Source organism: Peromyscus maniculatus, chromosome 13 (genome assembly GCF_049852395.1).
Source record: "Peromyscus maniculatus bairdii isolate BWxNUB_F1_BW_parent chromosome 13, HU_Pman_BW_mat_3.1, whole genome shotgun sequence".
In the NCBI taxonomy this organism is placed as follows: Eukaryota; Metazoa; Chordata; class Mammalia; order Rodentia; family Cricetidae; genus Peromyscus; species Peromyscus maniculatus.
Window position 1 is genome coordinate 63,254,579 of NC_134864.1, and position 72,089 is coordinate 63,326,667.

Here is a 72,089-nt window from a genome sequence, read left to right on the forward strand (position 1 = left end):
AAATTCAAGTGTTTTAAATTATAGAATTCTTTTCATACTTTGTGCTTTGTATAGTTTCTGTCATTACTATTTTTCAATTATAATTATAAGCCCAAACTCTCTCCTTTTTCTTATTAAAGGGACATAAATACCATTATATTGATGAAATATCTGTGAAGAAAACAAAGGTGGTTCTTTTGTGCTCTTTAATAACCTCTCGTATGCTAGATTTCTGATTTGCTGTCCTTTATTTACAGAAGAAAACACATTTTGTCAGCTTGTCAGCTAAAGACAGCATTTACAGCTTCTAAATAATTAGGTATTGATTAATTTCACTGGGAGTATATGGGCCATTTTTTTTTCGAGGTTGCCCATTCTTAAAGATCATATCATTTCAACCATAGAAAGCACAAAAAGGGACCACAAGTCTTCTTAGCTATCTCTGGTTACTTCAATAAGTTAGGTGAGTGACAATAACCCCAAGTAGTTCGTGGATGAGAGCCTCAGTTATGCTAAACCAGAGCTTCTAATAAGCTTGACCTGCCAATTTAACATAGATTAGAATTACTTGATGAAGTAATGACTGGAAGATTGCCTCAATCATACTGACCAGCAGGCATGTATGTGGATACATTTTTGTCACTGTACAGGAGGACCCAGTCCATGGTCATTGATACTGAACCTGCATAGCTATGGGAAAAGTAACAGACTGATCATGGGAACAAGTCAGCAAGCAGCATTCTCCATGGTTTCCATTTCAAAATCTGGCCTTGATTGCCTGCCTTAGTTTCCCCATATTATGGCTATAACTTGTAAGCCACAATGAATCCTTTACTATGCTAACATAATTTTGAACATAATGTTGATCACAACAACCAAAAAGCAAAACATGGTACCAATTCTTCATTCATATATCAAACTGAATAAAGAAGGTTCATTAGATTTGCTTCTGAATTTTAACTCTTAAGCTGCAAATGGATATGTGTGGAATATTTCTTTACACTGTGTGTATATACATTGCCGTGATAGGTATAACAAAGGAGCTGATTGGCCAATAGCTGGACAGGATATAATGTTAGGTGGAAGAGCCAAACTGTGTATGCTGGGAAGAAGTGCAGAGTTGGGAGTCACAAGCAGACTCAGAGAGAAGCAAGACGGGCATGCTGTACTAAGAAAAGGTACCAAGCCACATAGCAAAGCATAGATAAGCAATGTGGGTTAATTTAAATGTAAGAGCCAGCTAGTAAGAAGTCTAAGCTATGGGCCAAGCATTTATAATTAATATAAGCTTCAGCATGTTTATTTTGGAGCTGCTGGTGGGAAAGAAACTTCCACCTACATATGTGTGTGTCCCCCAAACACCTTAAATGCAATTGATATCACAATCTCTACTATGGAGACCCTATAGAGTGGGGTCTCAGGTGACACTTGTTAACATGAGTGAGGCAAGGGTTCATTACCCCAGGACAACCTCTGGAAGTTAGCAGGAGCTCTAATGTTTACTCCATAACCTTAACTTGTACTAGGAAGCCAGACATTTTGAAGTTTGTTTTTAATTTCTACTTTGACAAATAAAACTTGTTATATTTGAAGTTATATGTTAAACCTTATAAACTTAAAGTGTGATTTTTATGTTAAATTTACAGAAACTTAAGTATTCCCTTAATTACTGAAGGAAAACCTTTATTTATTACCTAGAACAATTGTATAACTTGCTGTTAGAAATTTTGGTATTGGTTGGTTATTGGTTTTGTGGGTTATTGTATTGGATAGGATCCTAAAATTCATGTGGGGAAGAGTAATTTCAAATAAAAGTTAATTTGAAAAAAAATACTTTGACAAATATTAAGAGCAATATATAATAGATTTTTTTGGTTATGTAGAAACATGTATTATTAGAGATGAAGATGTACAGAGATACATGTTTCTGTACTCTGAAGATGTTAACACAGTTCTGCTATCTCTGAAATTAAAAAAAAATAAATACTTCTAAGTATTCCCCTAGATTTATCAAAAAACCCACTAGTTTAGATGATTCTAGGCTTTCAGTTTTGCAGATAGAATGGTTTCTAAAAGTATAAAGCAATTATATTGAATAAGGTATAAATATGCAAAGACAATAATCACTGCTTCTCCTTTCAATTCCTAGTGTCCAGTAGGACACATTTTCTCAGCTCTTTCAATTAATATGGGATATTATTAGTACATATTTCTTTTTATTTCTTAATATTATATAATCCCAAAATTAGATTTTAGGTTAATAGATGACAGAGATCTGTGAGTATATATTAATAATTAGTATACAGTTGAATATAAGTAAGTAGCAATTAATGAATGTCAATCATTAATCAGTACACCACAGTGCTTACTTTAGTTGAGCAGGAAATCTCTGAACAATTTCTTATACAGCAAAGTTAAGCCCATCTTTAGGCTAGGCAATATTAGTAAAAATAACTTATTGAGAAAAGGCTCAAAATTAAAACCATTGATTTTTCAGAGTTAACATTTATGATAGAAGACATTGTACCATATATGATAAAACTGAAACATATAAACTATCCACTGTCATCTGGTAGCTTCAATGACAGAATAGTTTTTAATGTCTTATTTTCCTTTTCTTTTTTTATTACAAGTAGTTGAATCAAAACACTTTTGTTTAATTGGCCTAATTATTCATATCACTATTTCATAATAGTAAGCCTACATATTACTTTATTCCTTTTTTTAATACTGCATATAATCCTGTATATAGAACTTGCTTTCTTTCATTGTGTTTACTGTTTATGCTTGGGTTATGAAAATCATCCAGTGACGAGAGCTCACAATTCATTTGCCAATTAATCCAACAAATATTTAGAGAGCCTACCCACCTATATTTTCCTATACCATGGAATTCAGTAGTAAATTATTCTAGTAGAAAAATAACACAATAAAATAAATTTAAAATTATATATTGTAGAAGATGAGTGATAAAGCCTTTAGATAAATGAATGACATGGAACAATTGAAAGATAGTAGAACTCTGTGTAAGGTAAGAGGAGTCGCCTTCATGAGAAACTGATCTTGAACCCAAAGTCATTATGTGTGCAGAGAGTTTTGAAGAGGAGGGCTGAGGATTGAAAGTTTTAACTGAAGGAAAGCCACATACTCAGAGACAGGAGGCTTAGCTAGGGATTAAGGCAGCAGCAATTATAAACAAGGATTAAACCAGGTGACTACCTTATTTTCATTTCCCATGCATCTATGGGTAGTCAGATATGGTTCTGTAGATGACACAGAACTCAGGTCATTGGGAATGTTGTATTTTATATACCTGAGTTAAATTTAACTAGTATGACAAAATATTGTAGCAAGTGATGCACTGCCATATTTGATGTCACCCTGGAACTTAGGTAACATATTCGGTAGGTAGATGAGTGCAAACATCCTAGGGAGCTTTAGCTTCCCTCAACATTGCATACGTTATTTCTAATACCAAAGAAAGGTCTATGACATAGTTCAGTTAACTAAAGCATCCATATTTTGTACAATCCTACCCACAATAGAACTTTCATGAATAAGTAGTGTACTGTACTCTTGGTTAGGATGAAATAACCAAGGAGGAATTACTGAACTAGAAGCTCCTCTATATGATTCCATGGCCAGCTTGTTTTGACAGCTAGCTGCACGCACAAAAATATTCCAGCAGCAGTTCTGGTCCACAGAGTAAGCAGGATTGATCCCAGAAGGTGAGTGTCTCATTTAAATACTTACAGTACAGCAAGCATAGTGTAGATTGGACTCCAATACATTAGTTAGGGACATATATGAAGCAGGCCTTTTCGCTGGTGTTTATCTCAGCACTCAGTGCACTGATTCCATGAAAGACCTGACCAGATGGACAGTGTGATGGAGATGCTATTCCAGAAGCTTCTTCTGGAATAAAGATGCTCTATTTCTCTCTCTCCCTTCCCCCCCAGTGTGTGTATATATGTGTGTTCTTTTGGTATGCTGTGCCCTTTAGTTCATTAACGTTTTGACTTTTGCCACATATTTTTAGCATTATAATAATAATACTAAATTTACATTGAAACAAAAGTATTGCAAATGAATCATTTTATATATTTTTTGTATTTCTGGAATGCACTCCCAAAGTCAAAACATGGAGTAGTTTTTGTCTTGAAGTTCACTATTGCCTTGAAATATCACCTCATATTTCATACTTATGAATTAAACAAGGGATCATTTCTATATCTTTTGAAAAATTTATTATGAGTTTTGAAATTCCTCTTTCTGATATTCTGTTGCATTATTTCTGGGTGCTAGAAAATTAATAGTGTACACATAAGTAAAACCAACACACCTGAGGTGTAGTGTACTTACTCATTTACACACAGCAAAGGTGACATTGAACACAGCCATACAATCTCCAACACTATATCAACTTTATCAAAAAGCTGTGTATTATATCAAACAATGTGAAATAATATTTTTCTGTTAAAATTCCACTTGCAATCGTCTGAATTTAAACTGTTACAAATGCAGGTCTTCTAGCTATGTGAATACCTATTGTGAGTAATTAAGCAATTTCTCTGACTAAGTTCATTAAAATATATAGAAATAAATTTGGTTTAAGAATGAATTTATGGGACTTCTTTACCTAGTTTTATTGCTTTCTTCAGATTAATATCTAGGGAGGAGATAATTAGGTCAAATTTATCACTGATTTTAAAATTTCTTTTGTTCTCTGTGATTAACTACTTTAATTGAAATTTCACAAATAATTACTAATTGCATATTTTCTATTTTTAATGTCTCACATACAGAACACGGATAATATTTAAAAGCTGTTTTTCCCTATAGCACTTGGGTTAGAACTATTGTGCTAGCACAGAATCCCAGCATCTTTTCAAGGAAGTGCTTTAAACAAAGATTGAGATGGTGGCCAAGCACAGAAGTCAAATTCAGAGAAAAAAAAATGCGTGTACCTAGAACTGTTTTCTGGAAGTCTGTCACCACAGTCTGTTGGTACAAGTGATGGACACATCCAGAGCCATGAAGTCTTAGGCCCTGCTTGTTGGTTACTACTGCCGTGGTCCTGTGGTCAGTTCTGCCCCCATCCTCACGGTGCCTCCATTGTAAAGACGCCGGAGGTGAATGCCTTTGGGTTGTATGAAAACAGGTGGAATGGAGAGGGTTGAACCAACATAGAGCATTGTTTTTTGTTTGTTTGTTTGTTTGTTTGTTTGTTTGTTTTTGTTTTTTTTGGCCTTTCAAGTAGGAATGGTATCTTAACACATCCCTGTTTCTATACTCAAAACAAATATTTTATTCTTCCCAAGACCGACTTCTGAAACAATTAAGACATAGATAAAGTGATCAAATAACTGATATAAAATATTGGAAATCATAATTTGACTATATGGGAAAAAATAATTTTGAAGGTTTTATTATTCAACCAGACTATTTACCCATCTGTGACAGATTACAAGAACTGGTAACTGAAATATATATATATATATATATATATATAATATATATTATATATTATATATAAATATATAAATATTTATATATTATATATTATTATATATAATATATATTATTAATATATAATATATAATAAAAATATATCTTATATATAAATATATATCTTATATATAATATATATATATATCTTATATATGTAATAAGAAATAGAAAAGGCATGGCATTTGCAGTAAAAGAATAAATTTTAACCTGATTCCATGGCTCATTGTAAATTTAGAAAAATCAACACAATATGGTGTTGGACTAAAGACAGGCACACTGACAAACCATCCAGAAATATATCCTAACATGTATGAACAACAGATACTTGACAAGTGAACCTCAAACTGTATCACACATATTTTTGTATTTCCATATTAATCCATTAGTTGTTTTAAAAATGTGTTTAAATAATTAAACAAATTTATTCACTAAGTTGAAGAAAGGAAGTCATGTATAATGCTTGACAAAGGGATGCCATATATTTTGAAGATTTTCAATATTTTTATTATGTTGCATATCATTTGAGTAATTCCAAGTATTATTTCTTCATCAAAATTCTTCTAGCAAACCAGTAATTTAAATTTTTGATTTCAAGTCTTAATTTTAAACTTTCTACATTCGCTGAATTTGAGCCCCTTTTTTGCTCAAACTCTGAAAGAATCATAAAAATGTCTCTAGCTGCAATGTTGGTTCTAATTTCTGTTCTTCTATGATTCATTTATATAATATATAGGTCTGTTTTCTTACTTCAACAAAAACTTGTATAGTGTGTTACTTCTCAGGCATAATATGTACTCAACCCTTTTCCCCCATAAAGGAGCACTTTTAGGAAGATGCTGGTAATGAATACTGTATTTATAATAATAGAAAATAAGAAAGGACAGACTGTTATACAAAGGACCAGAGTGCAAAGTGCTGATAAGAGGCAAGATTTATAAATATTATTCAGGGCTGTAGTTGAAATTTCTTAAATCTCTACTAGTTTACTAAAAGTAAAGCAAAAAGAAGAAAATAATAGAAAAGGAACTGTGTCGTCAGTATGGATTTTGTCCCATTTATATCCAAAGCATTAGTTTCCGACAGACAGAACTCTCACTTTCTTAGTTAATATGCAACTTAAAACTCAAGGCATACAGTCTCTTTTCCTTTGTGTAGTTATCTGCAAATTTAAATTTATTTAGCTGCCAGAATCATAATGTCCCTTACATGGCATTTCTTATTACTTTTCCACTTGCCCTTGACCATAGCTAATCAATCTAATTAGAAAACACTGACTAGCTTAGATCAATGGGATTATATACTTTGGGAATTTGAAAATTAAAAAGTAAATATAAAAAGAGTATTTGTTGAAGGTCAACTGTCTTTTTGGAAGCAAACAGAATGCTTATTAGTTTCCCTTAATTTTCCTACAATACTGTCTGTTCTTAATTCTGTTTCATTCCATAGTTAAGAATGAGAACATTGAAAATAAGTTTAAAATACCCTAAATGTCATTTTATTATACAAATTATAAAATGAAATATAGTACATCTGGGGAGAAATCGCAGACATTAGTGCCATCATCATACTCTAAGTTTTCCATCATAAAAATATCAAACACTATGAAACAGTATAAGTCTGAGTTACATGTAATGAAGAAAGCTTGAGCAGGGGTGTGACTCATGGAGAATCAGTGCCCACCACTCCTGCCCTGGGTCCCATGCCCATGGCCACACATGGTCGTGTACAGAATGATTCTGTTTGTACCACTCTCGCTTTTCTTGGTTCATGTTTCCATTATCTAGAACAATATGGATACTTGACGTAGTGGTTTTACTAGAATCACTTATACTCTGGCTATCTTTATTTTATGATATCATCATGACAGTGTATTGTACTGGTGACACATGCTGAGAAGACTTGAAAGAGATCAGTCAGTAAACATTACACCCATGTGACTTCAACGTGTGACAGAGAATTGGACTAAATAAAATTTACTTTGTTATACTTTTCCTGAAATTTTTACCATAAAAATATTTATTATTTTTGTTTGCCTGTATGTTTATGTACCACATCTGTGCTTCATGCCTTGGAGAACTCTCAAGAATATCTCAGACTAGAATTATAGATATCCATTGTGTGGATACTTAGGAACTGACCCCAGGTCCTCAGCAATACAATCCAGCATTTTATTTTTATTATAATTCATTTATTCATTTTTTTTCATCATGACCACAGCTTCCCCTCCCTCCTCTCCTCCAACTCCATGTTATATCCCATCCATAACCATAATACCTGATCTGAATAGTGTTCTAAGAATCTAAATTGATCTGGAAATATACATTTTTCATTTCCTGAGTTGCCTGCCATTAGGAAGGAAAGATAGATAGCCATTTAGAATTTAGGGGTCATAATCTATAATGAATAATCTGATCTATCTCTGTATCCTCTATCAACTTATTGCCCTATCTATGTATCTATGTATCTATCTTTCTATCTATCTCTATCTATCTATCTATCTATCTATCTATCTATCTATCTATCTATCTATCTATCTATCTATCTATCATCTATCTATTATCTATCTATTATCTATCTATCTATCTATCTATCATCTATTATCTGTACTTTTGTTTATTTTTTAGGGAGGCTCTCACTTTGACCAGGCTAGCCTAGAATTCAGTAAACAACACAGGCCTGCATGAAACTTATCCAATCTTCCTTTTTCAGCCTCCAGAATTCTGGGGTTAAGGTAATAAAAAAAACTGAGAGGTGTGTATTCAGCAAGGGTTAAGTAGTGACTATTGACTTTATCAGTATGTTTTATTACCATGTGTGTTAATATTTAAAGAAATACAATAAGAAAATTAAAGAATACATGAAGTTCCAGCAGGAAAAAAAATCAAGCTATTTATTTAAATAGCAAGAATATCAAAGTGCCAGGCAGTGGTGGTGCAGGCCTTTAATCCCAGCACTCGGGAGGCAGAAGCAGGCAGATCTCTGTGAGTTCGAGGCCGGCCTGGTCTACAAAGCAAGTTCCAGGAAAGGCACAAAGCTACACAGAGAAACCCTGTTTCAAAAAAAAAAAGGGGGGGGATATCAAAGTATATTTTGAATGCTTACAAATAATAAACTCTCTTCATAAGCTCAATATGAAGCTGGCAGTGCTGATTAACTATGCAAAATGATTTCCATAATCAGAACAAGCATACTGAAAAGTAACCGATATCCACTCATTTAGAATCTGCCTTTACTTTTGTTTAATATTTTATTTCATTTTTAATTATGTGTCTCTGTGTGGTGTATGCATATGCAGTGTAAGTGCCCCAAGAATCCAGAAGAGGGTTTTAAGTATTCTGTAGTTAGAGACAGAGCTGTTATAGAAGTCAGACATGGAGCTTGGAGTCAACCTGAGGTCTCTCTTATGTTAGAGTACACATTTTTTGTTTCGTTGTGTTTTGTTTTGTTTTCACTACTGAGCCATTTTTCCAAGCCTCAGAATTGTTTCTTAGCCATTTTTTCCTCCTCATTATGTGCTAGTTACAGAGTCTAGCCTCTGAGGGGAGCCTAAGATTAATTTATTTTGTTCAAATTCATATTTTATAGGACTCACAGCCTTCAAAAATGCTGATGTGGGTCACTGCCAAATGCATAAATGTGTTTCTGGGCTATAAGAGGTAGCTTTTAGTGGCAAAGTTAAGGGACTTATAAATAGAAAATCTCCATTATCTTACCTCACTTGGAATGCTTTCCCTGATGGTACAAACTGTACTTTTTGTCCTTTTCTGCAGACCAGCACATGAGATGATCCTGGGGCCTGGCAACCTCAAATAGGACCGTTTCCAAACATCTTCACACATAGTCCAAGCATTAGAACAGTGCCTGGATGACGTGAGAAAATTGGCCTTTTCTTCCTTGATGAAGCTTTTGAATTGTTCCCTGGTTTGTTAATAACATATTTCGTGTAATTTTTAATAGTCAGAATCCATATTATTTTTATTCTGAATCTATATACTGATTATTACTGAAACCTTAATGTCCAAGCACATTTCAATTAACTATTAATTCCAACCTTGACTCAGCAACATTCATCAAACTTAAATTCAGAAAGGAAAGGGTTCCAAACATCACACAGCAGCCCCCCCACCACCACCAAAAAAAATGAGGTTTTGTTCCAGGTGACAATGTATGAAAAGAGAAAGAAGGAAAAGAAGAAGAAGAAACAGAGAACGGAAGAGTTTAGGGTTTTCATCTCAGTTTGAATGGGGTTACGCTTTTTATGTTCTGTTTTGCTTTTATTGAAAATAGGTTGTTTGTACACAATATATTCTGATTTTGGTTCCTGCTCCCACACTCCTTCTAGATCCTTCCCAACATCCGAACCCACACTCTTTCTGTCTCTCCCTAGAAAACAAACAAGTATCTAAAGAATAATAATAAAAGAAACCAAAACCAAACAAATCAAAATACAACAAAACAAACAAGCAAACAAAAAGATGAAAAGGAGCCAAAGAGAAAGCACAAGAAATGCATATAGACACAGAGACACACATGTTCATAAACACAAGAATGCCATAAAACACAAACCCAGAAGCCATTATATATACACAAAAGGCCTGTAATGTTAACAAAATAAATAAATGAAACCAAAAAGCCCTGATTAAACATTATGAGACAAGGAAATTTCAAAGACACCATTGAATTCATTTTGGGTTAGCCATCTCAGTGAGTCTTCCCTTAAGAGTGGTTTTTATGCCCAGTGACACTCCACTGGAGAAAACCAATTTTTCTTTGCAAGCAGTTATCGGTTGGAGACAGCTCCTGGGTTATGGATATGAGCTGGCGTCCATATCTCTCACCTCTGGGACCTCATCTGGAGCAGGACTCTGCCTGCTATCAGTCTGTGAGTTCATATGTGTGTAGGTCCTGCTTGTGTTTAGGAGACCTTGTTTCCTTGATGTCCTCCACCCTCTATAGCTCTTAGACTCTGCCTCCTCTTCTACAGGTTTCCCTGAGCATGGGGGCCGGTTTAACAGAGACATCTTATGAGAACCAAGTGGTCCAAAGGCTCTCACTCTGCATAAAGTCTGGCGTGGGTCTCTGTATTAGATGTCTGACTGTGGGTCTCTTTTTAGATGTCTGGCTGTGGGTCTCTGTACTTGTTCCCATACACTGCAGTAGTAAGCTACTGAGATGATAGCTGGGGAGGGCATTGATCTATGAGTATAGCAGAATGTCATTAGGAGTTGTTTTATTGCTATTTTCCCTTAGCACAATGGTTATCAACCATCTTATTGCTCCAAACCTTTACTACTCATGTTGTGGGGACCCCCACCATAACATGTTCATTGTTATTATGTAACTGTACTTTTGCTACTGTTCTGTTACGAATTGTAAAGCAAACATCTGATATGTCTAATAGTATTAGGTGACCCCTGTAAAAGGATACTTTGACCCACACGTTGAGAGCCTTAGCAGAACATTTGGTTCGGTCGTTTGGTTCTCTCCGAAGCTCCTGACTGTCTAGTCTCAGGTTCTTGGACACCAAGAAGTTTCAGAGATGGGTTCCTGAGTTCCTGATGGGAAATGGGCTTTCATCTAATCAGATATTGGCCGGTAGCCCCACAACTTTGTCCTGATATTGTACTCGTGCATCTTGCCAGCAGACTGTCACTAGAGATCCTTGATTCCGCATTGGTGTTTACCTTTCTCCTTCAGCAGCAGGCAGAGTAACTCCCAGTATCATGAACAGTAAATACTTCAGAGGGATGAAGGCTCCGGGTGGACACCAGCTGACTTCCCTGTGTTCAGTTGTGGGTGTTGTGTAGGTATTGTCTTCAGCAACTGGGGCTTAGTGACACTTGGTAGAGAAGAACGATAGCCTGGCAATAGCATTGGTTGTTGGGGGTTCTCATGAAGCAACTTTGGCCAATAACTCATTTGATGAGGAGAGATGTCCAGTTTTGGCTTGATTTCCCTGTTGTTGGGCAATTTCACTTAAATTACCTGTATACACATACATATTAGGAAGTGTCTAATGTTTTAGGTTTCCATATAACTTCTCAAATGTCCCTTAGTTTCAGCTGCAACATATTCCCTTTCTAGTCCCATTCTCCCCCTCTTCTCTGTTAGATTCTCCTGTTCCTGCCCCCTCCATTGTCTGTCCATAACTATCCTTTCTATTTCCCCTTCCTAGTGAGATGTGTCTCTCCCACCACCAGTCCATTACTCTATTACTAGACGCTGGTTGTGTGGATTACAGCTTTCATATTGAAGATTTAACTGCTACCATTCGTATACAAATGGACACACACCATATTTACCTTTCTGGGTCTCGGTTACTTCATTCAAGAATACTTTTTCCCCCTTACTCCACCCAGTTACCTGTGAATTTAATGCTGTCAGCTTTTTCTTAATCAGCTGGGTAGTATTCTATAATGGTGGTAGAGTAGAAAGATGTTAAGAACTGCAACAAACAGACAACCCTGCAGAAGAAATCAAATATTCACTTGATTATTTTTTTTGGTTCCTGTGTAAAATTAATCTTAATACATTTGTGATGGAGTGAGGAGTTCAGGCAGTTTTCTTACATTCAGAAATATTCAGTGTTAATGGTCTGCAGATTACCTGTTACTGAAGACTTTGTCCTTTGAGATCTTAAAGAACACAAGACCTGGCATCAAATTTAGTCACTCATGAAGGTTCTCATATGAACTAACATTCCTTCATAGGTGGAATCTAGTTTACACAAAATAATTGAGCTGAAAAATCGGGCTGAAAGAATAAATATTTATAGTTAATTTGCTAAATAGATATGTTATAACTCTTCCTATACAGTATTTTGTAGAGGGAATCTTAAAAGTTCTTATTAATAAAATCAAACCTGAGGCCAGTGTTTGGGGTGAACGCGGGAAGATCAGAGAAGCAGAACAAGCCACAGCTTCCTCACCTGGCCAGTTCCTCAGCTGGTCCTGTTTCCTCAGACTGGAAGCCTCTGAGTCCTCATCCAGAATGAATCTCAGCTGAATTGCTGCTCAAACGCCTGAAAGCTTAACCAGCCAAATACTTAACCAGCCAAATGCTTCTAGTTTCTGGTCTCCATGCCTTATATATCTTTCTGTTTTTGCCATCACTCCCTGGGATTAAAGGCTCACTTCTTGGGTTTAAAGGCGTGTGTCACCATGCATGGCTGTTTCCAATGTGGCCTTGAACTCACAGAGATCCAGAGGAATTTCTGCCTCTGGAATGCTGGGATTAAAGGCATGTGCTACCACTGCCTATCCTCATGTTTAATATTATGGTTGTTCTGTTCTCTGACCCAGATAAGTTTATTAGAGTGCACAATATTTTGGGGAACACAATACCACCACAGTGCTTATATATTTTTGTTACTTTATAATATCTAATTTCACTCTAAGTGAATATATATATATGTGTGTGTGTGTGTGTGTGTGTGTGTGTGTGTGTAAAAGATATAGCAGAACTCTTTGTAGTAATTAGTAGTGAAGCATTAAGCTGTTATTAGATTTCAATGACTGTGATTTAACTTAGATTTATAAAATACCATTTTATCCATTGTTCAATTATCAATATTCAATAATCATGGCATATACTTATTAACATTTTTAATGATTTTGTCATGTCTTCCTAGGAACCTTATCCATGGACTTCTGCAACCACTAGATTTTAAAGACTTTCCACATCAATTTGAGTTAAAAAAAATATAGACTTTAATCTCTCAATTTTCTCTAAAGTAATAATTTATGTTAAGTATAGCAACTCCAATTTTAGCCTTTCTTCGTGTTTCTCAGTTGTCTCGTAAATTACTTCAAGGATAGAATCCATATCACTTTGGCCTATAACACTGAAATGTGGATTGAATTTGAGATTTTCTATGTTAATAATTTTCACTCTTTACTTATATTAAAATTGTATTTATTTTTGTTTGTAAGTATATACGAGGATGTTTGCATACCAGGAAACAGGGTGGAGGTTGAAGGGAAACTGTAGGACTATTTTTCTGCTTTGTGCTACATGGATCCCAGGGAACACACTCGATGGATCAGGGTCAAACTGAGTCATGTCACTGGACAGTTATTTCTTTTATTAAGGGATATTTTTGTTTTATATTCAAAACAAGCAGACTTTCTTGAAATACTGATGTAGTTTAGAAAAGGAAAAGTAGTTTAGGAAAGGGGGAGAGCTGGGAATTATGGTACATGTCTTTAATCCCCATGCTTAGGAGGCAAAATTCAAGGTGAGCCTAGTCTGCAAAGGGAGTTCAAAGCAAGTCGGAATCTCAAAGGGAGTTCCAGAATCATCAGGGATACACAGTGAGGCAGTTCTGGGCTCGGTCTCAAAAAATAAAAAATAAAAATTTTAAAAAAAGAGGAAAGGAAAAAAGTAGGGAGGGTGCTAATCCCTTACATGGATTTTATTTTATTCTCTTTGGGGTGAATATAATATAATTCTATCATTTCTCTCTCCCATTTACTTCCTTCATTATACTCCCTCTGATATACTCCTATTTGCTCTTAAAAATCCAGAGCCTGTTCTTTCATTAACTGCCATTTCATAAATATATGTATCTTTTTTTTTTTTTTTTTTTTTTTTTTTGGTTTTTCGAGACAGGGTTTCTCTGCGTAGCTTTGCGCCTTTCCTGGAGCTCACTTGGTAGCCCAGGCTGGCCTCGAACTCACAGAGATCCGCCTGGCTCTGCCTCCCGAGTGCTGGGATTAAAGGCGTGCGCCACCACCGCCCGGCTAATATATGTATCTTTATGCACATATGTAAGTAATAGAACATGGTCAGTATGTATAATGTTACTTGTATGTACGTCTTCAGGGCTGAGCATTTGGTACTGGATAACCAATGGGTGTGCCGTTCCATGAGGAAGACCGTTTCTCCCACTCTCAGCATCCTTAGTGGCCTGTGGTTCTTTGTGCAGGGTTGAGGTCTCACGGACCCAAGGTTGGCCCCAGTCCACTTCAGCACTTCAGTTGGTGTCATCCTTGATCAGCTCACGTGTAGGCAGTCAGGTTGGTGAGACTTTTTCCTTTAGCTTACAAAACAAAAGGTTTCCTTGTGGCATTTTCATGAACAGTTTTCCTTATATCCCTTTCCCTACATTATTTCCCCACCTCCACTTTCCTCATTATACCGACTCCTCTTCAATATCACATATAATCTATTTCTCTCCCCTACTGCTTTTAAAATCCCATGGGTCCTCCCTAGTTTCCTGTCCTTGAGCCAGAGGACCATCACTTAAATGCACATTTTCCCACCTTCTTCCCATGAATTTGTGTCTAGACCAAATCTCTCTTTTTTTTTTCAATTTTCATCATAAACCAGGTTGTTTCTTACCCTTCTATTGAAATCCTTCAGTTTGTGCACAATTTATTGAACTATGTTCAGAATTTAGTTGGTTCTTTTCTACTCTTAAGTACTAACTGCAGCTCAATTCTGAAGAAAATATGCCCAGTAACTAAAAAAGGGAACAAGAATTAAATATTGATCAAAATATGATCCTCAACTGAAAACATTCTTGCTATTCTAAAATAAATTATTTCATTTTGTGTGTTTGTGTTATCCATGAGTGCGTGCATATGTGTTTGCACGAATTTGAACCACAGGGCAGACTCAGATGTGATTCCTCTGCTGCAACACCCATCTTTTTATCTAAGACAGGACCTGGAGGTGAACTAAGCAATGAAGAAGAAACTAGTAGGATAGTAATTCCCAAGGATCCATCTGTCTCCTCTTACCCAGCTCTGGGATTACAAGTGCAATTACGAACTCACCTAGCTTTTTTATATGTTTTGGGAACTGAATACAGGTCCTCACGCATCCACAGGAATGGGGCAGTCTTCCCAGGATGTACATCTTCCTATGGTACTCAGAATCCATTGAGGAACATAGGTAGTAAGACATAATTCACACACGTTCTCCTTGGTGAATGCTACAACAGAAGATAAAACACGCTTCTCTTTGAACACGTGAAACTTGAATTAAGAAGAACACCTTAGTGAGGTGATTTAAAGCTCTTTGAACAGGGTAGAAATGGATGGCTGCAAGTTTTCATGAAGGTGCAAACGAAAACTTGTAAGTCAAGAGAAGTCTTTAAACTATGTTTAGAAACTCCATAATCTAGAGTCTAGGAATGAAGAAGTATGAAGAGTGGGCAGATGTGATGTATACATAAAATGTGTTTCTTTACTAGAAAGTAATGTAGGAAAATAGACTCTGAATTTTGCTTCCTAATATGAATATACATTTTTCAGTTACAAAGGCTAGTAATTAAACATACAATAAAAGAAAATTTGAACACAGCATCTAGCAGAAGATAAGGAAAATATTTTATGTTGCTCTTTACAGGGGATTTCATTCCCTTTTATGAGGGACCAGTCACCATTGGTATTGGTTTATGTACATGAAATATGACCTTAATCTGTTTCCTAAATATTGATTTGTAGAGAAAATATTTGTCACTGCCCTTTATGTTATTTTAAAATATGATTTGGGATATAAAACCACTAATGTTATTACTTGTTATAACAATTGTACGGGAAAATTAATTTGAGATTAATAGTTGTATTCAAAGGAGGAAGGGGTTATATAAAAATAATTGTTTATTGATTTATTTTGACTTAACTACATAAAATAGCAACTTTAAAATCTTTAGTTCAAATGAACACATTCATTTTTGCTTTTTTCTAAGAGTGAATAGAATTTTTAATATATTTCAAGTTGTAAAAGAATAATAAAAGAAGGAGCAAAGATATTTTTCTCGAATGTTTTATAATTTGATTGATTCTCTGTGTCATTAGTCATGTTTTTTTTTATTTTTCAGTGCAATAAAACCACAACTTTTGTCTATTGCACAGTTATGTATAAAGCTTATATTAGGCTAGCATTACACCTAAACTTTGAAAGCTAGAACTAACTTTTATCATTTCATAATTGCTTTTTTTAATATAATCCTTTCAATTAAAATGTTTCCTTAGTAAATTATCATATATCAACCTTTCTATGCTATGGTTCCCTACTAAAAGTTGGCATGAAAAAAACAAAAAAAAAATTAGACTTTACATGCTTTTAAAAGTCTTTAAAAGACAAAATATAGTCAATAGATTGGAAGTTCCTCTGAGTAATGATACTCAGAAATTTTACCATAAAAATCTCAATGTTTGAATGTTGAAAATATCTTTGAATTTTCAACTTTTGAATTTAGTTGGTACAAAACATTTTTTATCACCCACTTTGACTGTTGTCAAGAATATTTTCAGTGTTATTATTAAAATTATGTTCATTTTCATATTCTTTCTCCTAATACAGTAATGAAAATTATGTGCTTATCTGCACACCTCACATTTGAATGGTGACTGATATACAGAAGGACTTCAGTAACTAATAACATGGCCTTTTATATGTCTATCCAAATCAAGTTAATAATAGCATTTTATAATATATTGCCCTTTTTTAACACAGTGGAGAAATTGCAGAAATAAATCATCTGTCCAACACCAAAGAACTGATAATTTGTAGATCAATTCAAACTTAGAAAACATGATTTTCAAGCCATTATTCATGAAGTTTAATATTTTGTTGAAACAAAGGAAGTGAGTTGTAAACCATACTCAGGAAATCTCTTGTCTCGGTTTGGAGAGTGAATAGTAATCACATGTGGTTGAAGTCTTCCCTGCTGACCATTCTTTGTATCTCACTGGCAGTGACAGCAGAATCAGATCAATGCCACCCATTCCATACATACCCTATTGATAAAGAGAGAGAAATTACCAAATACAGGTATTGAATAAAATTCAGAAGACTGCTAGAACTGTGCTAATAAGTTTTGAGTTCCCTGCTGTATTGTATTTTTCTTCATTCTTCTCATTTGGAGAAAGTTTTTGTTACGTGAGTTAAGATGTATGGGTAACAGCTATGAAACATGATTGTTTATTTTGTGTCTGATGTGTGAACGATAGATTGGCCATCAATAACGTCTCTCCACAATACCACTGGCATGAACATGAACTGTGGAATTTAACACACATTCTTCCTCTGTCAAAGTTTGAAACAATTGTGTAAGTGTGTTAAGGGACTAGAATGAGCTACATTGTGAAAAATCCTCTGGTAATTACAAATTAGAGATGTCAAGGCAAACCCTCATTCACTAGAGGTTAAAAGATGAAGAAATGGGTGAATCATGCAAAAAGCAAAAGAAAACAGACACCACAGAATTAAAGACAATTGTGGGTTTAATATATAATTATTATTGTTTTAGGATACATGCTTATTAAAATTATGCAATACATATTTACAGATTTACATGCATGTTTCTTCAGTTTTCTAAGTAAGTTTATTAATGCTATGACAACTAAAGGGACATTTTTCTACTATATCAAAATGAATCTCAGTCCCCAGACCATGCAACAGAACAGATAACAATTAAATAAGTAGGATTCTGTCTTCAGTTGTAGGTAAATACAGTGTCAAGACATCTTCTCTTCTAGTATTCTTCTTATTACTTTATTTTGTTGACATTTTAAAAAATGTGCATTGTTGTTTTGTCATGGGTGTCAGGTCCCCTGGAACTGCAGTTACACACAGTTGTGAGCAGCTTTGTGGGTGCTGGGAACTGAACCTGAGTCCTTGGGAAGAGCAGAGGCCTCTCTCCGCCATTCTTCTAGCATTCTATTCACTGGAATATTTAAGAGTAATTAATACTCACGTCCTTTCAAGTTTTGTCCATGGCAGTAGAAATCAGTATGCTCATCTTCTGGCAATTCATATCTATATAGGATCAACAGATATGGACATCAGGAAAGTAGTACATGTACTTAACTTCCACTTAAGACTAAGTCCATTTATAGAATTCTAAGGCGGAATGACCTTCATGATTTATATGTGTAGATTATCAAACATCACAGTTGAAATCACAGACCAAGAACACGGTCTGATTTTTTTCATACCAAATAGTGCAGATAATCATAACTATTCCTGGGTCCCGGGTCAAGAAAGCTACTCATTACTTTTCTGGTTTATTGAAGAATCTTTTAAAATAATGAGTAATACATCATCTCTGTCAGTAGCTTAAAAAGAAGTTAAATGAAGCAAGTTGAGGAAGTGATTTTGGACAGCATATTATCTAAGACGTCTTGCCTATCACTCTCAGCATTTTGTCTTGTAATGCAGTGTTCACATTTAAGAACTCCAGGTCATTCATCCAACATCTTCTATAGAATGAGATCATAATGCACCTCATTGCATATATTATCTGTTTCACAAAGTCGTTACTTCTTGCAGAAATGTTACTGAGGGCATTTGAACTCTTATAGCCTACTGACAATACTTCCCATTACTATTGCTTGCACACTGTTAGAAATAGCAAAACATGGCAAACAAGAAATTAACAGGTATGATCTCATACTAAATATGCAGAGAGGAAGTATACAGAATCAACTAGCTTGCATCTATTTCCAAAAGCAATTTCTAAAAGTTGTAATTTCAACAACAGAAAAGCATATTAGGGTGAACAGAATAATAAAACGTGAATACTAAAATATTAATAGTGGCTGCCTTTAAATGAAAAATTAAGAGTTTTTTTCCCTACTAAATATGTCATTTCTATAAGTTTAAAGCTGAATGTAATTTTTATGTTCCGGTCAAGGTGGTGGAAGGGGCACATTGGACCTTGCCGTTTACTTCTGAAATATTTGCTTCTGACAGGTTCTGGTATAGAGAGAATCACTGCCTTTAACTGTACACCCTCTGCGGAGACCACCAGTCTCAAGCAGATTACTCTAAACACACGGTCACACAGGCGTCCTGGTTAACCAGTGGACTATAAAACAAAAGGAACAGAAATGAATTTGAGAGAGCCTGTGGAGACAAAACAAGTTTGGTAGGCAGGTAGGGGATAAAATTGGTCAATATACATTATATATAGACGAGAAGTTTCCTAATATAAAGTTAATTAATAAAGATAGTAAAAAATAGCAATACTACAAGCGCAGCAGGGGAGAAAAGCAAAACAGGTGAATTCAGTCATTAAAATTAACTTATGCTAAAGGAAAACCACAAAGAAAAGAAAAAGAGAATTTGTGAGTAATGGTTTATAAGACACATATCTTAAAGCTATTGGTTCTGCTATATATGAAGAAATATCTTTCTCCTGGTCAGTACTAACTGGAACCAGAAGGCAACTAATAATAAATGAAAGGAAAACTTGAAGATGGGGAGAGTTGGACTAGTCGGTCTGGGAGTAGTTGAAACGATATACAGGGGATCAGATACAAATAATTTATATAAGTGCATAAAGTTTTCAAAGAATAAATATAAACATTAAAAAATACTAAAACTCAAAACACAAAAAACTTTGTCTTATATTGTACAGAGGGTCAGCATAGACCTTCTTTATGTTCTTAGACTTTTAAGAACAAGTTAGTCATTGGAAAAGCATGTTCAAATCCCAAAGAAATTATCTAGGAGGACTGTAAAATCAGAGGTAATAAGTGTCAATAAGAAAATAGAGCAGAGACTATACTGAGAGCTCAGGGATTACAAGCATGTTCTGCTCATACATATCTGTTCATATCAACCATGTCAGACAGCTACATCTGCTTGGGATTCTAGATCCAGGGGAATCCAATAATACAGCCTGTAGAGATATTTGAATTCATGAATAGAGACACACACACACACACACACACACACACACGAGAGAGAGAGAGAGGGGGGGGATAATTGTGATGAGGGGTGAGGATTGAATTTATCTATGGTATGAGGACAAATGTTTATTTCAATTATGAGCAACTACGACATTTCAGTAAAGTAGATTCTCCTCCAAAAGCCATGACTTCACTAGCATTGAAACAAAATGCAGAGCTGTGGAGCCCAGCACCAATGCATTCACCTATAAAAGACTCCCACATGTAAGCCTCAGGGAACATTGAGGAAGAGGACCAGAAAGAGTGTAAGAACCAGTGGGTCGGCATGTTTTCTGTAAGACTGTGTCACCAAGAAATATCAGAAGTTAAATCCATAAATTCTCACTAACGTGGCTGCCTAGACATGTGTTCAAAGGATGACATAATAGTTACATTCAAGTCAATGGAGGAAAGCACATGAGGCTTCAAACCTGCCCAAGAATTAAAGGCATTCCAAGGAATTCTGAGGGCAGGAGAAACAGTCTTCTGCAAGAGAGAGAATACCAAGTCCAGTGCCTAACAGTTAGTCTTGAAAAGAGGTATATGAGTATCATTAAACAGACAGAGTTGGTTACCTTTAGGAATACATATGCACACACGTATACATATGTGTGTGTAACAATTAATTTAAAAACAGTCCAGGAATTTGAACATGAGTAAGGAGAAGTTCATATGAGGATTTGGAGGGAGGAAAATGAGTGGGGAAAAGATGAATTATATTATAAACTTTAAAATGTAGTAATAGATGTTTTTAAAGGATACAGAGCAAATGGAAGCCTGTTACAGTGTCACCACCAGTGATAATGTAAAGTGCAGGGGCTTTGTAGAAACCACTTTAAACTCTTTTAAATGATAAACAGGGTTACCATCAATCCCACTATTGGGCACACACATTTAAAAAGAAATATGCATACCTCATTGAATATTAAAAAATCTTAAGCACACATATTCACTCAAAGATGATTCAAAATTGCCAAAAGGTAAAAAAAAAAAGTCCAAATCAAGCAACTGATACATGACACAAAAACATGGTAGAGACAGTAAAATTATTCAGCAATAAAAAATGACATCTACTACGATATGGAAGGATCCCAGACACTTATAAGTAAGCAGACTGATGCAAAGACCCATTGTTGAGTGACTCCATTTATTGAAAATATCTCAAGCAGGCAAATATACAAACACAAAAATGATTAGTTGTAGCAGAAATCTTAAAAGTTCTTATTAATATAATCAAACCCGAGGCCAGTTATTGGGGTCCATGCTGGTAGATCAGAGAGACAGAATAAGCCACAGCTATCTCACCTCACCAGTTCCTCAGCTGGTCCTGTTTCCTCAGACTGGAAGCTTCTGTGTCCTCATCCAGAATGAATCTCAGCTGAACTGTGTTGCTCCATAGCCTGAAAGCTTAACCAGCCACATGCTTACTAGCCAAAAGCCTAACCAGCCAAATGCCTCTAGTTTCTGGTCCTCACGCCTTATATATCTTTCTACTTTCTACCACCACTCCCTGGGATTAAAGGCTGGCTTTCTAGGATTAAAGGTGTGTGTCACCATGCTTGTCTATTTCCAATGTGGCCTTGAACTCACAGAGATCCAGAGGGATTTCTATCTCTGGAATGCTAGGATTAAAGGTGTGTGCTATCACCGCCTACCTAGTGGCTTTTCTGTTCTCTGACCCCAGATAAGTTTATTAAGGTACACAATATTTTGGGGAAAACAATACCACCACAATTAGTAGTTTCCTGGAGCTAATAAGAACTAAAGAAATTGGGGAATGGTGGCTAAGTGATTCTTTTTGTTTTCTTTCTGAATAATGAAAATGTTCTGAAATTCATTGTGATGACATAAGTACAACTTTGTGAACATATGAAATCCATCAATTCACATATTTTTTCTGTGTGCCCTGTGAATGCCAGTACATTGCTTAATAACAGAGTCACTTTTAACATATGAATATATAAAAGGCAATACTCTCATAATTAGCAGTAGGTGAAATGAACTCATTTTATTTTCGGTAGCTATTAACAAGTGATTTCGTGGTAGGTTGTGGCTTACTTTGTGGTTGGATCTACAAAACACAGATCTACAGGGACAGTGAAGATAATGAGAGGGAGGCAGGCAGCTGTCGGGTTAGAAGCATCACAGGCAAGAAGGGAGGCAGTATCAGGGACGGGCTGCATTACTGTACGTTTGCTATATTGTGTTAGAAAACCTTTGCACAGTGTAAAATCCTGACGAATGTGGGTCTCTTTCAATTTCACATCTTCATTACTGTATAGTCCTCTGGCTTATAATGAACACAAAAAACTTATAAATTACAGAAAGGTGACTTATATGGTTTCTTTAAAAAGACTGATAACAAATTGAGATTCAGAATAACATCACACTAGAAGTACTGACATAAGATTCTCATACCATCTCAATATAAACCAATAAATTAATTCTGAACTATTAACAATCACTGTGGTATTTTTTTCATTTAAAATACATTCTAGAGAAGACATTTTACTAAGCAAGTTTATTGTATTTACTGATGTAGTCACTTGAGGTTTCTGTAGTAAGGAACATAGTTACTACATAAAATATAACAAAACAATGATCGGTGTTGCCTCTAGCCATGCAGAAACTGAATTCTATCCCAGTTGTGTTCTCAAAAAGTTCTGTTACTCAAGTCTTGCTTGACAAATAGAAAGGTAATCTTTGTAACTAACTGTTATAGCATAAACTGCACAGAATCATGTTTAAAGTACTAAGAGATGATTTCTACTGACCAGCTTCAGTAGAGACCCAGCATCGACCACCACAGTCCATCTAATCATAAGTTCAGGCCCATGGTTTACAGTAGTTTCAGATGTTCCCATCTATATCTATATTCAATAAAATCATGAGAAAAAAATTTGCATCAAATACACTTGGCTTTTGTAAAAGAAAATGCTATTTAAGTACATGAATGTTTGTTTTTTCTTTATATCGTTACTTCTTTACATTTAAATCAGGTTCATTTTTATCATTATCATCACTCCTTTTCATCTCATTTGATCACTGATGAAAAAGATATATTATATGGATTAATTGACTTCTACCTTTCCTTGAGAAAGAGCAACAGCCAGGTTATCCTTCACAGAATTCAATAATCAAGAAAACGTGTTTTAAGACACTTTCATTGCTGTTCTTCATGACTTTTAGAGATGTCAGCTTTGCCCTTTCACAAATTTGAAGAATAAGAAAATTGCACCAACTTGAAAGCTCATAATGTAAATTAACCTAGATCATGATTTGTCAGGTTTGTTGAGTTAAAAAGAATAATGAAATGGGTATATATATTTGTAGACTAATAACATTTTCTGGAAAAATGCTTCAGTACTTCTAACATAGACCACAGACACTATTTCAAAATTAGTTCCTCCAGCTGCATCTATGTTTTATAACCAACTTGTATTGTTGAGTGAAGTAGTAGTTGCTACCCATAATCCTTAGCAATAAGTAACCCTTCACACGTTCATATGAATGCAAAATAGAGAGATGAGTGTCTTGATGTGGATATATATTTTTAAATAGTCAGACCATCTGGAATTTTTGCAACAAAAAATCCTTTTGTCACTTGTTCTCCCACGTTTGCCTCCAATTTTCTTTGAAATGTGATTTTAAAAGCTCGACCACAGTCCCTCTTTATTCTCAGCCCCCTTTGATTCTCTTCTCATCTTAATAGATTTCCCAGCAGTGACAGTGGGCTATTCTTCTACTGACCTAAGTTGTTAGTGTGGAATCTGGACTGCCATCCCATTTTTTCCACTGGAAACACTCATGGGTAAAAATAATTCTTTGCTTACACTGAAAGTAGATTAATTTTGAAAACTTAGTATACATCTTTCAGCATCATTGTGTTCCTAAAACAATCCACAAATGTTGCCAGAACTGGGACGTAATGTGCATATGGTTCACTACATTGATCCAGACAGGAAAGCAGAGGAAGTATTCTTCAAACAATTACTATTATGCATACATGGCATAAATATACATATTTTTTTATTTCACATTGACTTAAAAGATAACATTCTTTGGTTTTCAGTCACTCAGTTTCCCAAATTGTCTTTGCAAATGGATTTTATGCACCATGTGGCTTTTACTCTTGGCAATTAATTCCATAAGCTACTTTAAACCACGTAATCCTCTAACTTTACAAGTACAGTTACTCCTGTTACTCACTTTTCTTTTCCTTCTTTTTTAAACATGTTCATATAGTACATGTCAAAAGACAGCAGACAAGACATGGTGGTACCAGAGGGGCAGCGTGCCTGCCCTTACACTCCACATAAAGTTTATACCTCTCACATGAAAATGTGAATAAACTCCATACTGCTCTTTGAAAACCATTGTATGGTTTTGTTGCCATGACAATTTACTACAAACAGTGTTTTCAAACACAGCAGAATTGTTATTATATTGTCAAACTTAACTTCCATGCACTGGATTGCTACAGTGTTCCAAAAATTATAATGCCTATAGATTAGTGAGTCATGGCTATAGACCTCCTGCATCAATAGTTAATTCCATTCATCATATAAAAATTTTAGGAAAATGTGAAAGCACGAAATCAGAAGATAAGTAAAGTTTCAGAAATCACTGAGAAATTAAAAGGAACCCAACCTTCCATAGCAAAATGCTGACAGTAGCTGTGAGTGCGGTGGACTGATCCAGCAACCTCAGCTGTCAACTCCAATAACACATGTAGCAACTTCCATGAAGGCTAGCCAGTAGGGATGAAGTGTCCAGGTGAGTACTAGCTTAATTTCTCTATGTTCTGTAGATCAAGTATGTGGTGCCTTCAGCAGTACAATATTACTAATCAAGTTCTGAAGAACAGTGATGTACAGACATATTTCTTCTATCTTTTTTCTTTCATTTTCTGTTTACTTTCAGACAAGCAGATTTAGGTTGGGAGTTAGATAAACATATAAACATAGATAATAATATGTAGGGAGATTATTGATAGATAGCTATAATTAATTGATAGATGATATATAGATAAATAGACAGATGATAGGTAGATGATAGGTTAAGTGGACAGACAGATTGCCTGTATCAAAATAAAACATTGTCATCAAAATCATTTTTTATTTTGTTTGACATCTTAACTAAATTATCTACCAGTAAGACCTGAAATGTGTCTATATCTAATTTTATCTATCCACCACAATTTTATTGCATTTTCAGCACTTACCTGTACCTTATTATCATTATTTTTCACATGTGGGTTGATTTTAATTGCTTATTTACACACACATATTTGTAGTTCTTTGATAATATAATGAATTTCCTAGGCTTGAAATTTATTCTAAATTTACATTGCACTAATCAAAATGATGTTAATTTAAGTGAATTAATGACTGACATTCAAAATGTTTTTGGATGCCCATGAAATACCTTTGGAGTTTTACCGAGCAGTTTTAGAGAAAGGCACATGGACTTCCCTGACTAATTCCCAAGGACTATCTATCTCCTACCATTCTTCTGTTCATATAGTAACCACTAAGGTTTATGAGTCCTCTAAAAGAATATGTTATTTGACCCCTTATTAATTTGATTTAATTTCTACATCATGCATAAATAATATGCATAATCATTTTCTGCTGTCAATAAGTAGTGAAAGTATACAATGTTGATAAACTTTTACAATTTTAAAAGAAAACATTCACAACAAGAGCAGTAAAGAAAAGTGAATGAATGTTTAGGGATGATGTGATTTTAAAATCTTAGTGGAATTCTTTGGGACTTTTAGAGAAATCATTAAAATTATTTTTGTGGATGTGTTTGTGTCTGTTCATGTATGTGTGCATATGTTCATGTATGTACATGTGTATGCCATGTGTGTAGGTGCCTGCATAGCCCAGAAGGGGGAATCAGATTCCCAGGATCTGGAGACACAGGCTACTTTGAAGGGCCACATGTGGGGATGGAGTCTGAACTTCATCCTTTGGAAGAACAACAAGAGCTCTTAGCTGCTAAGCCAACTCTCCAGGCCCTTGGGTCATTTGTTTACCCTTCGTACAGTAAAGCTGATGTTTAGAATTCATAAGCAAGCCTTTCTAAACTCTAAAAAAGACTGTTCATGAATATCAGAAGGTAGATATAAGACACTGAATATAACACAATGTAAAATATGTAAACGCATTTTTCTATCTGTTTTAGATTAAATTATCATTAATTAGCTAGGCTCTTTGGACTCTTCTCTAAAATCAGGAAATCACTGACTTCATTTTAACGGTAGGCTGTAAATAGCTGCAAACTTTTAACCTGTTTTTTTTTATATTTTTTCCCTCTTAAATATACCTGAGAAGTTCTATAACTCACTTCTTAAGAATGGCACAGCAATCAAGACAATAAAATATATTTCTTAGGCAATGATCCTTGACTGAATTCTAGAGCAAGAGATTGATTTTTTCTTATAATACACTAAATCATTTACTAATTGGGAAATGTTTTTGCAGTTTACTTGAGATCTATGGAATTTTAGATTGTCACATGAAATTAAATATTATCAGGTTCTCATATTGGGCACTAAAGGAAAATATAAAGTATAAAGTGTCCTTGGACTGGCAGGGTGCATAAAACGTAATGACCCTAGAGCAGAGGGAGAGAAATGACTCCTAAAAGTTGTCTTCTTAACTTGACTTCCAAGCTGTAGCATGTGCACAAGAAAACACACACATACTCTCTCTCTCTCTCTCTCTCTCTCTCTCTCTCTCTCTCTCTCTCTCTCTCTCTCTCTCTCTCTCACACACACACACACACACACACACACACACACAGTGTAATAAAATTTTATATACTAATATATGGCACAGAAACTCAGATGACATTTATTATCAAAGCTTTATCTAAACTTGCATTTCTTATACTTAATATTTGTTCATTTTAAAGTACATACTCATAACGTATTACAATAAACTTGTTTTTATGGATTTTTTCAACATAATAATACGCAAAATTTAACAGTGTAAAGTCTGTAAAAGAGAGATATTGTGGAATATTTGTACACTATGTGGAGATGTACTGCAATGATTGGTGTAATGAAACGCTGAACTGTCAACAGCTAGGTAGGACTTCCAGGCACAGAGAGACTCTGGGAAGAAGACAGGTAGAGTCACCAGCTAGAGACAGAGGAAACAGGAGGTGCAAGATGGAAAAGAGTTAAGCCACTTGGCAGAAGGTAGATTAATATAAATGGGTTAATTTTAGTTATAAGAGCTAGTTAGGTAGAAGCCTAAGATAAAGGCCAAACTTTCATAATTTATAATAAGTCTCTATTCATTATTTGTGGACTGGGCATTCAGATAGAAAAAAAAACTACTACGGTGAGGTTTTCCAAACATAATGTATGACTCATTCTTAGTGTCTCTTAGTATTTATATCTTGCACCATAATAAGATGAGAATTGTTACTACAGTAGCATAAATTTAAAGGTGTTTACACATTAATAATCATTAATTTAATGATTCAAATATCACATTTTTGTCTCATACTGGGAAAAACTCACATAGAATATGAATATTACACAGCGGATAAGAATATGAAATAAAAAGATCAATTATTCTCAAAGATCTTAGAAATGGGATAGTTAAAAATTGAATGAAGAACATGTATCACTTTCAAATGCTCTTTGTAGAGAGAATCATCTAGTCTTATCCCACTTTCATTTGGCTAGACATTTAAAAAGAAATATATGAAATGCTAAATAATAAAATATTCATTCCTCAGATGTGCCCTCTGCATAACAGCTTAACAAGGAATGAATCATTTGCACTTGAGGCAGAATGTAGGGCAGAAATCAGAACTCAGCAGAGGTCATCTAGACCTGAAACCAGGGAGAGAGGAAATATTTGGATATTACGCAGAACAATGCAAAATGAGCAAAACTCTTGAAATGCTTTAAGTGCATTTTTATAATACACAAGAGTAAAATTCTTTAATATTTAATTAATAGCTTGAGAATTTTATAGAATGTATTTGAATGATATCCACTTCCCTCCCCAAACTCACTCAAGACCCATACCCTACACTCATCCATCTTTATGTTGTCTTGTTTTCTTAAACCCACAGAGTTTTATTTGTAATACTCAAATACTCTTGGCTTGGAGGCCTGTTCTACATTGTATTTGACCTAGCAGGTGTCGGGCCCTTTAATAAAACTGACTCCCCCTCTTCTAGCATCTACCAAATACCAATAGCTCCTCAGTCACTTACCCTGCTTCATGATGAGATTTTGTCTGTTTCCTGCAACTGCCACAATCACTATGAGTTAGTAGATGACATTGTCCCATGCGTTCAATGTATTCATTCATCATCTCTGGACCTTACAATCTCTCTCCCCACTCTTCTGCCATTATTCTTAAGCTTTGGATGGAGCAAGTACATAATATATATTTCTCATTTAGAGCCAGTCATACTACAGCGCTTGATCAGTGTGGGTCTCAGTGTTAACTTCTATTTGTTGCAAACAAATGTCAAAAGTGGGATTGCAATTCTGAGTTTTAGTTACAAGGATTTACTCTACTCTGAATCACTGCATTCGAGCACTATCACTCTTGGTTACCTGTCAATACTCAATGAGGAAACTGTATTGCTGAAGAAACAACATATTTGAGTCATAGGACATGGAGAAGCCAAGCTGTCAACAACCTGAAAGTGTCATCCCTAGTGGCTGGGATTCACAGTTCTTCAAGGTAATATGCACGCTTCCAGAGTCCCACACCCAGTCAACATGCAGAGCCTAAGATGCTATGTAGTGCATATCCATAAATGGAATATCTACACCACACTCTGTCCTCCTAAGCCTTGGGCTTCATGGAAGAAGAGAGGAAGGAAAATTGTAAGTACTAGAGGTGGTAGGTGACTGAAGAAATTGTTTTCAAATCACAACAGGGAAGTTTCATATTGGAACTCCTAGACGGGACAAGAAGGAAAGAGAAATAGAAAACAAAAAGTCTTTGCTTAAAGGAAGTGGTGTCATTGATCATAGAAACACATGACAAAGAGAACATAAAAATCCAAATGAACATAATTGATACGTAAACACTAGGAGTGGTGAGTACTCCCATTGTATGAGACGTTTTGTTACTCTAGGAAATCACTAGACACAGTAGGGGCAACACTGTTTGTTTTACTTCAGAAAAGATTCCAAGTCTAGGGAGGCTTCCTCCTCATCCCTCTACCATCTCGAGGAGCACCCAGACAAAGGTATGCACCAGAATTCAATATGATACATAGCCTATGTATGCAAATGTTCACTAATCATCATTACATTGAAAAATTAAATGCTGTACTCGCCTCACATTTTCCCTGGGGAGTAAAGATGTTTTATATATAACATGATTACTTAATAGCATGTAATATTTGTTTTCATTCCCAATAAAAGTGATATTAAATTAATCTTATCAGTCTTGAAATGATAATATTGAAGAGTAGGCAGAAACGGTTTAATTAAAAAGCTGAAATCAAGGTAAAGTATTTGGATAAAAGATGTCTCTAATTCTTTGTGGTGGCCCCAAATCTTACTCAATACTTGCTTTGGGGTTCATTTGGAAGATACTATTTCAAAATGAGAATTTTGTATTTGAAATATATATGTATCTTGCATACATTTTTCCATACACTGTGAGGCACATTCAACAGCTTATTATTCAGGATCTCTGTAATGTCTGCCTTGTTTTCATTTTCTATTAGCTACAACTGCATACATTCTTGATATGATGACTTCTACTTCTGGTGCTTCCTATCTGTCTACTTTGACTGGAAATGGGGTCCTGCTTCTCAAACTCTGCTCTTTCAGGCATAACTTACATGATTTAAGCCAATACTGGGCATGTGGAAACAGCCAAATTGAGGGGCTTGAAAGGAGGTTATATTTTATTTCAAGTTAATATACAAATTATCATAGAAAGACCCTTTTTATTGAGTCCTCAAGCACGTGTTGTAAAACAAAATAATACTTAACATATTAGACTTAAGTAGAATAAAAGTCAACCTTTATAAAACTGCTTCATTAAAAATGAAAACAGCATATTTGTACAGAAATTATTGAAAGAGAATACACAATTAAATTGCAAAAGAGAACACTCTAAATAAACCAATTTCAGTGATATGGGGAGGGTTTAGAGCTCTTTAAAAAGTTCCCAAGGCTCAAAATCATAAATCTGGAATGCAGATGCCTGAGTCCAGATGGCTCATGTAAATGACTGCATAGGATATGTTGCTTGGTGCCTGAAGTCTAGGTTCTGAGACTTTGCTCTAAGTGTAGCTCTACAGTGTTCTTTCATCATCCAAGTCTTGAACTGCTTTTAAGGAATGACTATTATTCCTCCCTTAGAATCAAAATTTTAAAAATAAAAGCATATGTTCCCATTAAAAAAGCATGTATCAAAGTAATAGATTTATCTCGCATTATTGTACAGATTCTTGGAATTAAATATTCTTCCATTAGATTATAATGATAGAAATAATGTAGTTTGAATTTTTACAGCAGTTGCTATGCAACAAATTTTCTTCTGAAAAGAAAAGAATATGTGTGCATAACCACAAACTATACATACACACTCAGCACTTGCCATTGTTGATCTTTTGTAGAAGAAGAAACTCAGACACAAAGAGATTTTTCAATTCTAAGGCCATACAACGACTAGGTGTGGAACAAGAAATGAGCCTTCAAAGTCAGCCTTCTTTACCACCGTTCTAGACTACGAGTTCAAAGAAGTGCATGGACACAGCCTAAGAGTAGTACTACACCTATCTTAGTTATGTATATAGTAAGTCTTCATCAAGTAAATGCAATAAGTGAATGTGTACAGCCAACTATTGTGCCTCAATTTCCTCCAAATTGAAAGATACCATCCTAAAAGGAGGTTCTTTAAAGCACAGTAAGCTATAAAGAGAGGCTTTTTAAGTCTCAGGATATAAACACTCGGAAATCTTGGGAAATTCTTGAAAATTATGAAGGCCCCTCCAGTTCCACAGTAATATATTGCTGTTGAAAAGAGGATACTCTCTAGAATGCTGATATGTCTGCAAATAGTTATGGGAACACCAAAGTTTTATCCTTTATGAGCCACACCCATGGATGCTAGGGTGTCCATTCAGTGATGCAGCTGCCATTGAGTTATTCACACATTGAGTTTCTTAAAGGAAACTCTCACCTGTATTCCTGAAGTAAACCCAATAAACTCATTGGTACCACAAGGAATATGGTGACATTATTTATGTCTGTTGACACTTTCTCATCAGGCTTGAGTAGACATTTGTTCACACAATGATAACGCTTCTTATACTGTACAATAACATAGATTTTAAACTCCCAAATTATTAAATGATCTTAAGTGAAAAATTAAGTACATTTCTTAAATTTTTCCCCAAAACAATTTAGTATGGCAATTACTTACCCTAGCACTCCTGATATAGTAGGTGGTTGTAAATTACCCAGGAATGATTTAAAATATGAATAGCCTGTGTAAGTAGTATGAAAATAGCATGTCATTTTAAAAGTGTAATGCTCAAATAGTTTTTTAGACTTTAACATCATTGAAGGCACCTTGATTATTACTTCTTTCATCTCTCTGTCTCTGTTTCTGTCTGTCTGTCTCTCATCTCTGTCTGTCTCTATATCTCTGGGTTTCTTTGTCTGTGTGTGTGTGTGTGTGTGTGTGTGTGTGTGTGTGTGTGTGTGTGAAAATTAGGATTCTGAGCTTTAATCTTCCCATACCTCTTTTATCTGTTTGTAGTCAATGCAACTTTCAGAAGCCCTGGTTTCAACTTCTTCACCTTGAGTAATGTTTCCTTCATGTTTGGATTGGGGTATTTAGTAAATGGACTGATTAGGAGACTGCTTCAATAATTATTTATTCTACAATTAATTGATAAGGTGGTAATTCATTTTTAACACCATGGTCTCAGGCATTCATTGCTGCTTATGATAATTTATTTAAACACAACTAGAAAATAACTTTTAAGTTTTAATGACAATCTACTTGATTGTTGTTTTTTTATACTACTTTTTTATTTAGGATTGAAGTGTCTTCACAAAAAACATTACAGTTTTAAGATTTCACTTCTTCATTTGGGCTATTAATTTCTTCAGCTTGGTATTTTCTCTAAGCCACTCCTTACCCTATTTAAATGTAATTGTTTCTGTGTGCTGACACAGTCATCTGGTGTTTGATTTGTTGTTCTTTTTAAACACATACATATTTATTTATGTGTGCTTAGGACAGGTCACACAAACTTGGAGATCAGAGGACATTCTGTACGAGTCAGTTCTTCCAATTTATGGATTATATGCACCAACCTTATTTGATCATGTTTTCATGGAAAGTTCCTTTCCTGGACCCACAATTGTTTTTAATGACAGACTAAGTTCATTAAAATGGGGAAACATGACAATGCTGTTTTTGGAATGTAGTAGATCAGTGCCATACTTCTGTGGTGGAGTGTAAGCAGGGTGTGGTAACAATCTGGGTGCCAGAGATGTTCTGAGTAAAGAGTTTCTTAATTTAGATTTTATTCATTAACTATATTTCTGTATTAAGAAAAGCTGTCTTTCCTTTTCATCTTCATCTAATAAAAGCCCAGGGTCACTTTAAGTTACTCAAATTGTCTATCAGTTTCTCCTGTAAAGATAAACACTCAAATCAATGATACTCTTGTTTTGATAGAGAGGCTCAGCACTTTAGAATGGGGAAGGAAGAAATTGCTAACAAGGAATAAATGCTATTTAAAAAAATGTCCAGTAGACTAGTTCCCACTGTCTGAAATGGTTAATGGTATTCTGATGCCCCAAGGCTCATTCCTGTGGTGTGTGTTCATAGGCTGCAAATATCTCTACTTTGAGTGTCTTGAGGGAGACTCCATTTGCTTTATGTCAGCTTCTTCCTCTAGACTGTTACTATAACTTGGTTTAATCTCTAACCCATAGGAAAATGTCCTAATATACAATCAGATAATCACATTCTTTTTTTGTTGTTGCTCATGAATTTTTAACCTAATTAAAGTGTATTTTGAGATGATATAAATAAAATCTTAGAAGGTGGTATTCAATGGGGGAAGATAAGACATTCTCAAATTCTTGCTTTTTTAAAATTTATTTAAAAAAATTTTCATTTTACATACCAACTACAGTTCCCCCTCCCATATTGCCTCAAATTCCCCCCGGCATTCCCCCACCCCCACCCCCATCCACTTCTCCAAAAGGGTAAGGCCTCCCATGGAGAGTCAACCAACCCCAGTACATTCAATTGAGGCAGGACCAAGCCCCTCCCCACTGCATCAAGGCTGAGCAAGGCATCCCACCATAGGGAATGGGCTCCAAAAAGCCAGCTCATGCATCAGGGATGGATACTGATCCCGCTGCCAGGGGCCCCTCAAACAGACCAAGCTACACAACTGTCTCCCACTGCAGAGGACCTAGGTAACAAGAAGGACCCTAAGAGGGATGCATGGCTCATCTGTGGAAGGGGAAATAGATGACACCTCTTGGGTAAACTGGGCAGTGAGGTAGAAGGGAGGGGATGGAGAATGAGAACATGAGGGAACTGGATGGTCAAGCTTGGAGAGGGATGGAGTGGGAGAGCACTGAAAGAGATATCTTGATAGAGGGAGCCATTATGGGGTTAGTAAGAAACCTGTTGTTAGGAAAATTCCCAACAATCCAAAAGGATGACCCCAGCTAAGACTACTATCAATAGTCGTGAGGATGTCTGAACTGGCCTTCCCCTGTAATCAGATTAGTGAATACCCTAACCGTCATCATAGAGCCTTGCTCTAGTAACTAATAGAAGCAGATGCAGAGATACACAGTCAAGGACCAGGCTGAGCTCCTGGAGTCCAGTCGGAGAAAGAAAAGAGGGATTCTATGAGTAAGAGGCATCAAGATCATGATGGGGAAACCTACAGAGACAACTGAACCAAGCTAGTGGAAACTCATGAACTCTAGTGTAGATGTAACTAACTGTCTTATTAAATAAGAAACACAGAACCAATGTAAAAGAGAAAGCCAAGAGGTCAGAGCTCAGAGCTAAAACCTTACCCTTCCTCCTGCGGTGCTCCTACCTCTCCGAAAGAGTGCTACTTCCTGTGTGTATGTCTTTACATAGTCTTTCTGTTCTGCCTTCTCATTGGTTGTAAACCCAAACACATGACTACCTCTTCACTGCCTGTATGTACAGCCCTCCAGGTCTTAAAGGCGTATGTCTCCAATCTGGCTGTATCCCTGAACACACAGAGATCTACCTAGCTCTGTCTACCAAGTGCTGGGATTAAAGGCGTGCGCCACCACTGTCATGCTCTTGCTATGGCTCTAATAGCTCTGACCCCCGGGCAACTTTATTTATTAATATACAATTAAAATCACATTTCAGTACAAATAAAATACCACAAAACTCTAGACCGACAGCTATAGAGCCTACATGGGACTGAACTAGGCCCTCAAATTCTTTCTTTAAGTCAGAATTTCACTATATATAAAATTTAAATCAACATAAAATATTTGGACAGGTTCTTATGTGTCAGTGCCACCTAAAATTGCCTACCTTTTATACACTTTAATGTGTGGTTGAAACAACCAGATTCATCATGCTTCTCATTAATACCTGGGCAACCATACCTAGAAGCTATATATAAGATGACATGCCATGGGAAAAGGAGTGGTCTTATTATTTTAATTTATGTTACAGTATTTGTAAAAAAAAGAATGAAAGTTGATTTTATCAATGTTTTACATTTATATGTATATGTTCTACATATACATATGCTAGCATTTGTATTCAAACATTAAAGAGGCCAAGGAATGGAATGACTTAGTAGTGCTTGAGGGCACGCACTCCACTCATAAACTTTAGAGGTTATTTCCACTGTCTGAGACTATAATCTCTGAGTTCAATAAGAAAAAGCACTTAATGCTGCTTTACAAATTAAAGGAAGTAAAATAATACATGTTAACAGTGAGCAATTTGCATACATATAACTATATAAACCAAAAACATTGAGAGGAATTAATTTAAATAAAAATTTTAATGCCTGAAGTCTGAAAGAAAAAGAATAATAATGATAATTAAGATTCTTGGAGTATTATCTTTTGGCTAAAGTTAAATTCTCAGCTACTTTCAGTAATAAATAATACTAACATGGTGGTTTGAAATGCCACTGCTGTGGTGTTTGGTGATGATCTAATATAATAATAATAATAATAGCTCTTCAAAAGCATTGTGTATATTTAAGATTTGACAGAAACAGATTATAGTTATCTCATTACTCAGAGTTCAAAATATATATATGCTTTGCATGTACATGAATTTGCTTTATGTAGAATGTTTGGGACAATATTGGTCTCATTATCTTGAATAATATATGTTCATTTCCCCCAAAGGTTTCTAGTGGTTCCCCAATTTTAAAAGTCAAACTTATGGAATTTTAAATGTTGAAATTGGTTGAATGAATATTCATCTCAGTTGGTGTAGCTGCAACAACAACATCTTAAACTGACGCCTTAGACCACACATGTGTTTTTCATAGACTGGAGACTAGAATTACAAAATTAAGACTTTATTCTTGGTGAGTTTCCCCTTCTGGGCTGTGTCCTTATAAAAGAAGAATGAGTTCACAAGAAAAAAGCACCCATTTCTTCTCTCTTAGGAGTTACCTACTTAAGGGCTGGACCCTGGTGCTCTAATTACCTTGAAAGGGGCATTTTCCATACCATGGCTGGCTGATACCCCGGGGAGGTCTGCCTATCTCTGCAGAGAAACAATGGAGGAGGAGTGTATGGGGTAGTGTGGGGGATGGTGAGGTGGGGGGAGGAACTGGAAGAGGGGAGGGAGGACCAACTTTGATTTTGTTGTAAAAACAACAAAAATAATAAACAAAAAAATAAGAAAGAAAACAAAAGGGTGTTTTCCAAATGCTATGATAGTGAGGATTAATTTCAACATTCACATGGTATATAAAAGAAATATTCATTAGCAAAGGTAACTCTAGATTCTTTAAATTCACATTATTTCATAGGAGCCAATATAACAGTTGACAATAATATCAATTGCAGAAAAAGGAGCATAGTAACTTTGTTTTCTAGTTCTTTTGTTCTATAATACTTAAAATAAAACTCAAATGAATCCCATTTTTTTCAATTATATATTGTTTTCTCTCATTATCTAAGTAAAATAAAGTTATGCAAATAATTATTTCAAATTATTCATAGCACATTTCAATTATTGAAAATTGACTTGACATTTTATTTGCATCAAAAACACAGTTTTCTTTCTTTATCTGCTTTGATAATTCCTCACACATTCTCTTTGCTGTCTTCCATACAGCACTTTCTGTATTCCTTGTAAAATATGTCTTAGCAGCTATCACTTGCCAAGTACTGAACTAGGCTATAGGGCAATCTGCGCATTATTCTCACATAATCATAGCTTTCTAGAATACCTGTCTTTAGTTTCTACAGCTACTAACAGTGATAAAATGTGGGCACTGTGTTTGTTTAAAGTTCTTAAGCTCATTAGGATGTGTACAAATTGGTGAGACATTGTCTAGTCCATCAATGGAATTTCAGGCATCATGAAACCCATGACTCTGTATATGGAAGCTGGATACAATTTAGGAAAATGTTCTTTGAGCTCTTATATCTGAGTTGTTTTTTTTTTTTTCACCAACCAGTTCAATAATCAAAATTATCTGATCTCTACTCTAGAAATCTGATTTTAGCAGAACACACGTGTACACAATATTTTCCTCTTCATATTATCCTAGTTTTTATTTCTATTTACTTGGGCAGTTCTGTTATGAGCTGTCCAGTCAATTACGAGCCCTTCTCCAGATGCATACACTCATGACTCCTTTCCCCTACATGATGCAGCCTTTCCTGGTCTATTAAGCTGAGGATGTTTGCAGATAATTCTGTAAAATCATAATGAGATGCGAAGATTTTATTACCTCAGCATTACATACCCCTATGGGAAAAGATTTCAGTATAGCAGAGTTACACTGGATCACATGTTTTCTAAGAGTCAATTTTAATTATGTAAATCAATTGAACTGTGAGGCTGGAGAGACGGCTCAGTGTAGCAGGAATCTTAGAAGGTCTTATTAATAAAATCAAACCCGAGGCCAGTTTGGGGTGAACACTGGAAGATCAGAGAAGCAGAACAGGCCACCGCCACCTCACCTCACCAGTTCCTCAGCTGATCCTGTTTCCTCAGACTGGAAGCTTCTGAGTCCTCATCCGAATGGATATCAACTGAATTGTGCTGCTCAAAGCCTAAAAGCTTAACCAGCCAAATGCTTAACAAGCCAAATGCTTAACCAGCCAAATGCTTCTAGTTTCTGGTCCTCACACCTTATATACCTTTCTGCTTTCTACCATCACTCCCTGGGATTAAAGGCTTGCTTTCTGGGATTAAAGGCGTGAGTCACCATGCTTGGCTGTATCCTTGAACACATGGATTTCTGCCTCTGGAATGCTAGGATTAAAGGCATCTGCTACCACTGTCTATCCTCTATGTTTAATATTGTGTCTGTTCTGTCTCTGATCCCAGATAAGTTTATTAGGGTGCACAATGTTTTGGGGAACACAATACCACCACAGCTCAGGAGTTAAGAGAACTTTATTGTCCTCCAGAAGAATGAATGTAGTTAATTCCTGGCACACACATGGAGACAAGTACTCTTAACTCTAGTTCCAGGGGATCTAGCATCCTTTTCTAGTCTCCATGGGCACCAGGCATGTATGCAGTGTTCTCACAATGATGAGGGCAAAACATTTCATCATCAAAACCAAGAATAAATAAATATTCTTAAAAACCTATTGAACTGAAAACTTCTAATAATCTATTTAGAATATCCTATATTTCAACCTAAGTATATTCTATTTATGGATGACCCTAAAAATATATCACTATCCTCATGAGGTATCCATTGTGTGAGCTAAGAATTTAGTTATGCACACTATATGTCTTGAGACCATTTCACTTATTATATACCAGTAAAACTGAAGCATTTATGAATTACTGAAGTTAATTCAAGAGGAAATGGAATCTACCAACTACATTTTCCATACAACATAACAATCCCTGTATTGCTGGTTGCTCTAACACATTAAAAATAACCATATTACAAGTTTAATTCCATTTCCCAGAAAAGTATACTCTAAAATTGTTTAAACAAAAATTAATTACTTAATGAATTTTTATTTGATTTTGCCCCTAATTTATATGGATATCATTTAGGATTAAAGACAAACTAATTGCTGAACATTTTTGTTTTCTTCCTCCCAACTTTTATTTCTCTGCTGTTTTTCAATATAAATGGACTCTTCGCTGAATCCTTGTCCTGTGCTTCAGTACAGAAATTTGTAATAACAGCACATCACAAATGTTAGATTAAACATTCTCACAGCAATCTTCATTAACCAAATTCAGGTTATTGACTAAAACCTTATCAAAGGAGTCTGAGGGAAAGATAGTAGGATGAAAAATTGTCATATTGAGTATACAGGAATTATGCTAGCATACATCAGGTAGAAAGTGAAACAGTCACAGTACATTTTATACCTCTGCAAAATATTTTTAGAGCAGGCTTAAATGCATTCCTGAAAAGATTATCATATATCAAACTCTTCAATTTGATTTCTAATCTGTTACTATTTTAAAAGCTGTATATGTCTCTGTCAAAAACTGATGGTAAATAAGTCCCAGCCCCCGCACATGCCAGTACTTCCTTAAACTAGGGGATAATTGATTTGCAATCTGAAGTCAAGACTGAATACTTTATATCTGAAAATAAAACTCAACATATTTTAAAGGTCTTTACTTCAACTTTATTATGAAAGTAGGGAAATGGCATTTTAGCACATCACTTTAATAATATTCTGAAATCTCTTTTCAATAGTCCCTTGAATGAAAGTTGATGAATCATCATTCAAATTATAATGTAATTATACAATGCATTTTGTGCTTTATTTTCTTTAAAAGTTATAGGTCAGAGTCTTCTTGGAAACGCTAATGAAATTGCTTCTCCTCCAACACTTTTTTTCTGCCAATAGAATGAGTACAAATAAGCATCTCCGTTCAGTTCCTTCTTAGAGAACCAAGAAGGGCAGCTGTAGGGCACAAATACATGCACAGTGGCTGAAAATTTCTTCCAGAACCAAATAATTAAAAGTCAATTTCCTAGTCTCCAGATAGTTCTTTTTTTCTATTGCCCAACATATAACACAACTATATTGCCTACATTTCTGTCACTTAAGAATATTAATGACAGAAAATACAACTCAGACTCACTAAGTACAAAATAACAATAGAAGTAAAAATTCCAAGAGTAGGGTATATTCATGAACAATCTATCCAGATGTCTTTCGATTATCTCTTCCTAGTGACATATCTCTGGTTACACCATATGTATTCTCAAGGGGCATTTTAATTCTAGAGAAAAAGTGACTTTCTTTTTCACAGAAATCATAGAAACCCTCTGAGCATAAATGGCTTTGATTGTATGATAGGTTGTCAAAAATTTATCGTCAACTCTCCAAACCTGTGTGCATGGCTACTCCTCAATATCTCTACTTTAGTATTAGAAATTGATCTAAGTTAGACAGACAATATAGCAAGGGATGAGAAATTTTAACAAGCCTATTTTATATTTGTTCTAGTGACTATCAATATTTATGGTAAAAACAAACACAATCTCAGACCAAAAACAGACTTCTGATGGTGTACAGAAAAATCCATAAGGCAAAAATAATGTAAAATATAACAAGTTCCGGGCTAGTAATTTTTTTTCTTTTTTTATTATTAAGCATTTTTTCATTCATTTTACATTCCAGTCACAGATGCCCCTCTTCCCTCCTCCTGCCCCTTCAGCCTTTTACCCACAACCCACCCTCCATTCCCTCCTACAAAAATGTGAGTCCTCCCATGGAGAGTCAGCAGAGCCTGGTATACTCAGTAGAGGCAGGGGCAGGTCCAATCTCCTCTCCCTGCATCAGGCTATGAAAGGCATCCCATCTTAGGTAGTGGGCTCCAAAAGGCCAGCTCATGCACCAGGGATGGATCCTGATCCTATTGCTGGGTTGGGGAGGGTGGGTATAGGGGTGGGCCTTAAGCAGATCAAGCTACACAACTCCCTCGCTTTTGCAGAGGGAGTTCAGTCCCGTGGAGGCTCATATTGGCCTAAGTTTCATGAGTTCCCACTAGTTTCATTTGTTTGTCTCTGTAGGTTTCTCCATCATGATCGTGATGTCCCTTGCTCATAGAATTCCTCTTTCTCTTCGACAAGACTCCTGGGGCTCGGCCCGGTATTTGGCTGTGGATCTCTGTGTCTGCTTCCATCAGTTACTGGAGAAAGGCTCTATGATGACAGTTAGGGTATTCATGGATCTGATTACTGGGGTAAGCCAGTTCAGGCACCCTCTCCACTATTGCCAGTAGTCTAAGCTGGGGCCATCCTTGTGGATTCCTGGGAACTTCCCTAGTGCCGTGTTTCTCCCTATCCCCATGATGTCTTCCTCTATCATGACATCTCTAGATGAGATCTCCATGAGTAAACTGGGGATGAAGGGTGTACAATGGAGGGTGGGGGATGGGGGTGAGAACACAAGGGAAGGGGATGGTCGAGCTGGAACAGGGATGGAGAGGGAGAGCAATGGAGCAGGCAGTAACTTTTCTATCACTCAACAATTTTTAAAATTAAATAGCTTGTAATTCTCCAGATTACTTAATTTTTTGTTGCTGTGGTTAAAAAAAAAAAAAAAAAAACTAACAAAAGCAGTTTAAGGGAGGAAGGGTCTGTTTTGCCTCGATATTTAATAGTAGAGCCCGCAGTGTCAAGGAACACATGGTTGCAGGTATGTCATTTGTCTGACCACACTGTTTCTGCGGTCAGGAAGCCAGGACCCCTGAGTGCAGTTCCTCAGCTCACATTTTCTTGTGGTGGTATTATGTTCCCCAAAATTCTGTACACCCTAATAAACTTATCTGGGGTCAGAGACAGAATAGCCACTAGATACAAAGGCTAGAAAATGGTGGCACTCACACCTTTAATCCTAGCACTCCAGAGGTAGAAATCCCTCTGGATCTCTGTGAGTTCAAGGCCACATTGGAAAGGGCCAAGCATGGTGACTCATGCCTTTAATCCCAAAAAGTGAGCCTTTAATCCCAGGGAGTAGTGGTAGAAAGCAGAAAGGTATATAAAGCGTGAGGACCAGGAACTAGAAGCATTTGGCTAGTTAAGCATTCAGGCTTTCGAGCAGCAGTTAAGCTGAGAGCCATTCGGATATGAGGACACAGAGGCTTCCAGTCTGAGGAAACAAGGTCAGCTGAGAAGTTGGCCAGGTGAGGTTAGCTGTGACTTGTTCTGGTTCTCTGATCTTCCAGTTCACCCCAATTACATGGCTCAGGTTTAATTTTATTAATAAGAACTTTTAAGATTCATGATACATTCTCTTGTCTCTCCAGTACCAGGACCCAGCCCATGGAATGGTGCCATGCACAGTTAAGATGGATCTTCCTAATCCCAATCTAGAATCTCTCCCACAGGCATGCCCAGAAGTTGTTATTCTAGATGATTCTAGATCGTGCCATGACCATGATCATTATTAATCCAACTACCCACTTCAAGTCCAAATTCTCAAAACCATTTTTTCTTGTCACATAGAAGCAAACTCATCCTGGCTACTTGAAAATAACTCTTTAATAGATTTTCCGATGTTATTGGGAAACACAACTTCAGAAAACTCCCTGATCATCTAGCTCTTAAAAACCTTTCACCTCCTCTTCTGTTATATTCCCTGAACCGTAGATAAGAGGGTGTTTTGTAGAATTATCCAATGGGACTGGACTGTACCATTCCGTATTTTGATTGGTTGATGTTTTCTGTTGTGTTCTCCAACTATTGCAAGGAAACTTTGCTCAATGAGGGGTGATGGTTACACTCATCTCTGGTTGTAAGAATTGCAGTCAACTGAATAAGGATGGAAATGGGAGAAGTGTTCTTCTCCAGGGAAGAGCACATCAACTGGACCAATGGTCTAACTGGAAACAAAAAAAAATGTATTATAATATTTGGGAAAATGTGTGCATTTACAAATGCATGTATGTATGCAATAACAATTGATTAAAAAAAAGAAGACACCCATTTTAAGAAGAGTGGAGAAGGGTATATGGGAGGGTTTAGAGGAAGGAAAGGGAAGGGAGAAATGTAATTAAAATACAATCTCAAAAATGAACAAAAACCTTTTGGAAAATATAAACTATTTCATTAACATGTATATATATATATATATATATATATATAATATATATAAAATGTGTATATATATACATATATATGTGTGTGTGTGTTATTGTCTTCATTTTATGAATGTGTGTGAGCATGTGTAGTGTGTGTATGTGTTTGTGTATGTATGTGTACATGCATACATACCACAGCATGCTTGGAGAGGTCAGAGGAAAACTTGCAAGAGTCAGGCCTCTCCTTAAAGCATGTGGATCCTTGGAGTTAAACTCAGGTTGTCAGCCTTGGTATCAGATGACTTGTGGAATTATCTTGGAGTCTCACCAACATATTGTAAGGCTGTGATTAATTAGCCTGGAGTGGTGACACACTCCTTTAATGCCTGCACTGATAAGCAAGAGACAGGCAGATATGAGTTCAAGACCAATCTTGTCTACAGAGGGCGTTCTAAGCAAGCCATAATTACATGATGAGACCTTGTCTCAAAACAAACAAAAATAAAAAGTAATAATAGTCAGTCACATCCATGCCATAAGTTTTAGCAACTAGCATTCTTGAACCAAGTGTATCCAAGGACCTCACTCATCTATTTCTAGATTGACTCCTCAACCTTCTTTCTTCCATTAAATGTTACTGCAATGGCAATGTAACTATCTTACAATTCTGTGAATACATAAAGCCTTTACACAGCTGCCTACCATTGATATTCTTTTACTTTTTGGCATAAAGATTATTCCTGTAAATCATCCTTAAGATTTTCTCTCCTCTATCCAGGCACAAATATCCAATGTTTACTGAATTTTATTTCTTTACTCAGATTCCCTTGAGCACTCTATTTGTGCTTATTTCTACTCTGAAAATTATTTTGCTCATGTATGTCATTTCTAGTCATGCTTACCTATTTTCTGACAAAGATGCAAATATTAGTGATAATTATTTAATTGGAACATAATTAATGTCTTTAAACTCTTAAATCCTATCTACTCTGGAGTAGATATCTCTTGTTGAAGTTCCAGACACTGGAAAATTTTATTCCATCACCTAAATTGATATTATTTTATGCACTTGAGCTGTTAGAATTTATTTTGTGTCACAGGGAATCTATACTTGAACATAATCTTCCTTTACCACCTGTAACTGATACATTACTCTTCTGATTCTTCATTTCTACAGCACAAAATTATATTTGCTAATCCAGGAAATTATATGGTTATATCAAATAGTACACATGAAATCAGCAAGTGGATAATAGCTATTTAGCAAGCATTCACTCCATTTTCCTCTTTATTTGCATCAATTTTTGCCAGTAGTTTTTTTTTTTTTGTATCTTCTTCAAGAAAACACCCTCATGCCTTGTTCCTCTAGATCTAATCCCTTACTCTCATATCTAGTGCTGAAACAGATCACGAGCTGCAACCCCACCACACCCTCCCCAAATTTCCTGTGGATCTCACAAACAACCCCTCCTAACCACCTTGCCTCCACTGATGGCTGTATCCCTGTCCCCAACTCCAGCAGGCACCCTGGGCTCAGATGCATACAAGGTCCACTAGGAAACCAGGTAAGCAGCCCATAGACCTTTTCTGCTCTTTCTGATGAGACCCAATCCCTCAGTCTCATGCCCAACTCTGTGGGGGCAGCCTTCCCTGTGGCCCCCTGCTCCCATCTCCTGTGGATTCCACAGATTCTCCCCTTCTACCCTTCATCCTCCAGCAGGTACCCCCTACTAACCCATGGGTCATTTTTCCCAAAGTAATAAGTTGGTTGAAGGCAGGCCCACACTATTCCTGATGCTTCTGAGATCCAATCCCCTTAAACCCCAGTCTCATTCCCATCTCTGTAGCAGGGAACCTGCTTGATATATACCACTTATCAAAGTCATTTTTATTTTTTTTTATTTTTGGTTTTTCGAGACAGGGTTTCTGTGTGGAGCTTTGCGCCTTTCCTGGAGCTCACTTGGTAGCCCAGGCTGGCCTCGAACTCACAGAGATCCGCCTGGCTCTGCCTCCCGAGTGATGGGATTAAAGGCGTGTGCCACCACCGCCCGGCTCAACCAGACTTTCAAAGAAGACTTAAAGCCAAATGCTTCTACAAAATAGAAACAGAAGAAAGATTGCCAAATTTATTTTATGAGTCAAAAGGGATGGTGTTTGGAAGCTGATCCTTGGTTTTGCCTCCTGTGGGGTCAGCCTTTATGTGGAGGGGACAGAAAAAAAATTTTGCCTTACTCACCAGACAGGCAGACAAACATGATAGACAATACAAAGGAAGAGAAGAAAGGTAGTGGTGGGGGTGTCACAGAGCTTACCTGCCAAAGGGACCTAAAGTATATCACATTGAGGGGTCTTTTCACTAAAATACACCATCTTGGGGGGCACTATCTAGCACCTCAAGGGAAGGAAGGGGCATGATCAGATTCAATTCCAGGAAAGCCAAAGTAACAGCAGTCCTAAGTTCAGCCACCAGATGTTGCTGGGTCCTAAGAGCTTGCTCAGAGGAGGCGCTGAAATGGCTTAGTGTCAATGACATAGACACCAGGAGTCATGTGCTTTAGAGTACAATAAATAGTCAGATTTTGAAATTGAACTTAAATAAAATAAAAAAGTTTGTAGCCAAGAATATATTGAAATGATACCATGCAAAAGCAAAGTGAGAATTGAAATAATGAGAACTTAAATGTTTCATAAAATTTAGGTTAAAATACTTTATATTATATGTACAGGTATTTTTCCAACATTTATGTCTGTACACCATGTATAAAAAGTGACCATAATGACTTTAAGAGGGTAGTTGATACCCTGGAACTATAGGTATAGAGTGTTATGAGTCACCATGTGGGTTCTGGGAATAGAACCAGATTATCACTCCAGCTCCATAAAATTGAATTATACTTTATTATAACTATTATCTGATTATACTTTGGGTTATTTTGACTCATATAAGCATATTTGACACATTTTTGTATGTACTTAATGTACAAAGTTGTGTAGATTGTATTTGTCACTTCACAAAACAAAGCTGGCTCACTAGATTTAGAAGAAATAGTAAGTTACATCAACCGTGCAAAACCCCAAAAGGAATGACCAAACTACATGGCAAGATGCACAAAGAGAAAATTAAATAATTAAATTAATTTGAATCTCGTGTTGTAGTAAAATGTCTATTTTATAGTATCTGTATTTGTTTAAGCATCTAAAATCATAGCATATTTGGGGGTTGTGGTATCTTTTGGAATTTAAGAATCTTTGTTAAGAGAAGTAGTAGAGACATTGTCTATATTTATTTTTTATATACTTAAATAAAAAATAGAATTAGAGTTAATGTCCTTATCTAAACAAAGTAAAAAATATAAAGTATAATAAAGAAATGTTTAATTCTTTAGCCATTAGGAAATGCAAGTTAAAAATATTTTGAGATTCTATCTTACATCTGTCAGAATTGCTAAAATCAATAACACAAGTGACAGCTCATGCTGGAGAGGATATGGAGCAAGGGGAACACTCCTCCATTAATGGTGGAAGTGCAAACTTGTAGAACCACTATGGAAATTAATATAGCATTTCTGCAGAAAACCAAGGACCGATTCACCTCAAGACACAGCTATACCACTCGGGCGTACATGCAAAGGACGTTCCACTCGACCACACAGTCACTTGCTCAATTATGAATATATTCTTTTTTTTTTTTTTTTTTTTTTTTTGGTTTTTCGAGACAGGGTTTCTCTGTGTAGCTTTGCGCCTTTCCTGGAACTCACTTGGTAGCCCAGGCTGGCCTCGAACTCACAGAGATCCACCTGGCTCTGCCTCCCAAGTGCTGGGATTAAAGGCGTGCACCACCACGCCTTTATATGTGCACAAAACCTGAAAGCAAAACTGAGAAGGTCCAGGGTAAGGAGGAGGGGCAGCAGTGGTGAGAGAAGTAACAGGGAAGGGTCACAACACAAAATACACCAGGGGAAAGGGCCCTAGGAAACATCGCCATTTACAAGGAGTATACCAATAAAATGGTTCTAACTCTGGTAGATTGGGTGAGGCAATGATGCCTGTCCAAAAATCGAATAAAATCATGGGTACTGAAACCTAGAAACCTGAATGTCTTCAAATTGATGTAAGCCAGAATGAAAGGACAAGCATTACGTGATTCTGTTAATGAGTAGAATGATAAAAAGTTAATTTCATACTGAGTTTAGAGTGATATCTACCAGAAGCTGGTGAAGGAGGATAAAGGAAGAATGGAGAAAGAGTGATTAATGTATATGACATTATAGTCAGAAGTAAGAGACTCTGTACTCTTGCTGGTAGGGTGACCATAGGAATCAATAATGAACTGAGCATTTTTTTTTAAAAGCTGTAATGAACTGTGCTTTAAAAAAAAAAGCTGTAGAAATAAATCTGAATGTTTTTACCATTAAACACCAATAAATAATTGAGGAGAAAATTTTTAACTTGTCTTAAATATTACCCAATATATACATGGTGCAAGTTTATACTTTTCATGTTTTATATATCACCTAAAATAAATTTGAGTTACATAAAAATGAAAAATGTACTGAAAACATCTCATAATGGAAACTTATCAGAGTACAAAACCAAAATTCCGTTTCTGGGTTTTGTTAAATATTTACATTTCCAAGGGAAAGGTCATAGGTGGTACAGTGGCTATAACTGTGTCAACTTGACACAAGTTAGCGTCATCAGAGATGAGGGAGCCCCAATGGAGAAAATGCCTCCTTAAGGCCCAAAGATCGTGCAGTCAGGCTTGCAGGGCCTGTCTTAATTAGTGATGGATAGGCTGTAGGGGCATTATGGGTGGTGCCTCCCTGGGCTGATGGTCCTGGATTCTACAAGAAAGCAGGCTGAGCAAACCATGGAGAACAAGCTAGAGGGCAGCACCCCTCCATGTCCTCTGCTCCAGCTCCTGCCTCCAGGTTCTTGCCCTGCTTGAGTTCCTGTCCTGACTTCCTTTGATGACAAACTGTGATATGGAAGCATAAGCTACATAAATTCTTTCCTTCCCAGGTTTCTTTGGTCATTGTGTTTCATCACAGTAATAAGAACCCTTAATGAAACAGATGGTGATAGAAAAGGAGCCCCAGCTTGAGAAAAACATAAGAGAATAGCCAGAATTTGCCCTATTAGGAAACCACTGAGAAAAATTTGTTAGTGTCATAGATGTAGTTTAAAGTCTGTTGCTTCCTATTTCACCAACAAGAATACAACATACATTGTAGAAGGCTGGTGTTGAAAGCTGTTTATTCAATCATGAGATAAACAAGGACATACAGCACCCATCACTTTCAGTGATGCCTAGATTTAACCATGACTGTTGCAGATTAGTGATTCTGCATCACTCATAACAGAGCTAGAGATTATGTTATAATTGAAAAAGGCAGGAAAGACAAGAGCCTTACTAATAAGAAAGTAAAATAGCTGTGGATATTTTAATCCCAGATTAAACTGCACAATGAAATCAGCAAGGGCTGTAGCTTTTCTCAAGTAGTTGGGTACTCCTTAAGGATAATTCCCATGTGATACTAAATGTTCAACCTTTTTATTGAGTACTTAGTACGTGGCGAGCTTTGTTCTTTGATAACAGCCAGATCTTACTTAGAGTGTCTGTCCTTTTAATTTTAGCTGAAATACATCTTTATATATATTTTCTTTTTCTTTCTTCTTCCCATGCCAAGAAGTTTGTTTCTTATAGAGGTAAAATATGTCCTCTGATTAATTATACAGTAAAATCATTTATACATTAGTCATGAATCTAACTTGTCAAATATGCTACTATAAGTTTATGGCTTAGTTTCTAGGTAGAAGTATTTTCTTTTTTAATTATAATTGCCCACTCTAGGGAAAACCCCCCTAAATAAATGCCATATATTTTAACCTTATCATCTAAAGTTCTTTCTCTTGCTGACTTGCCTTGATGCATTCTGAACTTTTATTGGTGCTAATTAAACTCTTCCTATTTATTAGATACTAAGTCACATGCTTGAAAGTATGAATGTGCCGGTATGCAAATTGTATATTAAGAGAAACTTTGTAGATAAATTTAACTCCCTCTATATCATGAATTTAGCTGTTGTGAAATGATCAGAATGCAAGGGCACTTTTGACAGCGTGGGATTGGCTCAGAAAATCATTTCACTCTAAATGCGTTCTAACTATGCAAAAGACTATCATGTTTAAAGTGTGCTGTATTGTCTCTCAAAACTCTCTCTTTCATCTTTGATTCTTCTTTATGATTAAAAGAACTCTGCAGTATTCATTGTCTATAGCTGCCATGACAAAATTGTCTCCTTGGACACCAACAATCCTGGGGAAACAGTGTCCTCTTCTCTTTCAAACTCGGTAACATGGCACACAAATTCCCTTTTCTGTCTATTCAGCTCTCTGGCCACATTTAATTTATTCCTGAAAAGAATATTGTTTTCTATGATTTTGGAGTCAAATTAATCCATTGTAAATTCATTTTAACTTTGTGATATCTGCCAAACCATGTTTCTAAATAAAGTAACCTTCATGAGTTTCTGATGAATATTGCTTTAGAGGGGCTTTGATTCAAGCCTGCATGACTTTGTAAAAAACAAAACAAAAAAAACTAATACTATCTGGTATAGTAATCAGCCTGAAATTCATCCTTTCATTGATTTGCCTCGTTATTATTTCCTACCATGAGAAGACAAAAGAAAGTATTTTATAAAATATTTATTTTTTGGTTTAAGATATAATCTGTTGATGCCCTGGCTTTTCTTTTCTCTTCTTTAAGCACCAGGTTTTACTGAATTCCTTTTGGAAACTCTTTCGCATCTAAGAGGGGGTGACTCTCACCTGTCTCAGCTGTATGGTGTGTCTGTAAGGGAAGAAATAAGGTGCATTCAGAAGCAGGATAGAAATGCCATGGGCTGGCTTCTTTCACCTCAGTCATAGTCCTAATAAAGTAGAATTCATTTACAATACTTCATTTTGAACTAGCAAAAAATAATACTTATCTTTTCTAGCATTAATGCTGTACCCTCTAGAATATCATACTCACTTAATTAAAATATATTTGCAATCGATTTTTATTTATTTAAGTGGAAATAATAGTGATTAAAATAATTTATAAATTTATGAGTTAGTCTGCTTAATCTATATCTCAATATACACAAGTGAATGTATTTTGAAACGTTTGCTGTTGAACACAGGGTTTCACACATGATAAGCAAGCACTCTACTAGTGAGCAAACCCACACCACAGGTTTCAGTTTTCATATATGAATAATTGTATATTAAATAATATAGATTAAATAAATTTTTGCAAAAAGTATCAACTAATAGAAATCAGAATGAAAACATTCTGCCTTACAAAATAACAGTAGTAACAATCATCAAACTATTAATTAACTTACTTTCTAAATATAAAGTACCTTCTGCCATTGACTCCAATTTAAGACACTTAAAAACTCAAATCATAGTTCACTCATGTAGTTTGCATAAAGACAGAGGAGAAATAAGCATAAGTCTACATGATGAGATTGTACATGCATTTACTACACAACATTGGTAAACAGAAATACTTATAGTTAGGTGTATTGAGAGTATCCAAGGAATTGTAACTTCCCATTTGTATATATAGGCTAAAGACCAAATCTTGCTTACTTCAAAGGATTTTCAAAGGAGAATCTGATTTATATTGATAGGCGTCCTTATTAGAGGAAATTTGGTTACACAGGGAGGGATAACACAGATGTAACATGTGAGAACGGGCCATCAAAGAATGGGGTTGGAAAATCCAGGCTTGTTAAGAGGTCAATCTTGGTATGTTTGCCATAGGTTCTTTCCTTAAAGCTATGAAAAAAATGTTTCTATTATTTCCACTACTCAGACTGTCATATGAGACAATACTACACACTGTTACATTGATATTCTGTTAACAATGAACACTCCTGCAGTCCCTGAATCTTGATTTTTGAATGTCATCATTGAATAAAGAAACCAAGGCACACCATAAAGACTTGCTGTTATATAGACAATTGGAAAACACAAAGGACCTCTTGGTCACCTGAGTTCAAAGTACTTATCTATGTTCTCCAAAAGCAAAAATGTACAAAATTTTGGAAGGACAAAGAAGCCAAACTGAAAGAGATACTTACATCAAAGCCAAAAGAATGTGGTAAAAAGAAAAATGAAGCTGTATCAAATGTAACCCAAATATAATAAAAATGTAATCCGAAGTTAAAAATAAATATGCATGAGTCCATTCTGATCTATGCAAATGGTTGAATAAATTCATAAATTAGACAGAAGAAACATGCTTCTTATAGAATAATTTTACATAATATCTTTAAGTATTCTCATACTACAAAAAGTGGAACTTAATTCTCTGTACATCTTGGACAGTTCTAGAAATTAACTTTCAACCAGGAAAAGAACAGAAAGTAGAAAAAAATGAAGAGTAGATTAATCTGATCAAAATCATCACCTATTACCATCACCAATAATATCACAAATACAGAGTACATACATACTGCTGGAAAACAGGTCACGGGAGGCTATTGTGTTTCTTCAATTCTCTTCCAAAAAGCAGTGAACTCAGTCTGTTAGAGAAGGGAAAGGTAACCTAGATTGGAGAATGAACAGTCAGTACAACCTTAGATGTCTTTGTTTTAGGAAAGGAAGTCTGAGAAACTACACCAAAATGAGCTGTTAAGAGGAAATGACAGAAAAATAGTCACTTGGATTAGATCCCAGAGAACAAAAAAGAATATTCACAGTAAAGCATGAAATTTAAGGTGAATCCTTAGTAAATAATAGTGTAGCAATATTCATTTCATAATTTGATAAACATTCTATAGATATGCACATCATATTAACAGAAGGAATGGGGTAAAGAGTATATGAAAACTACCTTAATAACATATTTTCTAAATCTAACCTTATTTCATAGTACAAATTTAACTTTAATATAATACATGGGTTATCAGGGACACAATTTTCTTTAGCAAGAAATCTGTGATGACTCTTTTAGGTCCAATCTTGCATCTTTCATGTTTATTACTTCTATTTTTATGGTAAAATAAATAGACCATCTTTAAAGGCTATTGTTATGGTGTTTATGTATATGTTCCCTGTATATATTAAAGAACAAAAAGAGTAAAAAATAGTTAGAAGTTTTGTAAACACTCATCAGCAGATTATATAAAACATATAGACTCCTATTTGGAGAACTTTCTATTTGATGCACTACAGGTAGGACCCAGAATAGGCACAATGTTGAAATTTAGAGCTAACATAAATCCGTAAGTAAACGGATGGTCAATTAACTCTCCAACCTAAAATTTAAAACATTCTGAGCACGCCAGGTGGCGATGGCACATGCCTTTAATCCCAGCACTTGGGAGGCAGAGCCAGGCAAATCTCTGTGAGTTCGAGGCCATCCTGGTCTACAGAGTGAGATCCAGGACAGGCACCAAAACTACACAGAGAAACCCTGTCTTGAAAAACAAACAAAACAAAACAAAATTCTAAGCACACATGATATTGTGTAAAGATGAGAAACCCCACAAGATTAACTCAAATGTTATAATTTCACAAAATCATTGATGAGTTATGAAGTCATATGAGATAGTAAGTAAGGGAAGGAGGCTAGAGGAGACGCAAGTAACTCTGAAGTCCACCAGTGGTTACAATGGGGCTTGTTCTGGTATAAACGAAATAAAATTAAACAGTGTATAATGAAACCCATGTCAGTGTCAATAGGAGCTTAGCCACAGCTCCTCACATACGCTCATGCTCTAACGTGTGGGACCTGTGAATATGAATATGCATTTTTATGGAAATTTAGCAATTGTAACAACTGTATTATCTTACACTTTCATTATGAATGAATATATGTGTACAATGATGGCAGATGATAATAATTAATCTTACTTAATAGCAAATATTCACTCTCCCTGACACTGGTACAACAGAAGAGTTATGAAAACCATGGAACTGAAGAAGATTTGGGGTTAAAATAGTAATAACTTATTTAAAAATTGGATACCTAAACAATACACTTCAATTAATTAACGTTCATTGAATTTAGAGTACTATAGATAGCATAGTTCAAGTACAATGTTTAAAGAAAAGTACATTAACAGAGAACTATGCTCAGGAAAATTAAAATCATAATATATTGCTAAGGGCAATAACAACTTTTCTTTTCAGGTTATATACTATATAAGGAAAGACTATGCTGAATATAAAGGCCACTTGAAAAATCAAAATGGCTGCAATGAAAATATAAAAAGTTTATAAAAAATTGTAAATAGAATGAGAGTAAAATATATAAAATGCAAAGAGGAGCTAAAATGTATGCTTTCCCAAGGAAAAATCATTCAATTCCAACATGCAGTTTGTTAATATACCAGAGTAAATCAGCTCATCAAAAAAATGAAAATACCAAAAAAGAAAGTATCCCACAGAGAAGTTCTGCATGTAAATAAATGTTGAGCTTGAGTTATATCAATGAAACTAAATAGTAAACATCCTAATTAAACACATACAAACTGAACATTAGAATGCTTTTACATAAATTCCATGAAGTTATGAAATAGCCAGAGAAAAGTATAGATGTGTTACATAGAAGTCAAACTTCAAAGCAATTTTTCATTATTTACAGAAGTTACTGCCATAAGTTAAATATCAGCCAATCACCCAAAGCCATGCACTAAAATAATCAGGATTCATGACAAAAGATTTGCTGCTGGGATTTCACATTCAGCATGGTTTTAAAAAACTTTGTAGTATAAGAAGTCCATACAATATATTTAAAATATATTACAAAATTTCAAGCTCTATAATGACCTTGCATTATACAGGTAGAGGATGAGCAGAAATTCTCCAAGTCACTCAATAATTAACATGACATCTCTTATTAATCTTCACAAATATTCTTAGTAAAAGAAGGAAAGTAAGCATACTTAATAAACCTTTTATTGATTATACTAACTTGCTATTCATTTCAATTAAACAGAAAAATAAGAATTACAGACCAATTTCCCTCAAAAACATTGATGCAAAAATACCAGTCCCAGAACCAGGGCTATGAGTTAGCCCATGACAGCATTGGCCTTATCTATGAACTGTTGGAGCATGTGAAGAGTCTGAACCTACAGATACAAAACAACAGAATTTCCATGACACAGGACAACAGGATATTCAAAAGGAGCCTCAGCAAGAGCCCATTATTGATAGTGTGGCAGAAGCCAAAGGCCTAGAGTCAGACCAATGACTCATAGCAGTGAACATTTACAAGTGAAGATAAATGGACTAAAAGGTAAATTGTATGACTAAACAGGCCACACCACAGCTTTCAAAATGAAATTCTTCTCTGATTTTTATTTCTTTTAGGTTTTTTGTTTTGTTTTGTTTTGTTTTGTTTTGTTTTGTTTTGTTTTTGTTTTCGTTTTTGATGAGTTTTTGTTCACTTGTTTTGTTTTATTTGGTGTTTTTGGTTTTTCTTTTAAATTTTGTTTCTTTTGTGTGTGGGGGGGAGGGGTTGCAAGGGCAGATGGTGGATGCCAGGGGATGGGGAGATAAGTGGGATCTGGATGCATGATGTGAAATCCACAAAGAATAATTAAAAGTTAAAAAAATACACAAAAACCAAATCCAGGAACATATGAAAAAGATCATCTACCACAATCAAGTGGACCTCATATAAGACAACGTAAAGAGAATGGAGATAGAAATTGGAAAGGAAGAAGTCAAAGTATTGTTATTTGTAAATGATATGATAGTATATATAAGCAACCAAAAAAATTCTACAGGGAACTCCTATAGCTGATAAACAAATTTAGCAAAGTGACTGGATACAAAATTAACTTTAAAAAATCAATAGCCCTCCTATATACAAACAATAAACAAGCTGAGAAGGAATACCCCTTTACAATGACCACAAATAATATAAAATATATTGGCGCAACTCTGACCAAGCAAGTGAAAGACCTATATGACAAAACCTTGAAGTCTTTGAGGAAAGAAATTTAAGAAGATATCAGAAGATGAAACAATGCTCAGTCGGTAGGGTTAAAATAGTAAAAATGGCCACTTTACCAAAAGCAATTTATGGGGTCAATGCAATTCCCATCAAAATTCCAACACAATTCTCTACAGACTTTGAAAGAATACTCAGCTTCATGTGGAAAAACAAAAATAGCTAAAATAGCTAAGAACAATTCTGTATAATAAAAAATTTCAGGGCTTAACACCATGCCTGATTTCAAGCTGTAATACAGAACTATAATAAATAAATACTCATGGTATTGGCATAAAAACAGACAGATTGATCAATGGAATTGAATCAAAGACCCAGAAGTAAATCTACACACCTATGGACACTTGATAGCAAAGAAGCCAAAATTGTACAATGGAAAAAAGAATCTTCAACAAAACGTGCTGGTCTAACTGGATATCCTAGGCCTATAGAAGAATGCAAATAGGTCCATATCTACTACCCTGAACATAACACTAGTCCAAGTATATCAAAGACCTCAACATAAAATGAGATACACTGGACCTGATGGAAGAGAAAGCGGAAATATCCTTGAATGCATTGGCACGGCAGACCACTTCCTGAGCAGAACACCAGTATCATAGGCACTAAGATGGATAATTAATAAACGGGACTCATGACACTGAAAAGCCTCTGTAAGGCAAAGTACACTATTGAAAGAACAAAATGGCAGCCTACAGAATGAGAAAAGATCTTCACTAATTCCATATCTAACAGAGAGCTGATTTGCAAAATATATAAAGAACTCAAAAAACTAGACATCAAAAAACCAAATAGTCCAATTAAAATATAGGGTACAGAGCTAAAAAAGATAATTCTCAAGAAAGGAAACTCAAATGTCCAAGAAACCCTTAAAGAAATGTTCAACACCTTAACCATCAGGGATATGCAAATCAAATAACTCTGATATTCCATCATTCACTTGTTAGAATAACTAAAATAAAAAATACAAGTGACAGATCATGCTGGAGAGGGTGTGGAGTAAGGGGAACACTCCTCCATTGCTGGTGGGAGTGCAAACTTGCTCAGTCATTTTGGAAATCAATATGGCATTTTCTCAGAAAATTGGAAATAGGTTTATTTCAAAGCCCAGCTATATACCACTCTTGGACATGCACCCAAAGGATGCTCCACCATACTACAAGGACACTTGCTCAGGTATGCTCAAAGAAGTTTTATACATAATAGTCAGAAACTGGAAATAACATAGATGCCCCTCAACTGAAGAATGAATAAAGAAAATGTGGTACATTTACAAAGTGGAGGTATTGCTTAGCCATCACGAAATTTTGTGGCAAAATGGATAGAACTAGAAAAGATCATCCTGAGTGAGGTAACTCAGATCCAGAAAGACAAACATGGTATGTACTTACTTATAAGTGGATATTAGCCATAAAGTAAAGGATAATCATACACAATACCACAGACCCAGGGGGGCTAAATAACATGACTCTCACTGTGAAGGGGAAATAGACCAGACTGGGGAAGGGGTCTGAATAGGCAGCACAGGGATAAGAACAGGAAGGATCAGGTGGAGGGACGATGGAAGGAGAGATTTCTGGGAGAGACAACTGGAAACTAGGGGCATCTCTGTGATGGGCTAGAAACCTAGTGCAATGGAAACTTGCAGCAATGTATGGGAGTGACCCTCACTAAGACTCCTAGCAATGGGGGATATGGAGCCCAAACCCTCCATCTCCTGTAACCAGGCAAGAATTCCAGTGGAGGAACTGTGACTCCAATCCAACCACAAAATCTTCAACTTAGTATGTGTCCTGCCTACAAGATGTACTTGCATAAAGGTGGCCCAGAAATGTGGGAGTGACCAATCAATGACTGGGCCACTTTATACACATGCCATTAGAAGGAGCTCACCCTTGAAGGCCAGGACCCAGAGGTGGAAAAGCCCAGAAACCTAGAATAGAACCAAACACAACTGGGGGAAAAAATCAATGAAATTATCCTTAATGATATTCTGCTATACTCACAGATTGGTGCCCAGCACAATGGTCATTAGAGAGACCACCCAGCAACTCCTGAAAACATGCACAGACCCACAGCCAAACATTAAGCAGAGCTTGGGGAATCCCACAGAAGAGAAGGAGAAAGGATTGTAGGAGCAAGTGGAGTCAAGGTTACGACAAGAAAACCCACAGAATCAACTAACCTCAGCTCACAGAGATTGAACAGACAAATAGGCATCCTGCATGGGACTGACTTAGGCCCTCTGCACATATGTTACAATTGTGTAGCTTGGTCTTCTTGTGGTACTCCTAACAGTGGGAGCGAGCAGGGGCTGTCTCTGACAGTTACCTGCTCTTAGGACCCTATTCCTCCTACCAGATTGTCACATCCAGCAATAGGACAGGAGCTTTCTAGTCTCACTGCAACTAGACATACCATGGATGGCTAGTACCCATGGGAGGCCAGCCCCTATCTGAAGAGAAACAGAAGAGAATGAGTGGGTGGTGGGGGAAGGGAGGAGAGGAGGGAGGAGGAACTGTGGTTGGGATCTACAAACAAACAAAAATAAATAAATAAATAGAGCAAAACAGAAGAAAAGTAATAGATCTGTAATCTGAAAAATAAGAAATTTGTTACTAAAATCATTTTTGTCTTTTTTGATACGAAGAAATTCATTTACATGTTATCAGTACCACATTCTTCTATACCAATGAACACTGTAGATTTTTAACACAAAACACAAGTTAGGTATGCTCTAGAAAAAAAGAAATATATGATCTTTTGAATCGCATTGTTCCCTTATAAATGGTAACATGTGCTTAATCTTCCCCAGTTGTATACTCACCCAGCTCAATTGATCTATTTATCTGTACCCATATTATGAAATCATCAATGAAATGTGTGTTTTGATTCAATTTCTCATAATACTAATATAAAAATTTAAGTCTGGTTATCTACATTGTAGCAAACACTATAACTGCACACATGTCTATTTAAGGCAAAGTACCACGAAATGTAAGAAAAGAAGGCAGTTAGTGTCCCAAGTTTTGGCCATAACTTTAAACCTTTCCTAACTTTCAAAGTTCAGACATGATGATAGAGATTCTATAGTATAAGCTTTTCCTTTATTACAAAACCTATAAAACATCCTACAAATCTTGGGGTCAGCCCAAAGTGGTAAGGTTTGACTCCAAAAGACACCCATAAAAATAAAAGGCAAAAATAAATGACCTTCTGACAGATGCATGGACAAGGTACTGCAGTCACTGCCTGTAGAAGACAGTGGGAAAGCATCACATAAACGATTTGTTCAAAATTAGAGTCGTCACCATAGCATAGAACCATCTCAAAATAACAATTGAAAAAACGAGAGAAGGGCAGAGACAGAGAGGAAGAAAGGGAAACTAAAATAAGAAACGAAATGAATGAAGAAGAATTGATCTTCATCAACACCTTTCAATACTTGGTACCAGCTGTGACAGTACATTACAGAAACTACAGCAGCCTGAGTTGTATATAATGAATTGTCTCAAAAATAAAAATAAAACAAACAATAGGCACATTATGTTTTCAAAATTACTCAGCCATAATCCAACAGGACTATAAATTATAACCAGTTGACTGAGATACTATTTGCCTGTTTTATCAACTTACAAAAAATCTTATTGGAAGAGCATATAAAACTCTCTTCATCTCAGATGTAAGATAAAACTCTGAATAAAAATGAGACAAAACTCTGTGGTCCTTCTTGAAGAAGAATCTCAGGCAGTGTGTCAGAGGAAATATGTTAAAGTCATTAGCCATCATGGAAACAGATATTAATAACAGTGAGCAGTGTCCATACTCCAATCAAAATGATTTATATACAAACCAACACCCATACACTCTGTGCGGGCAGGAAAACCTGGATGACTTGTAATGAATGGTAGTGTTCTAAACTAATAGAGCAACTACAGAAACAGTTTGGAAGTTTCAATAAGCAAAAACATTCACCTACTGTATAAGCCATCAAAATGCACTATTCAGCCTTGCTCCAGAGAAATAAAAGTGAATTTTCAGTGAAAATTGTCCCATTGGTGTCCCTAAAACAGCCACAAAGGCACCAAACAGGAAATGATACAGACACCCTTCAAGAGTGATTAAACAACACACGCAACATACTCAGCAATAATATGAATATATTATTGATGAACAAACCAAAGTGGATATATTTCCAAGAAATAATATGGAGTGAAAACAGCCAATATCCATTGTTCAAGCATTGTGAAATTCATATAATGTTCTTTAAGTGATTACAAAAGAAAAATAGAAAAAAATGTGGCTGCCAAGGGTACATAGTAATAGGAAGATGAGTCTGGATTTCAAAGGACAGTATGAAGTGTATCAATGGTGATGGACACTCAAACCTCCCTGCTTATGACACTGGGTGGAGAGTTTTAACGTATTTTAATTCAAACTGGAGAGGTTTTCGTAAAATTACTTAATATCATTTCTTACAACAATGCTTGGAACTACAACTTTGACAAAATTTTTTCTTTTTTTTTTTTTTTTTTTTTTTGAGCTGAGGACCGAACCCAGGGCCTTGTGCTTGCTAGGCAAGTGCTCTGCCACTGAGCTAAATCCCCAACCCTGACAAAAAATTTTAAATAAATTATTTTTTAAAAACATTAAACAAACGCCAGGCGGTGGTGGCGCATGCCTTTAATCCCAGCACTCGGGAGGCAGAGCCAGGTGGATCTCTGTGAGTTCAAGGCCAGCCTGGGCTACCAAGTGAGCTCCAGGAAAGGCGCAAAGCTACGCAGAGAAACCCTGTCTCGAAAAACCAAAAAAAAAAAAAAAAAAAAAAAAAAAACATTAAACAAACAATATCAGTATGTTTTAGTACACCAAAACTTAACTATTCTTGATAGGCTTAATTTTAAAAACTTTAGAATTAGTATTTTCATTCAGACACAGTTCAGCTAAGTGGTTTTCCAAGAGAAATGGACACATTATTTGTAAGTCATTTAAATTTGACTAGGAAAAAATGACCCCGTAATTTAAAAATGTTTCTGTTTTAGTATATATTGTATTTCGTTATATTTTAAGTTTCCCTATGCTTTGAAAATCTGTCTTCAGAAAATTATTTTCTCTACTTCAATATTGTAGAACTATGCCTTAGCAGTTTTTTTTTTTTTTTTTTAGCAGAATAGCAGTGAAATTACATGGAACAATTAGATAAATTACATGTTGTCAATCTCATATTACAAGCATTAGTAAGTGGATTCATTAGGGTCCAAGAAAAAGGTAATTATCTCACTAACACCATCCCTTCTTCTCTCCCCTGACTGTGCTTGGTTGTCTAATATACTAATTAGTTGGGTTTTTTTAAATGCCTCTACTTCCGTACTCAGGTGGTTGGATTTAAAGTCTCAGTCTAATTTGGAGGAAAATCCTTCAAGAACAAAGCTCGGAGGAGGACTGGAGATGCCATAATGATCATATTACATTTGAAAGATGAAAACCACCTCAAAACAACCATGATCTAGTCGGTGCCCCATAGTAGAATCAGTTAAAGTTCTGTGACAGCCAGGAGATGAGGAAGAACGTGGTTTGTCTGTATGCACTATTTTTCTAAATAGGAAAATTATATTTGCTATTTCTATTAATAATACATTCTAATAGTCATGCTTCTGTTAAGATGCTATGACTAAAATCCTGAATGAGATATTCTTTTATTTATAATCTCTTTCAGGAAAATATTCATATTATAATTGATCTGGCATGTAACTTCACCAGGAATTGGTATGATTTTGTATCTCTCTTTGTCTCTCTCTTTCTCGCAGAGTGAGAGAGACAAAGCAAGAGAGAGACAGAACTGATTACTAAACTGTTTCCATCTTAAAATTGATAACATATTTTAACATCAAGAGTAGATATAGGAGAACAAATGGGATGTTTAGCGGTGGAACAAACACTTTTATTCTCTAACGATGTGCATTTTAAAGGTTATAGGAAACAAAACTGTGGCAGAATTCTAAGTGGCCATCAGTGTGAGGAGAGTCTAAAGTGTGTAGTCACAGAAGGCAATTCTGGGATGTCCTGGCTAGTCCAGCTTAAGTCCATATGGAGAGATCTCAAAGTGTAATGTTCAGCAAATAACTGCCAAATGGTTAAAAAAAAGTCATAATTCAAGATTATTGATTTATATACTTTGGCATTATGATATAACTTTTTAAATATTCTTAATTAAAATATAACTGTTCATCTCTCCCCCATTTCCCTTTTCTTTGTTCAACACCACCTGTGTCAACCTCCTCACTCCATTTCAAGTTGTAGCCTCGTTTGCTTCAGTTAATTTTTACACGTCCTCTCTCTCCTCCCCTCTCTTTGTCTATTTGTCTACAGATACGTAAGACAACCTGATCAGTCCTTCTTTGTGTTTTGTGTATGTATGATTTCAGAGCTGAAAATCACTTTTATAATACTAAACAAGGCATGCATCAGGGCAATCAAAATTATTTGTATTCATCATATTCAAGGGAAATTTTGTCCCAAGAAAATTTTATTTTTGAATATACTTATAAAATTATGGAACATTTGATTCCTAGGTTTAAAATAAAACATGGAAATTCATTAAAATTACTTGTCTACTGTTAAATTAAAGTTAAATTTCCAGAACTGCCCATTTGGTATTGGATAACCTATTTGTGTGATCTTCCTGGCGTAGACTATTTCTCCCATTTTCAGAGTTCCCTGGTTGCCAGTAGTTACTTGTCTAAGGTTGAGAGCTCAGGAGCGTTCTCCAGTCCACATTATCATGTCTATTGGTGTCAGATCACAATTAAAGAATATGAATCTATGAATTTGAAAGGGAAAAAGGAGATTCTGGAGCTAAGAAAGGGAAGGGGAAATGATGTAATTATTTTATAATGTCAAAAAGTTAAAAGAATAAAATATTTAAATATTTGTTTAAAATTTGTATATAGATGTAGATGGTATTTTACTTATTTGTAACATAGTATTCTTCAAGTTATATGAGTAAAACATTGATGAATAAACAGGTAAAATCATACATTTCTAACTAAACTATATCGGACCTGTTTTCTGGTTTAACAATCAACAAATTTTTAAAAAATGTCAAAATACCTCTAATGTATTATGAAAATACAATAGAAAAGGTATAAATAACCAAAGCAACCTATATTAGTAAGATACTGATCATGTTTTTCATATATACTTCCAAAATGTGAAATGGCGAAAAAACAGCAGCAAAGGATTGTCCTACAGGACTAAGCAAACCCTGACAGGTAACACAATATGCAATAGGCACCCCAAAGGATGGGGAAGCCCTCAGTCCTAAAGGAAATAAAGGAAACTGAGGAATGTTGTGAGAGGAAGAGTCTTTGCCTGGGAAGAGCACAGGAGTGATTACCCAACACCAGACAGATAGCTGTGGAAACATACATACAAATAACACTGTGCAGTCTGAGAAGTCTGTATTTAAGAATACACATGCACATATATATGCATGTAATAATTAATGAAAAAGTTATGAATGTGAAAGAGAGCAAGGAGAGATATAGTCAAGGGTTTAGAATGAGGAACAATAAAGGAAATGATGTAATTCTATAATATCAACTAACTAAATAAATAAATAAATAAGAAAACAAATAAAAAGCAATGAAAAGTCCTGTTGTTCGAAGTTCTAAAGGTCTTTTAATAAGATACCCGGTACCAGATATTGGCGTAAATGCTGAAAGATCAGAGAGACAAAGGAACAAGCCATAGCCATCTCTTCTTACCTCTAGAACCTCTCAGCCTGTAAGGGCCTCTAGTGTCTGTCTCCTCATGTCTTACATACCTTTCTCCACCCAGCCATCACTTCCTGTCTCAATTTTCGTACTGCTGGGATTAAAGGCATGTGACTTCCAAATAATGAGATTAAAGGTGTGTACTACCACTGCCTGGCATCTATGTTTAATCTAGTGCCTTGTTCTGTTCTCTGATCTTCAGGCACATTTTATTAGGGTACACAATGTATCACCACAAAGTCCTATACCCAAACAATAATGTGTATCAAAGTACAACAAAATAAATTTCAGATTATACCAGGTTCTGCCCTGCCTGCCCTTGACCCACAAGCCTCTACTATGCTGTGTCCAACTTCTCCAGCCAGCTAGATCATGCACACTCTTAAGGTTTCCTTTCCCCCTTTACTCCTTGAAAGAATCACAACTGGCTATGCTGAGAAAAGTGATATCCAAATGAAACTCAGTGTTGTAGCTGTGAAACAATGGTGACTGTGAAATAAATGGACAGCCATGCCTCATTCACTGACTAGAACACATTTTGAAAAGGAAAGGCCAGGTGAGCTCCTTTTGTAAAAACCATGGGATATACTGAGGCAAAGCTAGATGATTTGCAAACCCAGAACATCTAGATTTTTGTTTAACACTTGTATATAGGTAAAGATCTTTTATTTATTTATTAGAAGTTATTCTTCAACTTGTATAAGTAAAACATTGATGAAAAAACAGGTAACATCATATGTTTCCTGTAATATGTGTCTTAAAAGGTCTTATAATAAAGAACCCAGAGCCAGATATTGGGGTGAAAGCTGAAAGATCAGAGAAGCAGAATAGCTTACCTCTATGAAATCATCAACCTCAAGAGAGCAAATTCCTGTTTCCTCGCACCTTATATACCTTTCTGTGTCCTGGGATTAAAGGCACGTGTAAACCACTGCCTGGTTCTGTTTCTTTTATGTAGCCCAATGTGGCCTTGAACTCACAGAGATCCAAATGGATCTCTGCCTCCCAACTGATAGGATTAAAGGCATGTGCCACTACTGCCTGATCACTATGTCTAGTTTAGTTGCTGGCTCTGTCCTCTTATCCCCAGCTAAGCTTTATTGGGGTACACAATATATCACCACAGTTTCTAACTTAAAAACATAGGGCCTATTTTCTGGTTCAATAATAACAGTTATTTTATGTGAACATCATTAACTATAATGCCATTTTATAGTACATAACTTGACATGTCAATGTATAAGAGAAACAGAATAAATGAGAGTATACGTATGTATACTCAGAGATAGAAGTCTCAGAAGAGATGTTTTAAATTAAAGTTGCCTAGGATCTCAGAACTTCTCTAATCCCAAACTTTAATAAACGTAGCTCTAGTTCAGCTTCTACAATGAAATTGTCAACACTTTTATCAGTTTGTGAATGCTTTTTTCAGTTTGTAAATGGAATTATCAAAGAATATGTAACCACACTATTGTGAAAATGAAGATATTCAAATTAACAACATTCATCAATTGATTTACCTCCTAAAAATCTTATTATCCAGGTGGATTTTAGTACTATTTTTTTATTCTTTGGATGTTTCATAAATTGATATAATATATACTGATCAAAATCTTCTACCACTACCTCCTTCCAATCCCCAGTGTCCCCATCTTCCTCTAAAATTTTGTTTTGTTAATTATAAAGCTGTGTGAGCAATTATATCTGACCATATGCTCAGGTGTATATGGCCATCCAGTGGGGAAAGAGCAGCTTACCATATGCATATCCTCAAAGGAGAGTGCCTCTTCTCCACTCAGAAGTCATCAATTGCCAATGCACATAGTAGTTCCAACAAGTAAGACAGTAATGATCAATGGCAGGTTCCATATGTGATTTTAAGAGGGGCTTATACCTTTCAGGGAAATCTGAAATTTATGTTTTTCATTGAATTTTTCTGTGGGATGCTGTTCTTTGTAAATACAACCTATGGTAGTTTGAATGTAACTGGGTCCCATAAGCTCGTAGAGAATGGCACTATTATGAGGTGTGGTCTTGTTGTTGTGGGTGTGGCTTTGTTGGAGGAAGTGTGTCACTGTGGAGGAGGGCTTTGAAGTCTCCTATACACTCAAGACACACATAGTGTCCTAGTCCTGTTCTTGTTGCCTACATATCAAGATGTAAAACTCTCAGCTTTCTCTCCAGGGCCATGTCTGCCTGCATGCCACCATGTTCCACCATGATGACAATGAACTGAGCTTCTGAACAGTAAGCCACCCAGTTGAGTGTTTTCCTTTATAAGAGTTGCTGTGATTGTTAATATTCTGACCCGAACCTTGAAATCCTGCCCCTTGCCGGGGGTTGGTGGTGCACGCCTTTAATCCCAGCACTTGGGAGGCAGAGCCAGGTGGATTTTTGTGAGTTCGAGGTCAGCCTGGTCTACAGAGCGAGATCCAGGAAAGGCGCAAAGCTACACAGAGAAACCCTGTCTCGAAAAGCAAGTAAACAAACAAACAAAAAGAAATTCTGCCCCTTGTGTAAAAGCCTCGTTTTGAGGAAAAACTCCTCCCCCTCCTCTCTCTCTTCCCCACTCTCTCTCTCCATCCCCATGACATGTGCACACCTCCACTTTCTCTCCCTTCTCTTTCTTCCTTGTCTCCCTCTTTCCTATCTTCTCTTCATCTGTTATAATAAACACTCACGTGGATGCAGCGCCTGGGTGTGAATGACTTTCCATGTGCCATCCCCCCACTGCATCTGCCCTGCATGTTGTCCCTCACGCGTGGGATATTCCAGCCTGGCCAGCCGGGGGTTCCCCACTCATGCCAATTCATAACAGTGGCTGCGATGTCTCTTCACAGCCATAGAAACCATAACTAAGACATACTACCAAACTGTGTAATGTGTCCTTTAAACAAGAATTAGTTTTCCTTCTTCCTTTTTTTTCTTTGATTTTTTTCCCCTCTCTTTCTCTTAAATTTTATATTGTTTTGTTTTGAGATGGGACAGGAAATGGGTGGGATTGGGAGGCATAGTGTGAAAAACACCCAAAAAAATAAATATAAATAAATAATTCTTAAAACCAAATAAAAGAATTATTACCTATTCAAATTAAAGTGTGAAGATTCCTAGAAGTATTTTAAATAGCATATTAAAAAAAAAAAAACTATGAGAATACTCAGGATTTATTCTCCTCGAATCTTAATAGAAAACATGCCAGAATTGGAAAAACACTGAGAAACTTGTATCATTGCTGGCAAATAATCATGCTTATTGCTGCTCTATATATCATAACCAGAAATTGGAAACAGCCTAGATGTCGATCAGTCAGCAAACAGATAATAAAACATGGTACATTTGCCCAATGGAAAATTATTCAGCTGTTAGGACAAAAGAAATTTACAGATAAATGGACAGAGCCAGAAACAGTCATTCTGAGGGAGTTAACTCAAACCAGAAACACTTCCTGTTTCCTCTCATGTGTGCATGCTAGATTTTAAGCTTTAAATGTGTGTGTTTCTTTTAAAATATTCACAGAAGTAAGGCAACTCATGGGGGGCCTAGGAGGAGAAGGGGCTCTTCCAAGAAAGAAGAAATAGAATACAGTGTTAAATATGATAATGGGGAAACTAGACTGCGGATTAGATGGTAAAGATGAGGGAAGGGCAGGGTAAAGGAGGAAATTTGGGGAAGGATAACCAACACCAAAGGACTTTTGAAAAGTCATCCTGAAAACCATTATTCTAGAAGTTTCCTAGACTATGTAAAATGAATTTAAATAGAGTTGCCGTATTAGACATCATAATCTCGAAGGAAAAAAAAAAAAAAAAGAAAAACCTCCAGTATACCACCCTCAAACCTTACAAGCTTTCCTCCAGGTTATTGGCTGCCCTCCCCAACCTGATGCTAACGTCATATTGAAGAAGATATCTCTTTTTTTTTTTTTTTTTTTTTTTTTTTTTTTTTTTTTTTTTTTTTTGGTTTTTCGAGACAGGGTTTCTCTGTGTAGCTTTGCGCCTTTCCTGGGACTCACTTGGTAGCCCAGGCTGGCCTCGAACTCACAGAGATCCGCCTGGCTCTGCCTCCCGAGTGCTGGGATTAAAGGCGTGCGTCACCACCGCCCGGCTAAGAAGATATCTCTTAAGTGTGCCATTTAACACAGAGAAAACTAGCTGATGCTCAACTGAAAGCTTCATCCCTATTTATGAGTGTTCATAGTTCTGGTGATACTATATCTTGGAGTGCATCACACAACACCCATATAAGAAAAACATCTTGCATTAAATAGTAATTAACATAGAGACCCAGAGATAAACAGTTTTTATGGACAGTGAAAGATCTTGGAGTGCTCAGCTCCAAGTGGAATAGTTATATAACCCCCTCCCTTAAAGCTCAGGGATCTATGCAAGAAAGGAAGCTGAAAAATTGTAAGAGCCAGAAGTAGTAGGTGACTCAAGAAAAACAGCATCTTCCAAACAAGCAGGGCTGATGCGCATATGATCTCAGGGAAACTGTGATACCATGCATGCTATACAAATTCAAGACAGACAAGATCCCAGTGTAAACAAAATCCAGGCCAGAGAAGATGCATTGCACATAATGTCTTACCTCTAGCCATGAAGCTATTTGCAATTAATACCTGCTAGGAAATAGAGTTATGTTAGGTGTAAAATTTTGGATTCACTAAGACAGGATAGATAATGCATTTTTTTTCTCTGAACAACAAAATATAAGTAAAAATAAACTAATGGGGTTACATCAAAAGAACACAAACTAAATCAAAAGACTCCTTTTTATTGCATTTATGACAATACACATATTCAAGATGAGCAGCAAACAAAGAACTCCAAGTGAGTCAAACATTTATGGAAAAAACAAGGGTCTCATACCCTTGTAAAAAAACTAGGAAATGTTTGTTCGAAAGTAGCTGCTTCTAATTAAGAAACTATCACTTTGTGATATCCAAATTTATTGTTTGAGTCAATAGTGTTTCATCCTTAGATGAAGGCATCACACGGGAAACATGGGCAGGCTGTTCAGTCACACTGAGCAGAAAAACTTGAAACTGAGACAGACTTCCAGCAGCAGGGCTTGTCTCAAGTCTAACGACCACACTTACACCCACACCCTGTTCTCAGTCTTCTCCCAGCCTCAGCACTGCTTCATGTCCCAACTCAGGGTAGACTGTTTTTATTTGGAAACTGGTAGCCGCAGTCACAAGAAGCAAGGCAGGGGAAGAATCCCCAAACTGAAACGCCTCGCTGATTTTTATTCTCATTCATCACAGCAACGTTGAGTTGTGTATTTACTCCATGGATCGTCTCTAAAAGCAAGGACTGTGTTAAATATCTATGGGGAGTCAGTAAGTTACTTACAGAAACACCTGTTGCTCATTACAGCCTGTGTCCTAGTGGCCATCCAATCACTCACATAAAGTGCCCCACAGATGTGGGAAAATACGCAGATGAGTTGTGCCCTGAAATGAGAGTTTATCAGATATAAACAAGCTTTTATTATACATTCCTCATGAAGAAATGAGCAAAGAAAGAACATGTATGTGTGTGTGTATAGAGATATGTATACCACATATTATATAAAACATGTATAGTATATTATATATAACACGCATATATACATATACATAACACACACACACACACACACACACACACACACACACAAAATCTCCCCTGGTAAAAAGAAATACTCAATGTGATAATTGGAAGATATGACCAAACGTTACATGCACGTGTATCTTCCAAAATACGGTAGTGTTACTGACTTCTTCTGAAGGAAAAGAAAGTCTTCAAGTCCCTGTATTTGGGGAAGGGGGCAAGTGAGTCAAGGTGAGAGGTCCTCCTATACATTAAGTGCATCAGAAACATCCTGAATTGAGCTATAATAAACAGGTCTGCAAGTGTCTCGGTATGCCATGGTATTAAATATCAGCAGTCACCAAGCATTTGCAAAATGGAAAAAAAAAACTGTACTTAAACAGTGGGGAGAGATGAAAACCATCACCTAGTCAATTAATTTTAAGTGCTATGAAGATAAATGTCTTTTGTGAGATGAAACTGTGAACGTTTTGGAGTGCCAGTCTATAAAATACATGGCTGTGACTCCAGAGGTAGCCTAAATGAAAGGACAGAATGTGTTCTAGCAAATGGGGTTTAAGTGACATTCTAAAGAACCTATTTACTGATTGGTTAATACGGCCCTGGTCTGTAACGAATTTGGATAGTTATGAAATACATTATTAGATGAGCCACTGCAATTTGAAGGTAATTCAGGACTAAATATTAGAAAGTATTTTATTTGGTGTGTACTACCTGTATCATGATTATTAGAAGATACATATTCAGGTATTTTAAAATGAATTGTCATAATACATTTGACTTATTTTTAAAAAGTCCTGAAATAAATTTTGTTGACCCTAGACAAAGAGTAAATGCAAAATTAATAATAATTGTATAATTTACAAAGAGAGTAGCACAATAATTATCAAAATACCAGAGTTCTGCAGGGCTTCTTAATACAATGAAGACAGGAACATTCAAACTACCTGCTTGACATACGTTATATCTAGTAAATTCTTGCCTTACAGAGTAATTACTTTTGTAGGTGGTAAATACATCTCTGTCTATATCATATGAAAATGCAACACAGATACAATTTTAAATTGTTTTATGTACGTGTACAAAGTTAGCCTCAAAAATCAGAAGACTAAGTGAAAGCTAAAACAGAGGCAGAGCCCCATCATGTCACCATTTACCGCATGCTGACCATGCATCGTACATCTTTATCATAGACTGACGCTGAAGAGTGATATTGTTTATCCAGTTAAGTTCAGCAGGGCACACCAGGAGCTTTCCGCTGTCACTGATCTGCACACAACAGGAAACATATGCTCCCACTGTGACACAGTGTCACTTGCTGTGGTAGCTGCACTCTTCATCCCACTATGCTGGCATGCTGACCACGAGGCTTCCCATTATAAATTATTAACTTAGAGACTTACCAGTCACTAAGACTGTTGTCACTTGCTAATTGTGAAATTTTCATGAAAAATAAACTCAAATGACAGAATCAGTTTGTACATCTGTTACTCTATATGCATACATTAACTGTGAGGCAACCTGGAACAAAATGGGTTTCAGCTGCAAAACTGTTGTAAAATATTTAAAAATGATTAACGTATTTGTCTCTCAGTTGTAATAATAACCCCAAAAAGTTTGATTATTAAAATTTTAACTGTAAATATGTCAAGATTAATATAAATTTAGCCTGTTGTTAGTAAAACAAAACTTCTTTGTTACAAAAACAAACCATTTTGTTCATCCTAAGATTGGAGTCTAAATGAAGTGTGATCAATAACAAAACTAAATAATAAACAAATTTGTAATTGTGTTAGTAAAATATGTAGTTTCTTATGCCATATAATCAAAAATAGTATGTTTACACTAGAAAAGAACACAAAATGAAAGACATAGATGTTAAGTACAGTTCAATCTTTATGAAGCCAATCCTTTTGGGTTGTTTGTTTTATTTAAACAGGTTTGTTTTCACAAAGATATTTACGTTAAGTACAGTTGCTATGGAAATAATGAGGATACCATATATTTATAAGAAATGGCATGAATGAACTTATTGATTTAATAAGCACAAATTGATTTTGAATGTAAGATATACAAGGAACTCTATCATTAGATTTAATAGTTGGGTTTCTGAATACAACTTTTTTACTTGACAATAATAGATCAATGTCTTCATAAGAACAATTTAAGCATCATTACTCTTTGTTAAGCAAACACCTACCAGTGTATTTATTTCTCTGTACATGATACAATGAAAAGATATATCAGTATCTTCCTAAAATTTATGGTCTTGTAATATAAAGTAACTGAACATAAAATAAAAAACAAGTAAAGATCAAAGAGTTTATGAAAACTAAATGAGTCAGAACAAAGTGTTTAGAGGATGCCTACCTCATTAAAAGCAGTTAAGTTTGATAAATTTAAAAATTCATATTTTATAATAATTTAATATGATTTTTAAATAAAGACAGTCAAAGTATAAATGATATCAGGAATTCTGGTGGAATTTTAGAAAGTGTCATGAAAATATAGTGGGTTAAAACACATAGATCCATAAAATATTTAATAACTGCCTACTTTTAATGTTATACAGTCATGGAGGTTTAGGGTAGAGAAATACCTGAGAGACCAATTAACTCCTACTGAATTAGCAAAATGGAGCCCTAAACCTTAGGACTTGTTTGAAATCATTAAAGTAATTAATAGTAACAAAATCTACTACAAACCTCAGTCCTAAACTTTTGGAATAGACTCATTTTACACAATGAGCAGTGGCTCCTTGGTATGTACTGTGACTTTCACTACAACATAGCATTTTTAAAGCACAGAATGCTGTATATAAAGTTTGGAAAAATAAAATCAAACGTCATATTTCCATCATTTTCATGCCCCTAGATTGAATAAGTATTACTTATTTTGAAAACCAATAGAAATTTTACATCTGGCCGGGCGGTGGTGGCACACACCTTTAATCCCAGCACTAGGAGGCAGAGCCAGGCGGATCTCTGTGAGTTCAAGGCCAGCCTGGGCTACAGAGTGAGTTCCAGAAAAGGTGCAAAGCTACACAGAGAAACCCCCCTGTCTCGAAAACCAAAAAAAAAAAAAAAAAAGTTACTTCTGAGTATACATAAGTGACCCCAAAAATTCTACCAGGAAATTCCTACAGCTGAAAAACACCTTCAGTAATGTGGCAGGATACACAGCTAACTAAAAAAAAAAAAAAAAAAAAATCAGTAGCCCTCCTATTTACCAATGATAAATGGGCTGAGAAAGAAATCAGAGAAACATCACCCTTTACAAGAGCCACAAAAAAATATAAAATACCTTTGGGTAACTTTAACCAAAAAAGTGAAGAAAAAAAAAGTGAAAGACCTTTATGAGAAGAACTTTGAAGAAACACATTGAAGAAGACATCAGAAAATAGAAAGATCTCCCATGCTCTTGGGTAGGTAGGATCAACACAGTAAAAATGTCAATCTTATTAAATGCAATCTACAGATTCAGTGCAATCCCCATCAAAATCCCAACACAATTCTTCATAGAACTCGAACGACTAATAATACTCAACTCCATATGGAAAAACAAAGAACCCATAATCACTAAGGCAACACTGTACAATAAAGGAACTTCTGGAGGTATCATCATTCCTGACTTCAAGCTCTACTATAGAGCTATAGATATAAAAACAGCTTGGTAATGGCATAAAAACAGACATGTGGACTTATGGAATCAAATTGAAAATCCTGACATTAATTCACACAGTTATGAACATCTGATTTTTGACAAAGAAGTCAAAACTGTGCAATGGAAAAAAGAAAACATATTCAACAAATGATGCTGGCATCACTGGAAGTCAACATGCAGAAGACTGCAAATAAATCCATATGTATCTATCTCCATGCACAAAACTCAAGTCCAAGTGGATCAAAGGCCTCAATATAAATTTAGCCTCTCTGAACCTGATGGAAGAAAAAGTAGGACGTAGTCTTGAACACATTGGCACCAGAGACCAAGTCCCAAATATGACACCAGTAGCACAGATACTGAGAGCAACAATTAATAAATGAGACCTCCTGAAACTGAGAAGCTTCTGTAAGGCAAAGGACACAGTCAATAACACAAAACAGCAGCCCAAAGAAAGAGAAAAATCTTTGCCAACCCCAAATCTTAAAAACCTCCAAAAAAAATCAAGAAACTAGACATCAAAATACCAAATAGTCCAATTAAAAATGGGGTGCAGATCTAAACAGAGAATTTACAACAGAAGAATC